The sequence below is a fragment of the Miscanthus floridulus genome, chromosome 10, assembly GCF_019320115.1.
Source record: "Miscanthus floridulus cultivar M001 chromosome 10, ASM1932011v1, whole genome shotgun sequence".
Lineage (NCBI taxonomy): Eukaryota > Viridiplantae > Streptophyta > Magnoliopsida > Poales > Poaceae > Miscanthus > Miscanthus floridulus.
Window position 1 is genome coordinate 21,192,037 of NC_089589.1, and position 71,169 is coordinate 21,263,205.

The 71,169-nt window shown below is 47.6% G+C and overlaps 2 protein-coding genes and 1 pseudogene across 7 annotated transcripts in view; 1 reads left to right on the forward strand and 2 right to left on the reverse strand.

Annotated features, from left to right (window-relative positions):
- The first annotated feature begins 6,563 nt into the window (after nucleotides 1-6,563).
- LOC136487804 (wall-associated receptor kinase 2-like) lies at nucleotides 6,564-25,098 on the forward strand. 2 transcript variants are annotated; one of them, XM_066484907.1, is made up of 3 exons: nucleotides 6,564-7,591; nucleotides 19,808-19,960; nucleotides 23,708-25,098. In XM_066484907.1, the coding sequence occupies exons 1-3, from the start codon at nucleotides 6,634-6,636 to the stop codon at nucleotides 24,832-24,834; spliced, it is 2,238 nt and encodes a 745-aa protein (XP_066341004.1). In that variant the 5' UTR covers nucleotides 6,564-6,633; the 3' UTR covers nucleotides 24,835-25,098. The 2 variants fall into 2 exon arrangements, with proteins under 2 accessions (XP_066341004.1, XP_066341005.1); XM_066484908.1 differs by lacking the exon at nucleotides 19,808-19,960.
- Nucleotides 25,099-26,115: 1,017 nt separating this feature from the next.
- On the reverse strand, nucleotides 26,116-59,745 carry LOC136488168 (citrate-binding protein-like; annotated as a pseudogene).
- A 9,558-nt stretch (nucleotides 59,746-69,303) lies between these two features.
- The window catches only part of LOC136487805 (urease-like), a 4,393-nt gene continuing 2,527 nt past the window's right edge, over nucleotides 69,304-71,169 (reverse strand). For all 5 annotated transcript variants that reach the window (XM_066484914.1, XM_066484912.1, XM_066484911.1 and 2 more), the window contains 4 exons: nucleotides 70,436-70,546; nucleotides 70,118-70,281; nucleotides 69,659-70,034; nucleotides 69,304-69,463 (listed from right to left, as the gene is read on the reverse strand). In XM_066484914.1, coding sequence (XP_066341011.1) covers nucleotides 69,401-69,463; nucleotides 69,659-70,034; nucleotides 70,118-70,281; nucleotides 70,436-70,546 — 714 coding nt within the window. In that variant the 3' untranslated portion in view covers nucleotides 69,304-69,400. The remainder of the gene's footprint in view (nucleotides 69,464-69,658; nucleotides 70,035-70,117; nucleotides 70,282-70,435; nucleotides 70,547-71,169) is intronic.

Sequence of the window (71,169 nt, forward strand, 5' to 3'; positions counted from 1 at the left end):
ACGCATGCATGAAGCATTAAATATAAATAAAAAATAAAACTAATTACACAGTTTAGACAAAATCCACGGGACGAATCTTTTAAGTTTAATTAGACTATGATTGGATACTATTTGCCAAATAACAACGAAAACGCTACAGTAGCCATTTTGCAAAAATTTTTGCATCTAAACAAGGCCTTGGTCACGTCATCGTTCAGCGGTCTTGGTCGTTGTCATGTCATCGCTGCTACTGCGTCCACGTGTATGTTGTGTATCACCATATGTTGTACACCGTCACTCATTCGGACCAGGAGTTGAGGTATCACGTGATATGCAAAAACGATTGTACGTGGAGGTTAAATGCACGAAAGAGACAGAGTGATGGTAAGTGGAGAAGCTCGTAGAGTTCGCCGGGCGCGAGCGGGAGCGGGCAAGCGGCCTTGGCCTTGCTGCTCGGGCAGGCATGACTAGCCGCAGGGCTTTTATTAGTCTCTGCCGCGCCACAGATCAGGACGCGGCACTGCCGCGCCAAAATAAGTGGCGCGGCAGGCCCTACCATGTCAGCCGCTCAGCCTCTTCGGTCGTCGCCACGTCAGTCATCCGCCGCTCCACCATGCATCACGTGGTATAGATATTTCGCCGCGCCATGTCAATAGGTGGGATCAAAAGTGTTAGTTTTGAAAAAAAAAAAACAGCAGTGCTTGATTAAAAATTAGTTTAAAAATATTAAAATTATAAAAAAATCTAGTTCGCAAACAAATGCACTGCATCCCACGGTATGCTGATGGACCGCAGCGTCAGAGGATACAATAAATAAACTCGCTCTGGAGCCAAAAGCTTTGAAACGTGTGCATCGCCAGTTGCCACGCCAGCCTCTGGGATTTCTGGCCTTCTGGGCGACAGATAAATTTTATTTTTGGGCAGAGGGTGAATCACCACTGGCTGTCCCCTGCAGGCGTCACAATCACTGGGTGCCCTGTAAAAAAGAGGCACGAACACCCAGCAAAAGGGTAAAAGATGACATGTCCAAGCCAGGAATTTCTCGTGGTTGGTTCCCACCAAATCTAAACTTTGGCACTATGCAAAAAGAAGATTTTCTTTCACATCAAACTTACGGTACATGCATAGAGTACTAAATGTTGACGAAATCAAAAACTAATTACACAGTTTGGTTGTACTTTGCGAGACGAACGTTTTGAGCCTAATTAGTCAACGATTGGACAATTATTACCAAAGACGAACAAAATGCTACAGTGTGCTACAGTAACATGAAAATTTGGCGGCGCCGTTCCCGGCGTAACTAAACATGGCCTAAGGCTGGACGACCTCGTTAGCTCGCTCGGATCGTGGCTGGCTCGACTCGGCTCGGTTTGTTATGATAACAAGCCGAGCCGAGCAAAGATTTTAGCTCGTTAGTTATAATGCGCCAACTTGAGCCAGCTCGCGAGCTAAACAAGCTAAGCTTTTAGAAAAAAAAGTATCAAAATTTATATTAGTTTTTGTATTACTTCATGTCTTGCACTTTACAATTGACTGGTAACTGGTCTAGATCCTATAAATTGACTGGTAACTGGTCTAAATGCATTTCTTTTGTATTATTATTATTCTCAAACTTTAGATAAATGCAAATATTATATTTTGTATATTTTTTATACCTGTCTCGCGAGCTTAACGAGCCTGCTCGAGCTTTTAACGAGCCGAACTGAGCTGGCTTTCTAACTCGTTAGGATAACAAGCCGAGCCGAGCTAGCTCGTTATCTTAACGAGCTATAACGAGCTGAGGCGAAACGAATCGAGTCGGCTCGTTATCCAGCCTTATTGACGACGGTGCATGATCGAGAGGGTTAACCATGGAGACGTGCAAAAGGGCAAAAGATGAGAGGCCCAAGCCAGGAATTTCTCGTGGTTGACCACGGTGCATGATCGAGCGGGTTAATTAATTAATAATTAGCGTTAACCATGGAGACGTGACCGGTGCAGCCACAGGTCACGTCCTGGCAGCGGCAAGTCCAAGTAGGGCCTTGTTTAGATCACCTCCAAATTCCAAGTTTTTTCACTCTCTCTCTATCACATCAATTTTTAGCCGCTTGCATGGAGCATTAAATATGGGTAAAAAAATAACTAATTGCACAGTTTAGTTGGAAATCACGAGATGAATCTTTTGAGCTTAGTTGGTCCACGATTGGACAATATTTACCAAATAAGACGAAAGTGCTACTATTCATCGGGTTGCAATTTTTTGCAATCTAAACATGGCCTAGGAGTAGGAGTAGACTAGCTGCTGCCGTCTACTGAGTGCAGTAGAGTACACCATATGTTGTACACCGTCACTCTTTCGGACCAGGAGTTGAGGACCACGTGATATGTAAAAACGGTTGTATATGAAGGTTAAATGCACGAAAGAGACAGAGTGATGGCAAGTGGAGGAGCTCGCAGAGTCCGTCGGGCGCGGGCGGGAGAGGGCAAGCGGCCTTGCTGCTCGGGCAGGCAGGACTGGCCACGAGACTTTTATTTGGCTCTGCCGCGCCACGGATCAGTGCGCGGCACTGCCGCGACAAGATCAGTGGCGCGGTAGGCCCTGCCATGTCAGCCTCTTCAGTCGTCGCCATGTCAGCCACCCGTCGCGCCACCATGCATGGCGCGGTACAGGTATTTCGCCCCATCATGGCAATAGACACGACAAAAAATGTTAGTTTTGAAAAAAAAACAGCAATGCTAGATTCAAAATTAGTATAAAAAATATTAAAATTTAAAAAAAAATCTAGTTCGCAAACAAATGCACTGCATCCCATCGCATGCTGATGCACCGCCGGGACCGTAGCGTCAGAGGATACAATAAATAAACTCGCTCCGGAGCCAAAAGCTTTGAAATGGGAAAAAGTCTACTCCACCCCTCAACTATGGGGGTGGTCTACATAACCACTCAACTATGAAACGGTCTGGTTTACCGCCTGAACTTTCCAAAATCGTCTATTTTACCCTCAGGCGGTTTTCCGCGGCGGTTTTGCTACAGTGGCAGGGGTTTTGTCTTTTTTTCTTATTTCCGCTGAATCTTTGAAAAATCATAGTAAATCACAGAAAAATCATAAAATAGAAAAATCTAATTTTGTTGCACTCCACATGAGTAGATCTAAACAGTGAACATATAATATAATACGCTTTAGTATAAAGTTTTTGCTGTAGCTTTAGATTAATTGGAAAATCCATTTTTGTCTATAATTAATTAGAATAATTCATAGCTGCAGCTTCTATGGTCCAATTGTGGTGAAATTTTTATGCTAGGTAATTATTATATGCTTAAACTATAGTAAAAATTTCGTACTCATTGGACCATGTATAACTTAGTTATAGATAAATTCCAATTAATTACAGACAAAATTAGATTTTCTAATTAATATAAATCTACAGTAAAAGTTTTGTGATAAAGTGTACCATATTATATGTTCACTGTGTAGATCTACTCATGTAGAGTCCAACAAAATTAGATTTTCCATTTTATGATTTTTCTGTGATTTACTATGATTTTTCAAAGATTCAGCGGAAATAAGAAAAAAAAAAGACAAAACCCCTGTCACTGTAGCAAACCCGCCGTTACTGTATCAAAACCGCCGCTGAAAACCGTATGAGGGTAAAATAGACAGTTTTGAAAAGTTTAGGGGGTAAATCAGACCGTTTCATAGTTGAGGGGGTTATGTAGACCACCCCATAGTTGGGGGTGGAGTAGACTTTTTCCGTTTGAAATGTGTACATCGCCAGTCGCCACGCCACCCTCTGGGATTTCTGGCCTTCTGGGCGACAGATAAATTTTATTTTTGGGCAGAGGGTGAGCGCGTGTTTAGTTCGTTGAAGTTTGGAATTTGGGCTACTGTAACACTTTCGTTTTTATTTGGTAATTAGTGTTCAATCATGGACTAATTAGGCTCAAAACGTTCGTCTCGTAATTTCCAACCAAACTGTGTAATTAGTTTTTTTTTCATATACATTTAATGCTCCATACACATATCGCAAGATTCGATATAATAGGTACTGTATCATTTTTTGGGATTTTGGTTGGGAACTAAACACGGGCTGAATCACCGCGCCACAATCACTCGGTGCCCTGTAAAAAAGAGGCACGAACACCCAGCAAAAGGGCAAAAGATGAGAGGCCCAAGCCAGGAATTTCTCGTGGTTGACGACGGTGCATGATCGAGAGGGTTAACCATGGAGACGTGCAAAAGGGCAAAAGATGAGAGGCCCAAGCCAGGAATTTCTCGTGGACCACGGTGCATGATCGATAGGGTTAACCATGGAGACGTGACCGGTGCTGCCACAGGTGACGTCCTGACAGTGGCAAGCCCAAGTAGGAGTAGGAGTAGACTAGCTGCTGCCGTCTACGGAGTGCAGTAGAGTACACCGTCGTCGGCTTTGCGTGCTGCACCACTCACGTCCGCAGCGCGGTGCCTAAGTAGGAGTAGGAGTAGACTAGCTGCTGCCGTCTACCGAGCCCTTATTTAGTTGGCGAAATTTTTTAAAAAATAGTACAGTAATATTTTAGTTGTTATTTGACAATTAGTGTCTAATTATAGTCTAATTAGACTTAAAAAATTCGTCTCGTGAATTTCGTCTAAACTGTGTAATTAGTTTTATTTTTTATTTATATTTAATGATTCATGCATGTGTCTAAAAATTTAATGTGACGAGGAATCTTAAAAAAAATTTATAAAATTTTAGCAAATAAACACTACCTGAGTGCAGTAGAGTACACCAACGTCAGCTTGCGTGAGCGCGGTGCCGTGTTCGGCAGGACTAGCAGTCCTGTGGCCGTCGGAGGCATTGGCGCGCCCTTCTCCACGCCGCGTCAGTGCGTCATCCAGATCTGCGGCGCGGCAGCTCTTGCTACCGCAGCATTCAGTGATTTTGGTCGCTGGCACGTCATCGTCCCTACCACACCCACGAATAGGCATGACCAAAAATATTAGTTTTAAAGAAGAAAAATAAACAATGTTATATTTAAAAATAATTTTAAAAAAATTTTAAAAAATAAAAAAAATCCAGCCGAGCAAAGGTCCCTCGGTCCATGGAGACGCCATAAGGATCTTGCTAGAGAGATCTGCAGCCTGTTTGGCTAGGGTTAAAATGATCGTATACGATCGTAGATTATTATTGCTGGTTGATTTAGTGCGAGCAAAAAATATTATACTGACTAGAAATTTTCGATCGTCTGGACCCGCCCTAAACCCCGGGGACATTTCAAATCTTTCGGCCGGAGCCTACCGTGGGGTAGTTGTCTGACACCTGAGGAGGAATTCTGCAACGTCAGCTTTAGCAAGCATTGCTCCTCCACTCTACTCTAGGGTATGTTTGGTTCGACTAGTAGCTACTAAATTTAATATTTTTAGGTATTTTAGTAACTTTTTAATCAAATGCTATGACTAAAAGCTATTAAAAATGTTCTAGTCCTCTCTAGTACTAAAAGTGACTAAACCGTTTGAGAACCAAACTTTCGCTACGAGACAACGCAATTTTCGCAATTAGTCCATATTTAATACTTCACATGTCTAAAATTCGATAGGACAGAAATTTTAGGAGCCATAACATGCCTTAGTCTGCACTAGGGTCTGTTTCAGACAATGTGAAAGATGCTGACATTGACAGGCAAACAACCGTGGGCGGCACACACAAAGTGGATCTATTAGGCATGTTTGGTTCATCTAGCAGCTATTAAATTTAGTAGCTTTTAGGTAGTGTTTAGTTAGCGAATTTTTTTGGAAAATGGTATTGTAGCAATTTCGTTGTTATTTGGTAATTAGTGTCCAATCACAGTCTAATTAGGTTTAAAAGATTCGTCTCGTGAATTTCGTCTAAACTGTGTAATTAGTTTTATTTTTTATTTATATTTAATGCTTCATGCATGCGTCCAAAGATTCGATGTGGCGGAAAATCTTAAAAAAATTTTGCAAAATTTTGGGAACTAAACACTATCTTAGTCTTTTTAGTAACTTTTTTGTCAAATATTATGACTAAATATGACTAAAAGGTCTTTAGTCCTCTTTAGTAACTCTGGAGTTACTAAAAATGATTAAACCATTTAGTAGGTACTAAAGTTTAGTAGGCCAAACGACGCTCCAGCAGCAGTTTCTCTGCAGTTGCCCTGAAGTTGAGTCACCGGCGGTAAGTGACAGGCGCCCGTTCCACTTTTAGGTGGTGTTTGAATTCAGTAACTAAAATTTAGGAAATGTGTCGGTAGGATGTTGTATGAGGTGTTTGGATACTAATAAAAAAATAAATTACATAATCCATCAGTACTCCACGAGACGAATTTTGTAAGTCTAATTAAGTCATCATTAGCATATGTTTACTGTAGCACCACATTGTCAAATCATAGACTAATTAGGCTTAAAAGATTCGTCTCGCAAATTAGTCGCAAACTATACAATTAGTTTCATAATTAATCTATATTTAATACTGTATACATGTGTCAAACATTCAATGAGACAACGACTAAATTTTAGGAGCAGGAACCAAACACCACCATATATATCGGATCATGACCTCTGGACATATTTGTTTCAAAAAAAAATGACCTCTGGACATATGCTCAGACAAGTAGCTTACGGAGAGAGCAGAGCTCCCAGTCCATCAACAGCTCAAGAAGACTAGTTAGTGTCAGTCATGACATCCCACTCATCAGCATTAGTAGCAGGACTAGTGTGTCTCAGTGCGGTGGTGGTCGTGGTGGCGATGTCGTCATGGCTCGCCGCCGCCGGAGAGGGTAGTATTGGTGGTGCGGACTGTGAAACATCATGCGGCAGTGTACACATCCCTTTCCCGTTCGGCATGGGAGATCACTGCTGGCTGCTGCCGGATTTCGAAATCATGTGTAAGGACACCGGCAACGGCGTCCTTAAGCCGTTCATGGCTACTGCTTTAGTGGAGATCCTCAACATCTCTCTGGAGCAAGGTGAAGTGAAGGTGCTCCACCCTATCTCTTCGTACTGCTACGACGCTGCATCCGGGATGATGGTGCCCAGCGAGTGGAGCTGGAGCTTGGGGGCGTACACTTTCTCCAGCACGGCCAACAAGTTCACGGTGGTTGGGTGCCGGGCGCTGGCGTACATCGGCGACACCAGAGGGAACAACGTTGCAGCTATGTACCAGACCGGGTGCGTGGCCATGTGCTTCGACGGCAAGATGTCCCTAAACCCTTGCTCCGGGATGGGCTGCTGCCAGACGGCCATCCCCAAGGGTCTCAAGTATTACCACGTGTGGTTCAACCATCGGTTGAACATGTCAGGGATCGACGACGACGGCGGCCTTGGTCGCTGCAGCTTCGCGGTGCTCATGGACTCGTCCAACTTCACGTCGTCGACCTCCAGCTCCAACAACATCTCCTCGCCGGAGTTCATCAATAATAACTCGTCGGCATTCAACAGCTCCCGTGGTGGAAAGGCGCCGGTGGTCCTTGACTGGTCCATCGGATTTGACGACTGCAAGACGGCAGTCAGAAACCCTGATTACGCGTGCCGTAGCATCAACAGCTCCTGCTCTGACGCAACCAGCGGACGAGGCTACACCTGCAAGTGCAACCAAGGTTTCCACGGCAACCCTTACCTTCCTAACGGCTGCCAAGGTGAATCCACTTTCCTAGCCTCTTTGTTGTACTATGGCTGTGTTTAGTTGGGTGAAATTTAGAAATTTGGCTACTGTAGCATTTTCGTTTTTATTTGGTAATTAGTGTTCAATCATGGACTAATTAGGCTCAAAACGTTCGTCTCGCAATTTCCAACCAAACTGTGCAATTAGTTTTTTTTCGTCTACATTTAATGTTCCATGCACGTATCGTAAGATTCGATGTGATGGCTACTGTATCATTTTTTGGGAAAAGTTTTTGGAACTAAACCTGGGCTATCTCACAATCCTTTATGCATGCCATAATATGTTGTAACTATATTTTGAAAAACTTTATCGAAACATAGCCTTCTTCAGTCTCATTTTGTTGGGCATATTTTTTCCAACAATAATAATCTTTAAACGGTTCGGACTCAAGCTTTTAAAAATTTAAACAACAAAAAAATTTCATGCATGCATATGTGTCAAGTGATTGGTAGATGTGAGATTGAATTAAGTAGTTAAATAAGTGCTGATTATAATGTATATAGACCAAGTAGTCTATATACATGGTTCCCACATAAGCGGTCTATAGTTAGTATTATTTGCTCACAATATCCAGCCAACAAGTAGTCCATAAGATGAGTTCCACCAAAGATTAAACAATTTTGTATACAACCAACTCCTCCACCTCCACCAGAGCAAGAAAGAGGGCGGAGAGAGAATAAACATTTCTTTATTTCTTATAGGTAGTCCATATGTCTATGGACCTTTATGTGAACTGCTATATAATTATCTCCACAATAGGTCAGCTAGTTGGTAGATAATATTTTTCTAATGGACTACTTTACTGTCACATTGTGGCCGCTCTTATACATGAAGTTTTAACTCAGGAAGTCGACAGAGTTGTAACTTGTCGGTGCAGAAAGTGACCAACTAGTGAATATTTGTAGTTTTGCTATACGTTGTGATCGGAGGTGGCCTAGCACTCAATGACACAGGATTTATACTAGTTCAGGCAACGTGCCCTACGTCCAGTTTGGGTCGGTCGACGACTTTATTTCTAAGCCCAGGTGCTCGAAGTCTGCAGTGGGGTCACAAACGAGAGGGAGAAAGATGGGGTGTTCGGTCGGACCGGTCGGAAGGGCCGGAAGCGACAGGAGCTATGCTAGAGGACTTGAATCAGCTTAGAAACTCTGACTCAACTCTCTATCGGATGCTTTGGAACTGGTTACGTTGGTGGGAGCGCATCCCCTTTTATAGAAGAAGGGGATGGCCTTACAAGAGGGAATATGAATGCTACTGGGTCTTTGCCGTTGATGTTGGTGGATACAGTGAAGATGGTAGGCGTCCACAACACTGTTGATGGCACTGTAGAATGTTAGAGGCACATGGAAGGTTGAGCCGCTTTCTTTAGGATTGGAGGATGTCGGTACCTGCAAAATGATGTCCTGCCGACTGGGGGTACGTCGGTACCTGTAAAATGTTGTTTCTCCGACTGAAGGCATGGCTTTACAACGTTCACCCGGTACGGTGATTTCCGACGCCCACAACACTGTTGGTGCCCAGAGGCACATGGGGGGTCTTACCGTACGGACGTTTTTAACCGGCGCCTATAATACTGTGGAGGTAAATGTCGGCGCCCACGATACTCTCTGTGGCAGGGCGGTTGTAAAACACTGTTCCGCAGGGTATGGTCCCCGGTGCCGTGGTTAGACTTGCGAGCATTGTCTTGCCTTTCTCCGCACGCCTCCCGGTTCCTTCCGAGCGGGCGTCCCCGGTCGGATGCCCCAGTCGGCTCTGGTGCGTCGGTCAGAGAATAGCGATGACAGGGTTTTCTATGAACCCCGGTCGGAGACACGGGGTCAGAGTCGGAGGTAGTCCTCGGGTCAGGCCTTCCGAGCGGAGGCCGCGTGGAGGCCTGAAGCTAGCTCTTCGATCGGAGGGGCCGTTTGGGGCGGCCCGAGCCTGAAGCCAGCGCTCTGGTTGAGGAGGTGGGCCAGAGACGCCCAGGGCCCGAGGCCAGTGCTCTGGTCTGTTGGGCCTAGACTCTTGGGTCGGTCCAGGAGAAAAAGGCCATCCTCCTGGGCCGAGCCCTGGTGTAGAAGCCAGTCCCCGAGGGACCCCGGGTTTATGAACCTGACAGGAGCCGCCGGGTGATTCGAGCAGAATCGTCTAGGGGATTTTTTGTCTTGCCGGCGGGTGCGCGCGAGCGCACCCACGGGTGTAGCCCCCGAGCCCTGTTTTTTTTTCTGAGTTGTCAGCGGGAGAGATTTACTTGTTTTTGTTGGCGATGTAGCCCCCGAGCCCCCAGGCGGTTTGGACCGAACCGGCTGGGGGTGTTTTATCGGCGGGCGAGTGTGCGTGTTTTTTTAGTTTTTGAGACGGTTTTTTATCCAAGGCGTCGTTGTGCAGCCAAGGCGCGGGAATGGGATTGAGGCAGAACTCACTGACCCTAGCGTCGATGCGCGCCGCGGGATCGGGTGAGGAAGTTAATCCGGACGCAACAGAGCTCACTGATCCTGGCGTCGATGCGTGTCGTGGGATCGGGTGAGGCGGAGTCGCAAAAATGCACCCAGGCGTCGGTGCACGCCGTGGATCAAGATGGTTTGTTAGTTCGGATGCGACAAAGCTCACTGATATTTGGCGTCGATACGCGCCGTAGGATCGGGTGAGGCGGAGTCATGAAGGGACCCAGGCATCGGTGCGCGCCGTGGATCGAGATGGTTAGCTTTGTTAGTTCAGGAATCGTGCAAGCCGGAGCTCGTGGATCCTGACGTCGCGAGTTCGGAGTCGCGGTCCCATGGTGATTTGGAGCGCAGTCGGAAGCGGAGCGTAGAGGACGCGAGTTTTGGGTCGCGGTCCCATGAGTCAGGAGCGCAGTCAGAAGCAGAGCGTAGAGGACGCGAGTTTGGGGTCGCGGTCCCATCAGTCTGGAGTGCAGTTGGAAGCGAAGCGTAGACCATAGACGCGAGTTCGGAGTCGCGGTCCCTGGTGTTGGTCTTGAGCCCCCGAGCCCTATCGAGCCTTCATAGGGGTCGGTGTGAGTTTTATGTGCGTTTACCCCATCCTCGGTTACTCACAACCTAGAGGGGCTGAGTTTCGTCGCCTGTCCCGATTGCTCGGGCTCGAAGACTAGCTTGGTGAGTTGTTAACGGGTGTGATCGAGTGAAATCCGGGTCCATCGTTCGTGACGGGGTCGGCATACCCCTCTTGTGATATTCCACTACTCCCTTACCTACAACCCAACAAATGCCTAGGTCGTTCTGAAGACCGACCCGGGTGGCCTAACGGCCTCCCCTTCGATGGAGATTCTGCGGGCCTGGCGAAAGGTTCGGGATCGAACGAGAAGGTTGAGATGACCAAGTCTGCCAGACCGGGCGAGGGCCGCACGGGGCTCATCTGTGGTTTTCTCCCCTGGCTCTGTTTCGATTGTTCATATCGAATGAGGCAACCGCCGCTCCGTGATGCAATCACGGAATGTTCTGATGCATTTTGCTGCACGTGCGATGCTCAGTTCTCGAGCCCTCGGGCGGCCTAGGGCCCTGATCGTCCGGGAGGCTCGGGCGTATGGTATGAAATGTCCGTATGGATGTATGATGTTTATAAAGAAATAGAGGGTTTTTGTAGTGTTTACCTTTGATGGTTTTGAGTGACAGGGCTCAGAGAGCTTTAGATTGAAATGTCCAGCCGGGACCCGCGCTCGTCATTTGTGACGGAGTCAGGGCATCCCCTCGCTTCCTACATGTGTCCCGGTGCTTACCCTGAGTGAATCGATCGACTCAGGAGGCCGGTTGACCTCTCGGTGGAGATCTTGCTTTAATGGTTTTGAGTGACAGGGCTCAGAGAGCTTCAGTCGGATATGTCCGACCGAGACCCGCGCTCGTCGTTCGTGACGGAGTCGGTGTGGCCTACATGAGGCGTCCCTTCGCTTCCTACCTATGTCCCAGTGCTTATTCTGAGTGAATCAATCGACTCAGGAGGCCGGTTGATCTCTCTCGGTGGAGATCTTGTTGTTTGGATCTCTTCAGATCTGTCCTATAATTTATAGAAAAATAGAGGGGGTTTTGTAGTGTTTACCTTGACGACTAGAGTGACGGGGTTCGGAGGGCTTCAGTCAGAAATGTCCGACCGGGACCTGAGCTCGTCGTTAGCGATGGAGCCGGCATGGCCAATACGGGGCGTCCCTTCGCTTCCTTACCTGTGTCTCAGGGTGTCAGAAGATCTCTCCCGGTGGAGATTTCGCTGTTGGGTCTCTCTAGGCCTGGCCTAGGGAAGTGGGAAGCCGTCCGCGTGCGGTGGCGCTTCGGTTCCTGCGCCCATCGTGTGGTAGTGGATGATCGTGCGGCGGTGGTGGGGCCATGCCCAGGCCACGTTCCTTCTGATCTGGAGTCGTTCTGTCACGCTGGGCACGTCTCATCGGCCAAGGGGCGTCCCATCTGCATTAAATGGAAGCGAGAGAGTTTCTTGCCCCGCCGTTTTGCCTTCCCGATCGGTGCGCCCCTTCCTAACTACTGCTCCCTTTCCTTTAAGTTAGAGAAGAGAGAGGGTGTTCGCCTCTTTCTTTCGCCTGTTCGTCGTCTGCCGCCGCTGTTCCTTTTCCTCCTTGCTGAGAGCGTTCCTGAGAGCCGCCTAGGAAAGGAAGAGGAGAGAGCGAGGGAGAAGAGGTGAACTCACTGATTCTTTCGCGATTCGGAGCAAGATGTCGGACTGGAGGGCGTCCAATGTGAGGAAGTCGGTGCTGGAAGCTTTCGTCGCAAAGGGGTTTCTGCCGCCGCAGGAGGTGGGCACTAGAGGGCCCCCGGGAGGGAGGAGTTCCTGCAACCTCATTCCGACGAGGTGGTTTCTTTCTTTACCTTCCACGAGCACGGATTAGGATACCCCGCGCACTAGTTCCTGTGCGGCCTCCTCAACGAGTGGGGTCTGGAACTGCAGCACCTCAATCCGACTGGGGTGCTGCATATCACCGGCTTCGTCACCGTCTGCGAGGCCTTCCTTGGGATGGAGCCGCACGCAGACCTCTTCCGTCAGTTCTTCTTCGGGAGGGCTATGTCGGACTGGAGTTCGGCCGAGACCGCACCGGTGGGAGGCTTCGCCCTACAGAGGAAGTCGAGCGCGGGAGGCTCGTATCCTGTGTACGCCCCATGTGACTCCAACCGAGGATGGCATGGGGAGTGGTTCTAAATCCGGAATCCGGCGGTGGCGCCGTTCTCGGCGTTTACCGACAGGAGGCCGGAGAAGCAAAGAAGCTGGTCCTGGGGTTGCGCCCGCACGGAGAGGCACAAGGTGGACGCCATTGAGGAGGAGCTCCAGAAGCTCATAAGGCGTGGCCTCGACGGGGTGCGGGTGTTCCACACCCTTTACCGCTGTCGGGTGATGCCGCTAGCGGAGAGGACGCACCCGATGTGGATGTATGGCGGCCGGTCGGACCTAGACCGTGCATCGCCGGAGGAGCTACCAGGCGACGAGATCTGGGGTCACATCGGCCGAGTGCTGTAGCTGAGGCCCGGAGAGACGGTCGTGGGAAAACCCATACCGTTTAACAAGTCGATCGTGTCCACACTAGTATGCTCCTTTACTCTGTTCGTGTTTTTTCTCTGCCTTTTTTCCCATTTCTTTGATTTTGGTTCATTCATTCTGTAGGGGCTTGGGAGGTACAAGTCCCGGCCACACCTTCCCAAGGGACCGGAGGGCGTGGCCTGGCAGGCCGCTCAGAAGAAGGCGACCGAGGCTCAGAAGAGGAAGAAGAACAAGGAGATTCTGCGGAAGCAGGAGAAGGAGCAGGAGGTCGTCCGACGCACAAGGGCCGGGGAGCATAGGAGCGACGTCGAGTCGAAACTCGCGTTGGACGCCCCTACGGACGTGGATGACATGGTCTTCTCCGACGAGGAGAGCGGGGAGGTCGGTGCGACCTCGGTGGAGCGTCACGATACTGCGACGTCGAGGAAGCGCGCAGCGAGCGCTGATGTCATTGGAGAGCGGGCGTCGAAGCGGACGCGGTCACCGCGCCCCTTGATAGCGTCGCTGGCCCCGACCCCACCTGTGGTGGACGTGGCAGAGCAAGGCGGGCGGTCCGTCGAGGAGCGGACCGGCGCCCGTTCGCCGTCGGCGATGGTGATGGTGCGTGACCCATAGCCAGCGGAGGCCCCGCCAGTCGTGGGTGTGATCGAGCACGGCGGGCGGTCTGAGGAGTAGACTGGTGCCCGCGTGTTGCACGAGTCGCAGTCGGAGGATGCTCTACCTGCTGCCCCGGTCGGGGAGTCTCGAGCCGAGGATCATGGCGACCCGCAGGCCGGACAGGAGTTGGTTGGGACGGCTCTACCCCCATCTGCCATAGGGGATCGTGGGCCGCAGTCTAGGAGCGGTCCCTACCATGCAGGCCCATCGACGTTAGGGTCGGGTTTTAGAGTTGTGCCGCTCGCCACTCGGTACGTCTTTCTTCGTTTCCTCTTGGTATCTTGTTGGTCATGTTTGGAGTGTGACTTAGCCATGCTTTCCGCCAGCGGCCTGGGGATGCCAGGGCTGAGCATTGCACCGACTGTCGGGCAGGAGACCAGGAGGCCCCTCCTGCTGCATGTCGTGGCGGCGAGACCTTCTGTTCCGGGGATGGTGCCCCCTGGTTCAGTTGCTGACGAGGTAGCAGCGGCGGCATAAGTGTTGGCGGCGATCCCAGTGCCGATGGCGGCGGTCGCATCGGAGGTGACCCTCGCGGCCCCTCCTCCGCCGGTTTTGATGGAAGAGGTGAGGGAGACCGAGCTCCCTACCTCGCCAGGTGGGGGGTCGCGCGACTTACCCCTGCCGTCGGAGCCGAAGGCACCGGGGAAAGATGTGGCTGGGCCGGGGTCGGGACGCCCAGCGGCGGCCTAGGTCAACGAGGTGGTGGAGATCATGTCTGATGACGATGTGGACATCATGGCGGCGCCGTCGATGCCGTCGCAGCGACCCGCCAGTGATGTCACGGCGGAGCCACCGGTGTCGCCGCGGGACGCGACGGTGCTCCAGTCGGAGGCTGGGCCCTCTAGAGGCAGGGTCCTCTGGCGAGGTGCCGGAGGGTGACCTGGAGTGGCCCTGCCCTAAGCACCCAGCGAGCGCGCGGTTCGTCCTACGGGACTCCCGGGAGCGTCAGCTCTAGGACATCTTCGGGGGGGGGCAAGGGCATGTCGCGATGTCGGAGCTCACCAAGCTAACGGTGAAGCTTGAGAGCGCCCGGAAGCAGGCTCTGTTCGCCCGGCAGTTGGTCGAGGGTGACATGCAGCTCGCGGCGCTGGTGAGTTTCTGGTACTTGTCCTCGCATTTTGAGTCTTTTGTCGGTTGGTTTTTAGCGTTCTTGCTTTTCATAGGAAATAAGGAAGGCGTCATCCCGTAAGTCCCACTTCCTCCGGTCGGAGTACACCCGGATCGCCGAGCTCGAGCGTCGGGTGGAGTCCGCTTGCCGCAAGGCCCGGGACCGGGCGGCTGAGGCGGCCGCGGTGCGGGCGGAGGGGCAGCGTGGGGAGGAGCGGGCGACTACGGCCGAGCAAGGGCTCGAGGCGGCAAGGGCCCACCAGGCGGAGACTGAGGCGGAGTTGCGGGCGTCTCTGGCGAGCACCGAGGCGGCGCTTCAAGAGGCCTTGGCGGCCTTTGATCCGGAGCGCGCTGCCCTGGAGTCGGCGCAGAAGGACCTGGAGGTGGAGCGGAGGGCCCGGTCGGAGGCGGAGGATGCGAGTGCCCGGCTGCGTGAGCAGGTGGCTCGGCAGGTGGAGGATCTCTCCACCCTTGAGTCTTCTCGCGTTGGTACGTACTTTTTTTGTTTTTTTGTTGTGTTGATTTTTCCCTCAGCCCGTTTCTGAGCTCGCCGCTCTTCTCGCAGAGCTAGGAGGAAAAGTGGAGGTGCTGGAGCGGGACCTGGAGACGACCAAGGCGACGCTGGGCCGAAATGCAGAGGAGCTGGCCAAGTCCTGTGAGGAGCGACGTGCTCTCGAGGGGGATTTTGACTAGATCCGCAACGTTGCCTAGCACGTTGTCTCGGAGATCTTCGGGTCGGTGCTGAGCACCAGCGCACCCGCTGTTCAGCTGGCAGAGGTCCCGGGGGAGGTCTGGGATGTCATCAGGACCAGGCTGTTCTACAGGGCGTCTGGAGTGCTGACCGCGGTGGGGACGCACCATCCGAACCTGGACTTCACCACCATCTGTAGCGGGTATGTTGAAGGCATGAGCATGGTGGACATCCAGACGATCGGGGAGAGCTTGCTGCCGTACGCGCGGTCGGTGGCGGACCAAGTCTCTGCCGAGTGGGTGATGGACGTCCGCCGTGAAGACCTAGCCAAAAGCGCGCGTGGAGAGGATGCTGCAGAGCTTTCAGGTGGCAAAGAGCCCGGGTCAGAGGTGAATGTCACCCCGGTCTTGAACGAGCCGGATGCTGTGGCGCCGGGGAGTGAGCAGCTTGCGCCTTTGTCGGATGCGCCATTGTCGGATGTCGCCGGGCCGGCCTATTAGCATGTAACAATAAGAGTAGTTTAGTGGAAGTAGAAAGTTTTAAGTTTTGTGGGAACCCCCGTGTGAACATTTCTGTGCGTTTAAATGACTGTAGTCGTATTTTGTTTTTCTGTGATGGAGTTACTCTGTTCATTGAAGCTTGTTCCCTTTCGTTCCTTAGGTTTTCCCTTAGCATAGTTTTGTTTAAATTTATTTCTGTCTCGTACCTGCCCTTTTGTTCTGTAGGTCACAACCTTGGGAGCCCGAGGCGTGGCCCGCGAGGCTCAGCCGCTTGTAACCGTAGGAAAGGCGGGGTGTGATTGGTCGGAAGGTTTAAAGTAAAGCTACGTAAGGCAAATTAAAGGAACGAACTACCCTTTCGTTCGGGTAGGAAGGAATTTCTTCATTCGATAGTAGACAAAACAAAACAAAGGGGTAGTAGTGCCCCCTAGTGGAGCCCCCGAGCGCCCCGAGCCGAGAAGTGTTCGGGTCGGGGTGCTCTTATAGGAGCATTTGCTAAGTAAACAATAGTAAGACTGAAACTTAGTGGTAGGAAAAATGACATAGCTATTTTAAAGTGTTTGGAGAGAACGTCATCGTTGTTGTCCTTCAGTCGGTGGGCTTCTGGTCGGATCACCTCAGCCTCCAGTCGTACGGGTCCCCGCCTGTTGCGCCCCCTCCTTCGGTCGCTGCCTCTTCACCTGCTTCATCCCTTGGCCTGCCAGCCTACCCTAGCAGGCGTTTGAGGAGCTGACAGTCCTTGTAGAGGTGTTTGACGGGGTAGCCGTGGTTGATGCACAAGCTCTCCATGAGTTCATGGAAGTGGCCCGGAGGGTCTTGCTGGGGCTGCGTGTCCGTTGATCGGCCACGACGATTGACGCGGAGTCCACCGGTCGGTGGCGAACTTTCCGTTTCTTTTTCCCCTTCCGCTTGGAGGGGCCCTCGTTTTGATCCTGGCGCTTGGCCTTTCCCTTGCCCTGGCCTCCCTCAGAGCGCGTCAGGAGCGGCTCATGATGTAAGTTTTCGACAAGGGTCCGGGATCCCGAGGCGCCGGGGCTAGGACTCCGATTGCGGTCGCGCGTGTCTTGGTTCGGTCCGAGCTGCGCGTAGATAGATGGTCGGTACAGAGTGGTCGTCGAGCCAAGGTAAGGTGTTGTCGCGGTCTCCTGTGCCACGTTTGGTGGTTGAAGCGGCGATCAGGTGGAGTGACCCATCTGCTGCGTCCCTGTTCTCCCGACGGGGAGCGAGTTCGCGAGTTGGCGTCACAATACGGAGTACTCTGCCTGTTGAACGGCGGCGGTTTCCACCAGTGCTCGGAGGTTCCGGTGGATCGCTCGTTCGGCTCGGACAGGCTGCGCAGGAGCATTGCCACGGCAGCAATGTTCTGACCGGCCCGAGCAAACTGTGGGGGATTGGTCCCTCGATCCGTGGTGTTGCGCTGGACCTGGCGGGCGCGGCCCCGGGCGCCGCTCGCCGGTCTGTGCGCACGAGGCGTCGTGCGGTGCGCATAGCACGTCGGCGCAGTCGGTGGTTGATGCGGCCACCGTTGTCGTAGTTCGTCCCCGTGCTCAGGTGTGAGCTCGGGGGTTTCCGCGTGAAGGCCCGGAGGGGCGTTAGTCCGCAGGAACTCCGTTGCCCCTGGCGGCTGTCCCGGAGCGTCCGCCATAGCGCACTCCCAGGACGGACGATGGCTGGGCGCCACATCACCGATGCTGGAGCCGTCACTCCCGACGTCATCATCCATGAAGTCGAGACAACCGAGACCGTAGTCCGCCATCCCCACGAATTCAGACGTGAGAGGGGGCGGCGCCGGCATCCTCTGGAGCCCCCGGGCGTACGCGTCCGCGGGAGACACAAGGCCGTAGGGGAACCAGCCATACGGTGGCCGTGACGGGGACAATGATATCCCTCCGGGTAGTTGGCGGAAGATAAAACGTAGTAAGTAAATGACAGCGTTCACGTTACTTACAGCGGGGTTTGAGCAGAGAGTTTGCTCGAAATGGCGCGCAGATATCGCGTCGTCAATGTTGTGCGTCCCGGAGTTGATGGAGGGTGCACCTCCGACGGGTGCCGGAACGCGTGCGTCGTCGTGGAGGTGTAGTACGCCGAGTCGGTCGGCGACGAAGTCCAGGCTTCCGAAGAGGAAGGCCTGGGATGGCTCGAAGACGGGTGGAAACCGCATCCCAGCCGGTGAGAGCGCAGGGAACTCCGTCGAGCCGAGGCGAATTGCATCGCCCGAGCCCGCCACGGTGGGGGTGGCGGAAAAATGGGCCATCCAATGACCAAAAAATGTTGAACGTACAACGTCTTCCCCACGGACAGCGCCAACTGTCGGTGCAGAAAGTGACCAACTAGTGAATATTTGTAGTTTTGTTGTACGTTGTGATCGGAGGTGGCCTAGCACTCAATGACACAGGATTTATACTGGTTCAGGCAACGTGCCCTACGTCTAGTTTGGGTCGGTCGGTAACTTTATTCCTAAGCCTAGGTGCTCGAAGTCTGCAGTGGGGTTACAAACGAGAGGGAGAAAGATGGGGTGTTCGGTCGGACCGGTCGGAAGGGCCGGAAGCGACAGGAGCTATGCTAGAGGACTTGAATTAGCTTAGAAACTCTGACTCAACTCTCTATCGGATGCTTTGGAACTGGTTACGTTGGTGGGAGCGCATCCCCTTTTATAGAAGAAGGGGATGGCCTTACAAGAGGGAATATGAATGCTACTGGGTCTTTGCCGTTGATGTCGGTGGATATAGTGAAGATGGTAGGCGCCCGCAATACTGTTGATGGTACTGTAGAATGTCAGAGGCACGTGGAAGGTTGAGCCGCTTTCTTCAGGATTGGAGGATGTCGGTACCTGCAAAATGATGTCCTGCCGACTGGGGTACGTCGGTACCTGTAAAATGATGTTTCTCCGACTGGAGGCATGGCTTTACCACGTTCACCCGGTACGGTGATTTCCGGCGCCCACAACACTGTTGGTGCCCAGAGGCACATGGAGGGTCTTACCGTACGGGCGTTTTTAACCGGCGCCTACAATACTGTGGAGGTAAATGTCGGCGCCCACGATACTGTCTGTGGCAGGGCGGTTGTAAAACACTGTTCCACAGGGTATGGTCCCCGGTGCCGTGATTTGACTTGCGAGCCTTGTCTTGCCTTTCTCCACACGCCTCCCGATTCCTTCCGAGCGGGCGTCCCCGGTCGGATGGCACCAGTCGGCTCTGGTGCGCCAGTCAGAGAATAGCGATGGCAGGGTTTTCTACGAACCCCGGTCGGAGACGCGGGGTCGGAGTCGGAGGTAGTCCTGGGGTCAGGCCTTCCGAGTGGAGGCCGCGCGGAGGCCTGAAGCTAGCTCTCCGATTGGAGGGCCCGTTCGGGGCGGACCGAGCCTGAAGCCAGCGCTCCGGTCGGGGAGGTGGGCCAGAGACGGCCAGGGCCCGAGGCGAGTGCTCTGGTCTGTTGGGCCTAGACTCTTGGGTCGGTCCAGGAGAAAAAGGCCGTCCTCCTGGGGCGAGCCCTGGTGTATAAGCCAGTCTCCGAGGAACCCGGGTTTACGAACCCGACACAACTGTTTTTGTTTTAGTTGTAAGTGCACGTGTGTTGGTTGTAGTTGCGCGTGAGAGGCAACTTCATTTAAGAAAAAACAAACAAAAGGTGCGCGGGAGAAACGGATGTGTGCACAGCACACACTGTTCGTGGATATAAACTAGATAGAAATTATATATATGATCCTTTGGCATGCTTTTGGACATATACATGTTATGTTTAATAACTGGATGTTCTATTGCAGATATTGATGAGTGCCAACAATACCCATGCCACGGAGTGTGCACGAATACAAATGGTTCATTCACTTGTGATTGTCCTACGGGCACCCGAGGAAATGCATCTATTGGAGAATGCCAAAAAGATCACTTTCCTCCACGAGCACAGGTGGCCGCTGGTACGAGCATTTTTTTTAAGCTGCAACACTTCGATTTTTATTTATGGAAAGCTTGCAGGTTCACATGTTGAGCTCAGTTTGGCTTGCTGTCGAATTAATTTGATTTTTACTACAAATAAAATAGACACATAATATCCTTAAAATCCAACGGAGATACTCTTTAGGGATCCCAAATTTGTTTCACCGGTACTTCGAAGTTGTAGAAGCACATTCATGCCTTCAGATTTAGTACGTTGCTGCTACACATAGGGAGTCTCGGACCACAATTCACTCGATGTAATAACAACTAAAGAATTCACTTGCTCAATTGCACGGCTAGACTTTGTATGTCATCATTTCTTTATACAAGTCCTACTACCTCCAATGGTATTTTAGAATTATTATATTATATATTGTTATTAAGAGCATCTCTATAATTTTTGTAAAACAACACTCTAATTTAGTTTTTTTTCTTGCAAAAAGAGGAAAAATCCTCTCTAACAGTTTTGTAAAGCAACTCCATATGGTCGGCCCTGTTTGGCCGAGCTCCATACTTTTTATTTCATTATTCCCCAATCTTTCAAATAATTTTACTTAACTTTTTTTTATTTATAAAGCTTTCACTTTGATCATTATTGCACGAAAGCTTCCACTTTGGTCATGATTGCATTAAAGCTTTCAAGGTATGCGCTACATCTTGCTTGTTTTTAATATAATATATAACCTCCTGTGCCCAATTAAATCAGTTTCTATGAAGTTTAAAACAGATTGGTGCCACAGAAAAACAAAAAACTACAGGACCCTTCATCAGTTTTTAGTTCCATCTTTTAGTTCCAAGCTAATCGGTTTTGCCTATTAAAATTTACTACTCCACTCAATTAAACCCCATTATTTGCTCCATGAGTTAATCACTACTATGAACACATTTTTCAAAGGCGGGCATAACATGTTAATATAACCTGCCTCTAGCAAGGCGCCTGTGTTAATCAAGATTTTCATTGGTAGGGAACTTGTGGGTCTCTGAAAATGAATTTGGCAAATAAAATAAGCTGTCAGCCTAGCTAGCGTGTTGTGCGAGCCCACTAAGCCCACCGTGGAGGTCCGCCATCTTCATCACTGAGTATGATGCCAAGATCTTGCAGGATTTGTCTCATCCTCGGGTATCGCAGGATCCGCCTAAACCTCCCGAATCAGTGAGCTGCCAAGCCACAACGCCACGTCGACCCACCTAGATCTAGCAAGCTACCATGCCGTGCCACCATGCGAACCTATCTTGATCCACACCAAGAAACCATGCCGTGTTGCCATGCCGATCCACCTAGATTCAAACTCGGTGAGGACAGGGAGATGTTTGGACACAAAGATGAGTCCTAGCTAGGGTGTACCACATCTATGTTGCTTCCTCACCGCCCTCATTGAGGTGCTACATATCTATGCCGCCCACCTCGAGGTAGATCTCATCCACAATACTCGAAATCTCGATTGGTGGCCACCAGGAAAGAGAGGGCCAGCAACCACATGGAGGCGAAGGGACAACCCCACGTCATCGAAATGCCTTCGGTCCACAACCCAGCTGGGCCGTCGCTGATAAGAGGGTGGTGAGAGAAAGGGCCCTCCACTAGATCTGCCCTTGGCCACCCCGCCGGATCATGGTGGCGAGAGATAGGGCTGGCCACGCTGCATGGGCCTTCTGGATCTTCCTTCACCCTTGGTTGTCTGCGCCACCGTGCCTCGCGTTTCAGCCACTCCCAGGTCACGCCTCTACGCTTGGTGACTCCCTGTCCCCCCTCCCGCCCGCCGCCGCACACCAAGGCCGTGCCTTGCTCCTCGCACACTCCGCCATGCCACACCTTGCAAGCGGAGAGAAGAGGGAGGGTGGGTGTTGTGGGGAAGAAGAAGAAGAAGAAGAAGAGGGAGGGATGTCGACTGTGGGGGAGAAGACGGAGGGCGACTATGGGGGAGATGGACTATCGAGGTAGGGTTCTCTATCCTACCTTATATATCTAAGGAGTTAAAATGGGTTGTTGGGCTGCACCTCAATTGACAAAAGCTCTCTTAAGAGTTCTGCCTTGGAAAAATGACTTCCATTCTTAGAGGCAGACCTCTCCCAACTACATTAATTGATTTACAAAGCTGGGGTGCCTCAAAAAATGGTTCGTCTCCCTCAGTAAATAAAATGGCATGTCTCCTAAAATTGGTTTTGTGCTAGTGAATGTGGGTTTGACTTCCATGAGTGCGCTCTAGTGCCTTTGAGGAAAAATAAATGTGATACAGTTAAGCTCTAGAAGTGGATTTAATCTAAGACAAGTTCTTAGCCCGAGAGTTAATTTAAGAGGAGCAGTATATATATATGTCTATTTTGTACAACTTCACTCCCTAATTTTTAGCTCTAGCTTCTAATTCTCCACTACTATAGCAGGCCGATCACAGTTGGTTCGAAAACCCCCATCACCGCCGATTTTGGACCTAGACCGCCGGTTCATAACTAGCTGTGATATGATGCTAACACCACAGCATTGGCGTATACTCCGTCAGTGTACATGTCATGATCACCGTTGCCTTGATGCATGAGTAGTCTGTGTCCTGGTTATGTTCACCATCTCTTTGGCAAACGATCCGTCTGTGTCGAGGTCATGATCATCGTCACTTTGGAGTACAATACGCCTGTGATGATCCTATAATTGGTGTCGGTTTACTAAATGGCTCGGCGGTGATGATGTTTTGATCCCCACCCCATCGTATGTTACACCTGCTGCGTTGATGATTGGTTCACCATCGTGGTACAGTCCGACGGTGACGAGAAGTTTTATGACCAACGGTGAGTGGTATGATGCGGCGGTGATGAGCAAACGATAAATGGTGGTTCTATGCATAACCGACGGTGATGGAATGGTCTATAGGTTTTCACAATATATTTGTTAATTCAGATGGACCTCAATAGCTTACTGAACACACCATACATATATAATCATTAAATCCATACATCATATCCACAAACAAGTGTACTTTTAACAATAACAATCCACGCTAACATATCAAGTGTGTAAATTGATGTACTAACACAAGCTGCCATTTGATTACATGATAAGGCATTGATATCTACAAACTTACATAACAAAAACGAGCTTGTTATGCTCTTGCTATGTGCCACTAGTGCCTGCAAAGCAAGGTAAATATAATTAGTGCATCCTTTAGATTGTGGTAGCCAATGCACCATACAACCCCTCCTCCTGATCTCTGAAATAATCCTTACTAGAGACTCGTTTTTGGGCTCCTGGCACAATATTATTGAATTCGGAGCCATAGCAGGAAATTTGTTACAGAGCAGCAGAATGAATAATATCCAACACACCATTTTTTTTGTTACTAAGCCAAAATTAGCCTATATATCGAATCAAAAGAATTGTCTACCTAGAAAAACACGTCGTAACAACAAGATACAACAATTGCAGTTTTTCTACTCTGCTAATGACTCGATTATAGACAATATAGCTAGTGACCATTGCTAGCAATTATATACTTTCTCCATTTTGAATTATGAGTCGTTTTGGTTCTATTAGATAAATGGTTTTTGCTATACATCTAAATATATACATTATTTATAGACACATATATAGTAAAGCTACGAATCTAGAGAAGACAACAGAGGGAGTAGTAATTTTGATAGATTGTTCGCCATAGTTTCTATAGTGTCTACATAATGCTTTTTCTCGGTCAACTGAGCATGGATACATTATTAATTAATTTCCGATTACCATATCTCTCCAGGAATTTTGGCCGGACTTTTGGTTGCCCTGATTGCTTTTCTTTCCACCGAAGTTTTCCGCCAGAAGGCGAGCAAGAAAAGACAAGGCTACTTTGAGCAACACGGAGGCCGGATGTTGTCGCGAATTCTCGAAACAGATGGCAACAACATCGCCTTCACCTTATACGACAGAGGAGACATAGTTAAGGCCACACGTCGCTTTCACAAGGCCAACATCGTCGGGGAAGGAGCACATGGCACCGTCTACAAGGCCACCCTCGGCACTGACACTGTCGCGGTGAAGCGATGCAAGCAGATCGACAAGAGCAGGACGGATGAGTTCGTCCAGGAGCTGGTCGTGCTCTGCCGCGTCAACCACCCAAACATCGTCAGGCTCCTCGGCTGCTGCCTCCATTTCGAGGCGCCCATGCTCGTGTACGAGTTCGTGCCCAACGGGACCCTGAGCGATCTGCTCCACAGCAGGCCTCGGCGCAGGGTGGTGACGCTGCCAACCCGGCTGAGGATCGCCGCGGAGACCGCGGAGGCCCTCAAGCACCTGCACACGGCGCGGCACCCGACGCTCCACGGCGACGTCAAGCCGCAGAACATTCTGCTCGGCGACGGATGGGTCGCTAAGGTGTCCGACTTTGGGTGCTCAACTATCAACGACAACGTGCAGGTGGTGCCCAAGGGCACGCTGGCCTACCTTGACCCTCAGTTTCTACAGGACTTCCAGATAACCGAGAAGACCGACGTCTACAGCTTCGGGGTTGTGCTGATTGAGCTCTTGACTGGTAAGAACCCACAGGCCAAAGAATGGAAGAACCTGACCACAACGTTTCAGGACAGGATGGGAAATGGCACCCTTGGTGATCTTCTAGACGCTGACATAGTCGAGGAAGGGAGCATGGGACTGCTATATGCAGCTGCCAAGCTAGTGAGCCGATGCATCGCTGCTCCGGGTAAGGAAAGGCCGGCCATGGGAGAGGTCGCTGTGGAGCTTCGGCAATTTTCGGATGAAATGCCGGAAAGCCCTGAGGCGCGAGCGGCTCTCGAGGTTGAGGATGGCAGGTATAGCTACACTGCTACTGAGGGTGAAACTACTGGATTTTCGAATCTTCCTCCACTGAGCACAGAACTCGCCCGATGATTTGGAACGGAGAGTTTATTGCTAAAGCCTACGTTAATTGTGTCATTATTTGGCACAGTCGCGTCCTGTTATATGTCTTTTCTGTGTTTGTTACAGCAGTTCATGGAATGCTTGGTGCACCGTCCTCCGTCCATCTAATGACAATGATGGAAACGGCCACTAAAAATGTAATAATCTGCATCACATTTGCCTGCAGACAGTTATGGATGACGACTTCCCGTCAATCAGAGCTTCTTTGTACAATTGATAGAATATAACCCTACACGCGCATCGTACACGGATTAGATATACAACTTGGCACATAAAAATTATATATTGTTGAGATATACTCTAGATAGTCTGATAGCTCTGGACCTGCTAGTTTCATACATCGAGTATATATAATATTGTTTGGATGATGCCTCCGCTAGCGCCATCGTTTGAGTAATAAACGCCTTGCATCCTGGGCAGCAACGTTTACCCCTCGTCGAGCTACAATCGAGATGAACGAGTGACACCAGATTACCTGTCGTCGAGTACCCAGCTCCATAGTTCCAGCTGGGAGCACGCCTTAAACGACCCATCAAATATCGACCAGCATACTTGTCCGACTCAATCGCCCACTTTTCGTGGTCTTCAGGGGCACACTCGCAAATTCGACTAGGAGCAACTCGAAGAGACTTCATATCCTTACTAATTGTTAAGAATAGAGGTTTGATGAAAGAAATACCCTCCAAAAGGTCTTTATTTGTTATCCCAATATACCTAGAGAATTTTCTATTTTGGATTTCGCGCTAGCCAAATATAGAAAACGAGAATGACTCTCTAGAGTGAACATGTGTTATAGAAAAACTGTTAGAGAGCGGAAAGATATAGAAAGCGATTATTATGCAAATGACTCTTCCAATGATGATTTAAAGAGTAAGCTTTATAAAATTTCTCAAAGCTAAGAGCTAGTTGAGTTTTCCAGATGCACGCGCATCACCCATAGTTTGTAGTTATACTTAGTTATATTTTAGTGTAGTTTATAGTTGTCAATTAACTTTCTTAAGACACAATTACATTGTCTTGAAAAAACAACTGCAACAAAATAAAAGACACAGTTACAGCACGAGTTACTACTCAATTATAACTTTGTGTAGTTTGTAGTTATAAATTTGAGACACATTTAACTTATTCACTACTCAGTTACAGCAGATACTACTCCCTTATTCACTAGCTGGAGACACATCTCAGACGTCCTCCATCATCACAGTTCACACATCGGATCCATGTTTCCATCGATATGATCGTGTCTCACCGTCACACACACACGACCATGTCAAGAACGAGACGACGACATCTAATGTGTTCACGGTTGGTGTCGATGGCGACGTTCCTCCAGTGCGACTCAATGCACTACTGGATTCAGGTTCTTTGCCGAGTGCCTGAGACACTCGGCAAAGGCCAAGTAAGCCACTCGGCAAAGAAAAGCGATCGTCATGGCTTCGGCCCCGTTGACAGTCACTTTGTCGAGTGCCAACCCTGCAGGCACTCGGCAAATTTTTTTTATTTTTTATTTTTAAAATTTCTTTGCCGAGTGCCAGCCCTGCAGGCACTCGGCAAACCTTGCAGGCACTCGGCAAAGATTTTTTATTTTTTTTTTATAAAATTTCTTTGCCGAGTGCTAGCCCTGCAGGCACTCGGCAAAGATTTTTTATTTTTTTTTAAAAAAAATTCTTTGTCGAGTGCCCCCTGTCCGGCACTCGGTAAAGTTTGATTTTTTTAAAAATTCTTTGCCGAGTGCCATGGTCACAACACTCGGCAAAGCTGGAAAAATGGGTTTCTGGGTGCCCATTTTTCCAGCTTTGCCGAGTGCTGTGACCATGGCACGCGGCAAGTGCAACACTTAGCAAAGTGACCCAAAATGACAATTTTTATTTTTTTTACATTCCATCATGACAAATAACTTTATACAAACATATATCACATATATATCTCATCCATCACATATATATCTCATTCATCACATATATATCTTGCATCCATCACATATATATCTCATCCATCCACACATCCATCCGCACGTATCACATCCATCACAATATATATCACATATATAATAATAAGTGCTCAAATCCATCCAAATAAATCCACAAGTCCATCAAAGTCTACAAGTGCATCACAAGTATATCACAAGTCCATCACCAAGTGAACAACGAATGTAAAAAATACAACGTGCACCATCTCGGCCACTGCGACTGTGGTGAAGGCCTAGATCCATCATTCGGAGGTGCATGAGGTGGATTATTCGAACCACCGCCAGATAGAGACTGCATAAAGGAGAAAAGATTGCATGTGAGACAAGATTATTTGGATAGCTAATCTAGGAAGGTAGATGTCATACAAGCAAAGCACAAACGAAAGTAAAAAACTTTCATACTCACAGGAGTAGATGCAGCTGCAGGACGCGGAGGCGGAGGTGGAACCAACAGCCCAGGTGGCAGAGACAAGTCCATACGTTGCCCAAGCCCTTGTAGGAACTCCGTAATGTCCGTCAGCCTCTGCGCCTGGGCCAGCCGCTCGGCCCGCTCGGTCTCTAGCTGGGCCGCCATCCTCTGGTGCCCGGCCTCCAGCTCCTGACGTTGCCTCATTTCTTGTTCCAGCCGGGCCTGTAATATTTCACTCCAATGTTTCAGTAATGCAAAACTAATTAAGGTGTGTAAAGATTAATGTATGACGAGTAAAACAGGAGTAACCTCGAGTGCATCGACCTGGTGCTGTGCAGCAGGCGGCCGTGTGCGAATGGCCGGGCACATGTAGATGAGATGTCCTGGTTTGTAAGCATCGTACGTTACAATGTGCACGAAATCTTCTGAAATTTTTATCATACCCTCCACATAAGATATCACGACATCTCAACAAGTTTTATGATTTTCGGACTTCGTTTGCTTTTTATAGAATTTAAAAACACTTCGCACGCAAGTTCGCGGTCTAGTTTCGTGAACAAGATGTCCGAAATTTTGGGTCCGTTCCTGGATACGGCCTGACACTACACTCAGTAACATGACTATCATTTTTTGAATCATTAAATTCCATTATTCGTACCACGTGCAGTTCAAATTTATATTTTTCGAAAAAATTCAAGTAAACGAAATAAAGTAACTAAATAGATAAAAAGCCACAAAAAATCACAAATTCTAACTAGGAGTTCCTGGTGCTTTAAAAGGGCTGCACAAAAAATTTGGAGGCAAAAAAAATACTTTGCCGAGTGTCGGGGCATGGCACTCGGCAAAGGTGGTCTTTGCCGAGTGCCAATAATAAGGCACTCGGCAAAGAGGGTTTTGATTTTTTTTTAAAAAATTCCTCTTTGCCGAGTGCCTTCACATGGGCACTCGGCAAAGATATTTCAAAAAAAAAAATCTTTGCCGAGTGCCGTGTCAGGGGCACTCGGCAAAGTATTTTCCAAAAAAAAACTTGGCCGAGTGCTAGATCTGGGACACTCGGCAAAGACATTTCAAAAAAAAATTTAAATCTTTGCCGAGTGCCGAGTTAGGGGCACTCGGCAAAGTATTTTCCAAAAAAAAACCTTTGCCGACTGCCTAACAGCAGGCACTCGGCAAAGAAGCACGTGGCCGAACACAGTTACGCGGGGCAGTCTATGCCGAGTGCCGCACTTTTGCCGAGAGCCTGGCACTCGGCAAAGAAGTCCTTTGCCGAGTGCCCTTTTTTGCCGAGTGCAATTCTTTGCCGAGTGCCCGATTTTTGACACTCGGCAAAGCATTTTGCACTTGGCAAAGGCTCTGTTTCCAGTAGTGATGCGGTGCGACGAGTCGTGCTGCTTGTACACGCCAAACTTGAAGTAGTGCTCCTTCCCGCCATGGCCGGGAGCAGCCAACCTCCTCTCGCCGTCGATGAACACGGTGACGTTCGTGGCCGCGACGTTGTGGATGACGTTGAGCCGGATCCACCGGTCGTAGATGCGGTCTGCCACCACCTTGGTCAGCTGGTGGTAGTAGGTGAGCCGGTCGTCGTAGACATGCAGCATCAGCGTGGTGGCGTGCGTTGCCGCGCCGAAGACCTGCATCACCGACGAGCCCGACGTGCCCGACGGCACGTACAAGTCGCCCTCGAACTGCCACACCCTGGTGCTGTAGATCTTCTGCAGAACTCATGCAGAGTTAGTATAGGAAGAAGACATGGAATATGGTCATGAACAAGTCATGCCGTTGTCACGTACGTCGACTTTGATCTCGGTGCGCGCGCCGCCGGGGTGGTTGGTGTGAGATGGAGAGAACGAGGTGCCCATCCCAGGGCCTCGGTTACGTGTTAAATAGGCTGGGGAAAAGCCACCCAGCGGTGGCAGATACATTGGGTGAATACAACAAGAATACATCCATAAGCTACAAACAAGGATCTAGCAAACTAACTATGGCACACATGCGGCTAAGCCCATGGCAGCGCATGACGGGGAGTAAACCCCGGAAGTCAGCTAACCAAACCATCACCCTCCCTCAATCTCAGCCACTTACAAGGTTGAGATTGGAGCAAAACCACTTAATCCGAGCAGCTGAAACTGGCTTCATGAACACATCAGCTAGCTGATCTCCTGAAGAAATAAACCTGACATCAAGTAGTTTCTTTGCTACTCGTTTACGAACGAAATGGAAGTCAATTTCGATGTGTTTGGTACGTGCATGGAAAACTAGATTTGCAGTCAAGTACTTGGCGCCTAGGTTGTCACACCACAACCGTGCCATTCTCACATGAGGAACACCAAGTTCTTGTAGAAGTTTCTGTACCCACATCATTTCGGCAGTAGCGTTTGCCAGTGCTTTGTATTCAGCTTCAGTGGACGAACGAGACACTGTAGCTTGCTTCCGAGCACTCCAAGAGATGAGATTACTACCCAAGAACACTGCAAAGCCTCCAGTAGACCTTCTGTCATCCACACAGCCTGCCCAATCGACATCAGAGAAGGCACTAATGATCATGGAATTTGACTTGCTGATTTTGATTCCAGTGTTCCAAGATCCATTTATATAACGTAGGATCCTTTTGACAGCACTCCAGTGAACCGTTGTGGGAGCATGGAGGAATTGGCACACCTTGTTAACAGCATAACAGATATCTGGCCTGGTCAGAGTAAGGTATTGCAGCGTCCCTACCATACTGCGATACTTTGTAGAGTCTTCTGTACCAAGTTTATCTCCATCAGTCAAACTGAGTTTTTCCGAAGTTGCCAACGGCGTGTCAATGGACTTGCAATTACTCATGCCTGCTCTGGATAGAATGTCGGATGCATACTTCTGTTGAGACAACACTAACCCTTCCTGATTCCGTTTAACCTCAATGCCTAGGAAGTAATGGAGATCACCAAGATCTTTAATAGCAAATTCATGTTGTAGGTCTCGAAGAAGAGCATGTGTAGCTGCAGTGGAAGAACTAGCCACAATTATGTCGTCCACGTACACCAAGACAAACAATGTGTGACCTTTCTTATGATAATAGAACAAGGACGTGTCAGCTTTTGAGGGCATGAAACCAAGCTTCACCAATTTGTTGCATAAGCGAGCGTACCAAGCTCTCGGAGCCTGCTTTAATCCATAAAGGGCTTTATCCAATTTGCATACATAAGATGGATGAGTCTTGTCAATATAACCAGGTGGCTGGTACATGTACACTTCTTCTTCTAGCACTCCATGTAAGAAGGCATTTTGGACATCAAGTTGTCGAAGAGACCAACCTTTAGACACTGCAATTGACAGAACAAGTATGATAGTCGCCGCCTTGACTACAGGACTAAATGTGTCCTCATAGTCAATCCCATACCGTTGCTTGAACCCCTTAGCAACCAAACGGGCTTTGTATCTGTCAATGGAGCCATCTGCTTTCTTCTTAATTTTGTACACCCATTTACATCCAATGATGTTTTTCCCTTTAGGTTTTGGAACTAGATGCCAAGTTCAATTCTGGAGAAGTGCTTGGTACTCACTATCCATGGCAGATACCCAGTTCTTGTCACCAAGAGCAGCTGCTACAGTAGAAGGCTCACCATCCGTAGAAGTGACAAGGTTGCACCATCTCACTGTCCCATCTGTTTATACCTTGGGTTTGCTTATCCCCTTTTGCAAACGTGTAACAGGTCGCTGCGGGGTAGAAGTAACAGCAGGATCCATGGCCACAGATGATCCAGAGGGGAGGATCTCGGGTGACAGCGACCCTCCCTGGACCGGATCTGGCTGTGGCGTGTCACCACCGCCAGTAGCAGCAAGCCCAGGCGAGGACGGCATAGAAGATCCCACAGCTCCTGTCGGCGTGCTGGAGTCGAGGAAGACAGCTCTTGGCTGTGCAGCAATAGGCGAACCAGGACGAGGCGTTGTGGAATCCAAGGTGGATCCATCCGTACAAGGAAGATCAGCCACCGCCGGATCCACCTCGCTTTCAGCGCTAGCCCTATCTTGTAGTGGCAGCACGAGATGTTGTTGTTTGAAGGCCAAAATAGCACCGTTTTCAGTCGACTTTTCTCCTGCATCTTCTGTAGTATAAACAACACTAGGGACAACATTAGTAGAAATAGGTGAAGACAAATGTTGAGCACACAACAAAGCATCCCCAAAACTAGCATTAGGATAGAGGAGAGATGGTGGCAGGAGGGCAATTTCCGACCTAAGACGTGCTCCGGCATTGGGGTGAAGAGTAGAGAATGGAAATACATGTTCATCAAACACAACATCCCGAGAGATGTAAACACGCCCTTTGGTAGGGTCCAAGCACTTAAAACCCTTATGCATATGGCTATAACCCAAGAACACACACCGTTTGGACCTATACTATAGTTTTCTGGAGTTGTAAGGCCTCAAATTGGGCCAAACTGCACACCCAAAGGTACGCAAGAAGGTATAGTCAGGTGCTTTCCCATGGAGGCGTTCAAAGCGGGATTGGTTGTCAATAACCTTTGAGGGGAGTCTGTTGATGATGAACACAGCCGTCAAGAAGGCTTCATCCCAAAACTTCAATGGGACAGAGGCATGTGAAAGGAGTGTAAGACCCATGTCCACAATGTGACGGTGTTTTCGCTCAGCCGAGCCATTTTGTTGGTGAGTGTGTGGACAAGATACTTGATGAGCTACTCCTATGCGTGTGAAGAAAGAACTCAATGATTGGTATTCTCCACCCCAGTCCGTTTGAATTGCCTGGATTTTACAGTTGAATTGCCTTTCAACAAGATTTTGAAAGTCTCAAAAACATTGAAAAACTTTGGATTTATGACGCAAAAGATAGATCCTGTCGATGTTTCACCACCGATAGCCTGCCACGGGGGTACCCGGGGCAGTATGTTCGGGCTTCGGCGTATGCCGAACTCGATGGTTAATGCAAGAGACAGCCGATTTATCCTGGTTCAGGCCCTCGATCGTAGATCGAGTAATAACCTTACGTCCAGTCGGCCTTAGCCTTTGCGTTGGATTGATTGTCAAGAGTTGTGTCGTACAATTCTCTCTCTCTGCCTCAGGAGCCCTGCCCTCCTTTATATAGTCAGGAGGCCAGAGTCCTAGTCGGTTTACAATGAGGTTTCCTGGTAGGATTACTTAATAGTTCTACCACTAAGATTACATGGAAAGAATCCTAGTTGGACTAGATCTTCTTTCTCCTTTGCGGGGTATCCTGTGGGTCCCGCATCGATAAGCCCCCGAGCACTTCATGGTTGAGCTCTGAAAGTCTCGCTTTGCTCTTTCAAGTCTTGTTGAGTAGGAACAAAATGTCATCCGAGTGCTTTCTGGAGCGAAACCTTGTAGCGCTTCTTAGGATCTTCGAGTGGTGAGTGCTTTTTTGAAAAAAGTACATCCATCTGGTTGTAGCCCCCGAGCCTCTTGCTAATTGGAACAAGGAGCTGGAGGATCTTGTCTTGAAGTTGCTCTGATTGTTCGTTGAAGTTTTATGAAAAAAGAACTTGAATATGGCTCGTTCCGGGTTTTTTTTTTGACGTAATGTCTTGAAGTGGTCTGCGTGGAGTAAGTCTTTTGGTGACGTGCGCTTTTTCGAAGAAAAAGGGCACTCACTGAGTGTAGCCCTCGAGCCTCTTGCTATTTGGAACAAAAAGTTGGAGGGTCTTGATCCTTTATGTTGCTTTAAAATTTGTGTTCTGAAGTAGTTTCCGAGACTTGGATTATTTTATCATCCGAGTAGTTACGCGGCAAGCAGCTTCCGAGCTTATGTCCGGGTTCTTTTTGGTTGGGTGCCATTTTTCATAAAAATTGCACTCACTGAGTGTAGCCCCCGAGCCTCTTGCTTTTGCTTTGCAAAAGTTGGAGGGTCCAGATTCTTGTCTTCAAAAAATTCTGTGGTTATGTATCCTGTTTTCTCCGAGTTCTTCTCTTTTAGAAAAGGGGTTGGATGAAGAGTCTTGATGTGTCTTGTATTCTTGGTCCTTTGTCTTTGGTTCCGAGCCTCCGGGAGTGGTTGAAAATGAAAGCCAAGCTCCCTAGCTTAGTGTTGATTAAGCTATGATGTTGGCCGAGCCTCCGAGCGTATATCCGTGTTGTTTTGTTCGGGAAGAACCCGGATGCGAGGTGTTGGCGTATTCTTTTGATAGTCTGCTGTTGTCAGATGTAGTTGTGTGGTGGTGGTTGAGTGTAAATGCCTTTTGTTCACGGGTTGTACTGTGCTGGTATATTCTTTCGAATATGCCCGTCTTCGAGTACTGTTTCTTCTCGCCTGAGCCATCCATTATTGAGTCCTGTCTTTTCGCTGTGTCCTTTGCTAGGCTTATTTCGTTGGTACTCCTGGTCCATGTGCGCCGATCCTTTGGCCTATAAATACTGTCTCGGGGTGCTTGTTTTCATTCATTGGACATTCTGTTGAGACCTTCGCGGTTGCGAATATGGTAGTTTGTGAAGTAGAGCAGCCCCCGGGCGTATTTTGTAGTTCCTGTGTGTCTTGTCGTAGCTGGAGGAAGTCTTGTGATAGGGATTAGAGGTAGGCTAATCCCGCGACAGCATTGTGCCAGGATGTACGTGGTGGTAGTTGGAGGAAGTCTTGTGATGTGGGCTTCGTTCCTTCATCCGGCAGTTCTGGGTTGATCCTCGTCGCCTGTCTTGAGACCATCCGGTGCAGATCAACACCATATCCAGCATCACATCGGTCTTGGGTAGACAGATGCCCGCCGGCCTTCTCTGCTCCATGTTGCCCTGCCGTGCTGCCGATTTCCGCCTTGGATGCACTGCGTTCGTCCTTTGAAGAAAACAGTGTAGCTGATGGCGATCTGTCCTTCCGAGTAGCAATTTGGGACACGTAGTCGTTCCAGAGCCTAGTCGTGCCCGTGTTCCTCTTTGCTACTTTGCTTTTCGTGGTGCCGAGTTCGTTGGGTCTTGTAGGGTTTGTAATCTTCTATTTTTGAAGTCGCTTGTAATGTAACGAATCTTGTCTTCTTAGTTGTCTTTGACTTTTCTGTTGTGATCCCTGTCGTTCATGAGACTACCGAGTTCTTTCTTACATAACCGGGTTCTTTTGTCCCTCATGAGGTAGCCCTTTCTTTCTTCTTGGTTCGACGAGTTGTTCTTGTAGTTATCTGATAACCCTGCTGTGGTGCTGTGCGGATAAGTCTAAAATCTGCCCGTTGGTTTGTACCGTTGTGTGGATTCGTGCCCTCCATCGTTTTAGCTGCGTCGGTAAATGGACCGTTGCGTTTCCACGCTGTGCTTTAACGGGCCTTATGGGCCGTTTGTATCACTGAGAAATCTATTTAAAGACCTTTTATCTTCCTTTCCCTTGTCGCCCAGCTCTTGCCTTTAAACCCTAGTTCTCAGAAACCCGCCGCCGTCATTGTCGTCATTGCCCGAGCGCCATCATTTTAGCTTCGTCCTCCTTAGCGCCTTTTTTGCTCCCGCCAGTTCATGGGAAAGAAGAAGACCGCAAGCAAGTCTCAGGCGACCTTCGTGGACGAGGAGTCATCCCTGTCTTTGATTGAAAACCTAGAGTTCGTGGCTATGAGGGCAGCTCAGAAGGTTTGGCCTGCTCCAACAACCAGCGAAGACCAGCTGCGCGAGCTCGTTAGTGATGGCTTGATCCAAAGCAAAGTCATCGCTAAATGGAGAGTTCCGGGCGAGCATCGGGTTCCGGCCCCGGGTCCTGGTGAGATTGTCCTTTTTGTTTCTTTTGTCCGCGCTGGACTTTGTCTTCCTGCTTCCGCCTTCCTTCATCAGTTTCTTGGCTATTTCGGGGTTAGTCTGAACCATCTAACCCCCAATGGTGTTCTCCATCTTTCTGTTTTTGTTCATCTTTGTGAAGCCTTCCTTGGGATCCCTCCTTCTCTCTCTCTTTTTCACTTTTTCTTTCGCCTGAAACCTCAACCCCGCCGTGAGGAAACCAGTGCCCTCGGCGGTTGCGGGATTCAGTTTCGCCAGGGTCTCAAAATCAAGTTTTTTGATTACGACCTGGTCAATTCTGTCAAAGATTGGTGTGCCGAGTGGTTTTACGCTGCCAATTTGATCCCTTCTCTTGTCGTTCACTCCGGATCCGGTCCTGTGGTGAATGACCGATGGGACAAGAAGCTTGAGTCACCTGCTGAGATTCAAGCGATCCAGCCACTCCTTGATAGGATTAGCATGCTGAAACAGCAGGGTTTGACCGGCTTTGGTATTGTTTCAAGTTTCCTTCGTCGCCGGGTTCAGCCCCTGAAAGAGCGGGAACATCTCGGCTTTGAGTATTCTGGGGCCGAGGATCCTTCGCGCATGGTCCCAGCTCTTGAGCTGACGGATGAGGAGGTACTCGAGCATCTCCAAAAAATGCTGAAAGGAGTGAGCGTCATTCCTCCTGCCGTCCCTGAGTACTCGGCCAACAACCCGCCTCCAGCTGTGAGTTGTCTATCCTCCTTTTTCTTTTTATTTGAGTTCTTTATGTACTCTTTCTGCGTCCGTTCTTGCTTAGTTTTTCCTTGTCTTGGTGTTTTGTCTTTTTTCGTAGGTGCTTGGGCGGAACTTTGTTGATCCGATCCGCCTTGATGTTCTCCCTGCTGTGGCGGAGGCTGGGGATCATCTAGCCGGTACTTCTGTAATTAGTAAGTCTCGAACTTTTACAGCCCTTCCTGGGGTTTCTTTCAGATTTGATGATGTATATGAAGAGTATGTTCCTCGTCTAGTCCCTCGCGGTCCTCGCAGCGTCCCGAAGAGGGGGCGAATGGACGGGTCTTCATCTGGCTTGCCTGTCTCCAAGAAGCCTCGCAAACCAAGTACTCCTTCAGGTACTCCAGTTGTTGCTAGCATGCTCTTAGGTGAGCACATTTAGTACTCTTTGTTCTTTTATTTTCATGTTTCTCTCTTGAACCGAGTACTTTTCATCTCTTTTTCAGCAGGTGCTCTGGTTTCGCTGGCTGAGGAAGAAGAGGATGATGAAGTTCCCCTTATCATGCGGCGGTGAGTTGCTTTTCATATTCTTGTCGCATTGAATTTTTCCTCTTTGTTTTTAATTTTAGTCTTGAACTTTTTTGAAGTAATCGGAGGTCGGGTGTGAGTTCTTCCGAGGCTCTCGCGCTGACTTCTTCCGAAGCTCCGGGGTCGAGTTCTTTGGTTTCCTCTGCCCCGAGCTGTACTGCTCCTCCGGTGCGGAGTTCTTCCGCGGCTCCAGCTCCGGCTTCTTCCGTGGCTCCGTTGTCAGCTGTCCCACTCCCATCGCTGGGTGGCGGGGACGTCTTCGCCGTCGTGGTTCCTCCTGCGAGGCCTTCTCTTGGCTTCGCGAAGAAAAAAGTAGTCGGGTGAGTAGATTCCTGCTTCATCTTTTTGGCTTTTATCTTCCTTCCTCTGGTTCTTATTGATGCTTCCTTTTGTCACTTTTTAGTGTTTCGTCTTCTCTAATTTCTCCATCGACTTCTTCTCTGCTTCCCGCCGTGCCAACGAATCCTGAGCCTCGAGACTCACAACATTCTATTGATGAAGTCGCGGCGGGGGCTTCAGAGCTTCCTGGCGGAGTTGCGGGCTTGGTCGCTCCGGAGGTGACTGTGGCCGTCGCGCCGGGTTCTTCTGGGGGTTTGGCTCCGGCTTCCCTGGAGGTTGCTCTAGTCGCTCCTGCTTTGCCCCAGCCGGCTTCTCTTTCCCCTTCTTTTACCTCCGGTGGCCCCTCCCTGTCCGATGACGTGGTGCAACAGTTCGATGCCACTCATCGGTTATCGGAGCTGACCGCAGCCTGGGGGAGCTTGTCGACCCTCGCGACTTCTTTTGGTGAAAAGCTCTAGGTAAATTTTACTGCCACTTCTCTTTTGCCTGCTTGTTTTTCTTCTATCCTTACGCCTTGTTTCTCTTTGCTTCTTTCTGCTCAGTCTTTTTCTCGTGATCATTCTGGCTTCTTTTTCTCATCTGAAAATGAGAGGAAGTTGTCTTCGGAGGTGGACGCTCTGAAAGCCGATCTTGACCTTCTCCGGGTTGAGTTGGAGACGGAGCGTCAATTGCACCAAAAGGAGGAGAAAGCCCTTCGCGCCCGGGTTGTGGAGACGGAGAAACAGAGAGATGCTGTGGTGGAGTCTGCGAAGAATGAATACAAAGGTGCCGCGGGTTCTGCCTGTTTCTTCTTGTATTTTGACTTGTTTTCCCGCTGACTTGTTCTTGGGTGTCCTGTCTAGCTCTCCGAGTTGAGAAGCAGAAGCTCTCGGAGAGTATTGATGAAATGAAGGCTCTTGTCCGTTCTAGTCACAATAAAGCTGAGGAGGTAATTACTCATGCTGAGGAAGAACTCGCCCTTGCTAGGCTGATTAGGCGCGGAGCTGACAGAGATCTTGTGCAGGCCCAAAAAACTATTGAAAACTTGTCCGGGAAGCTGGCGACGGCTACTGAGAATTGGAATGCTTTGTGGAAATCTTTTCGTTCAGTAGCCGATGTCCTTCGGACTCCGGCGGATGACGGGCAATCTTGGGCGCAGTTCATTCCCCGGATTCCGACTCGTTTCCAAGAGTTCGCGAAGAGGTGTGCCCAAGTATGTACCAAAAATGTGCTGGCCCAGGTCCGGGTTCTTGCTCCAGAGGCGCCTCTCTCCAAGATAGCGGAAGAAGCTGAAAGCCAAGAATATCTTGACGCCGTTGAAAAGATGGAGCCTGAGGTCGAAGATCTAGCCAGTAGGGTTGTAGATAGTCTAAGTATTGATATTTCTTTTTCTGATGACAATGCCTGACTCGATTGAGCATCCTCTTGTAATATTACACTCCTTTTTAAATGAAGATTCTTTATTTTTGTTGATGTATTCTTTGCCTGGGTGCGGTTGAAGTTATTTGACTTGCTGAGTACCTTGTCCTGTTCCTGTCTCTGCTCCGTAAAACAACTCTGCGCGTTATTCTGACGAGGCCCCTCGATTTGTCGAGTACTTTTCTTTTCTTTCTCCCTTGTGATCCGTCAAGTGCTTTGCGTTAACAACCTTTCGCCTGCGCTATGTGAAATGACTCGGTATAGAATGTTGCCTTGATAAACTTCGGCATCCGAGTGCTTTCTTGAGTGGCACTCGTTCTTTTCTGAAGAAAAAAGTATTCCTTTTCCTATCTGGATGTAGCCCCCGAGCCTCTTGCTTTTCGGAACGAAGTGCCTGAGGGTCTTTTGAAGTTAAATTTCGGTCGACTTGTTTCAGGTGTCAGCTTTTAGCTACCCTCATCGGCGGGCTCAAGCATCTTTTCAGCTATTTTGCATTCGGCCGGGACGCTCAAGCATGTTTTCAGCCATTTTGCTTTTTGTTTCAGGTGTTAGCTTTTAGCTACCCTCATCGGCGGGCTCAAGCGTTTTTTCAGCTATTTTGCTCTCGGCCGGGATGCTCAGGCATGTTTTCAGCCATTTTGCTTTTTGTTTCGGGTGTTAGCTTTTAGCTACCCTCATCGGCGGGCTCAAGCATCTTTTCAGCTATTTTGCTCTCGGCCGGGACGCTCAGGCATGTTTTCAGCCATTTTGCTTTTTGTTTCGGGTGTTAGCTTTTAGCTACCCTCATCGGTGGGCTCAAGCATCTTTTCAGCTATTTTGCTCTCGGCCGGGACGCTCAGACATGTTTTCAGCCATTTTGCTTTTTGTTTCGGGTGTTAGCTTTTAGCTACCCTCATCGGCGGGCTCAAGCGTTTTTTTCAGCTATTTTGCTCTCGGCCGGGATGCTCAGGCATGTTTTCAGCCATTTTGCTTTTTGTTTCGGGTGTTAGCTTTTAGCTACCCTCATCGGCGGGCTCAAGCATCTTTTCAGCTATTTTGCTCTCGGCCGGGATGCTCAGGCATGTTTTCAGCCATTTTGCTTTTTGTTTTGGGTGTTAGCTTTTAGCTACCCTCATCGGCGGGCTCAAGCGTTTTTTTCAGCTATTTTGCTCTCGGCCGGAATGCTCAGGCATGTTTTCAGCCATTTTGCTTTTTGTTTCGTGAGAACAACTCGTTGGAAGTCATGACAAGACATGCTGTGGATGAATATCATCTTTATTGATCATGAGTATAAACTAATACATATGTTTTTGAAGAGTATTGTCTTTCGTTGATTGTGAACGTAGGTCCCTTGTGGCTTGCATGTCTGTTTTTTCCTGAGTTGTTTTTACGCATGGAATCTTCTTAGCTGGCTGATGTGCCATGTATTGCTGACTTCCTTTCCATCTTCGGTCATTAACTTGTATGTGCCAGGTCCGGTGACTTTTGTGATAATGAACGGGCCTTCCCAAGGACTGAGTAGCTTATGTCGTCCATCAGTCTTTTGTATCCTTCTTAGCACTAAGTCTCCAACTTGTAGTGATCGAGATTGGGTACTCTTGTTGTAGTGCCGTCTTAAACCTTGTAGGTATCTAGCTGATTGGAGGGTAGCGTTTATTCTGACTTCTTCTGAGCTGTCGAGTTCTAATCTTCTTGTGTGTTCTGCTTCTCCTTCATCATATTGTTCTATTTTTGGGGATGTCCAGATCAAGTCGGCGGGTAGTACGGCCTCTGACCCATAAACTAGGAAGAAAGGTGAGTGGCCTGTTGCTCTGCTTATTTGAGTTCATAGCCCCCACACTACTTTCGGTAGTTCTTCAATCCATTTGGACCCATAGTCCACCAGTTCTTCATATAACCTTGGTTTTAATCCAGCTAGTATGAGTCCATTAGCCCTTTCTACTTGTCCGTTGGCTTCTGGATGTGCAACAGACACATAGTCTATACTGAAACCACAGTCTTGTGCCCAGCTCCTGAACTCTGTAGCTGTGAAGGGGGAGCCTAGATCTGTGATGATTCGATTGGGCATGCCAAAGCGGTGCATAATGTCTTGGATGAACTCGACTGCTTTGGTTGCGCTGTATTTCGCGAGTGGTTTGTACTCAATCCACTTGGTGAACTTGTCGATTGCCACAAAGATGTACTCGAAGCCGCCTTTTGCTTTTTTCAGGGGTCCTACTTGATCTAGCCCCCAGCAGGAAAAAGGCCAAGCAGGTGGGATGCAGATAAGATTGTGAGCTGGTACATGGGCTTGTCTTGCAAACATTTGGCAACCTTTGCATTTTCTGACAAGTTCTTCTGCGTCTTTCAAAGCGGTTGGCCAGTAGAATCCGGTGCGAAATGCTTTGCCAACCAGTGTCCTTGAGGCGGCATGATTTCCACAGCAACCTGAGTGTATTTCGTCTAGGATCTCTTTACCCTCTTCAAATGAGACACATTTTAGGAGTACTCCTGATGATGCTGCTCTTCTGTAAAGTTTATCTCCTACTAGAACGTAGTTTTTGCTTCTGCGAACAACTTGGGTGGCTTCTGCCTTATCTGCTGGTAGTTTGTTTTCTTTGATATAGTCAATGAAAACTTGGGTCCATGAAGTGTTGATTATCAGGATCTGAACGCCTTTAGCCTGGATTTCTTGTGTTGTTTCACCGGGTTGTTTGATAGAGGGAACTGATAGCTCTTCTATGAATACGCCAGGTGGAACCTTTGCTCTGTCTGATCCAAGCTTGGCAAGGACATCTGCTGCAATGTTAGAATCGCGTAGGACGTGTAAAATTTCTAATCCTTGGAAGTGTTTTTCAAGTTTCCGTATTTCAGCACAATAAGCACCCATGTTTTCTTTGGTGCAGTCCCAATCTTTGTTGACTTGGTTGATGACCACTGCTGAATCGCCGTATACGAGTAATCTTTTTATTCCGAGGGTAATCGCGACTCGTAGCCCGTGGATGAGGGCTTCATATTCTGCTTCGTTATTTGTAGCTTGCCATAATATCTGAAGGACGTACTTGAGTTGTTTTCCTTCTGGAGAAATGAGGAGAACACCTGCACCAGCCCCGCCTAGTTTGAGTGAACCATCAAAGTACATCTTCCAGTGGTCAAGGATTGTATCTGATAAAGGCTGTTGAATCTCTGTCCATTCGGCCACAAAATCGGCGAGGGCTTGAGATTTTATTGCTTTCCGTGGGGTGAAATTGATGTCAAGAGCTCCGATTTCGACTGCCCATTTGGATACGCGTCCCGTGGCATCTTTATTGCGTAGGATGTCTCCGAGTGGAAAGTCTGTCACCACGGTAATCTTGTGGCTTTCGAAATAGTGGCGAAGCTTCCGTGAGGTGATGAGTAGAGCGTAGAGTAGTTTTTGTACATGCGGGTACCGGATTTTGGATTCTGACAGCACTTCGCTGATGTAGTATACGGGATGTTGCACTTTATACACGCGCCCTTGTTCTTCTCTTTCTATGACTATTGCTGTGCTGATTACGGTAGGAGTTGCCGCAATATATAGCATCATATCTTCATCTTTCTTTGGAGGTGTTAGGATAGGCGACGAAGTGAGGTATTCTTTTAGTTTTTTGAAAGCTTCGTCGGCCTCTATTGTCCACTCAAACTTGTCTGTCTTCTTTAGTAGTTTGAAGAAAGGTAACCCCTTTTCACCGAGTCTTGATATGAACCGGTTAAGGGCCGCCATGCATCCTGTTAGTTTCTGCACATCTTTGACACTTCTAGGTGGGCCCATCTCTGTTATAGCTCGAATTTGCTTGGTGCTGGCTTCGATCCCGCGCTGACTGACCAAAAATCCGAGTAGTTGTCCTGAGGGAACCCCAAATACACATTTATTTGGGTTCAATTTCCATCTCCATTTCTTTAAGTTTTCGAAGGTTTGCCTTAAATCTTCAATTAGAGTGTCTGGGTTCTTTGTTTTCACCACCACATCATCCACGTATGCCTCCACATTTTCACCAATTTGATTCCCAAGGCAAGTCTGGATAGCTCTTTGGTACGTGGCGCCAGCGTTCTTTAGTCCAAACGACATGGTCTTGTAGCAGTAGGCACCGAACGGGGTGATGAAAGATGTCTTGCTCTGGTCTTCTTCTTTTAGTGCGATCTGGTGATATCCTGAATAGCAATCGAGAAAAGATAATAGCGCAGATCCTGCTGTCGAGTCAACTATCTGGTCAATGCGTGGTAGCCCGAACGGATCTTTTGGGCAATGTTTGTTGAGATCTGTGTAATCGACGCACATGCGCCACTCGTCCGTGTTTTTCTTCTGTACAAGGACTGGGTTTGCTAGCCAATCTGGGTGTAGGATTTCCCTGATGAATCCGGCTGCCATCAGTTTTGTTATTTCCTTTTTAATTGCTGCCTTCTTGTCGGGTGAGAATCGTCGTAGCCGTTGTTTTACAGGTTTGGAGCTTTTGTTAACATCAATTCTGTGCTCAGCCAACTCTCTTGGGACCCCTGGCATGTCGGCTGGCTTCCAAGCGAAGATATCTTTGTTGTCCCGAAGAAAGTTGGTGAGCGCGAGTTCCTATTTTGCCGAGAGGTGAGCGCTGATAGTCGCTGTCTTGGAGGTGTCGCCTGTGCCTAAGTCGATTTGCTTGACGTCGGCTTCTTTTGGTGGTGCGATGATACTGGGTTTTTTAGCTGGTATTTCTAATTCTTCTTGGCTTGCTTCTGCAGCGATTGCGGCTATTTCTTTTCTTCCATTGTCGGCTTGCGCTTTAGCTGCGATTTGGATCGCCTGAACGTCGCAGTCAAAAGCGCGCTTTAAATCGCTTCGAAAAGAAAGTATACCGTTGGGTCCTGGCATCTTAAGCAGTAGGTACGGATAATGTGGTATTGCCATGAATTTGGCCAGTGCTGGACGTCCGAGGATTGCATGATATGACGAATCGAAGTCGGCGACCTCAAATTTGATAAACTCTGTTCGGTAGTTTGAAGGAGTTCCAAAAGTAACAGGCAAAGTAATTTGTCCGAGTGGCATGGCTGCTTTGCCGGGTACTATTCCATAAAAAGGCATGCTTATTGGCGTAATCATCCCGGCGAGTTGTAGTCCCATTTTCCTTAGAGTTTCTGAAAAGATGATGTTGAGTCCAGCTCCTCCATCGATTAGTACTTTGGTGACGGTCATACCAGCAATAGTCGGATCTAGAACCAGTGGGTAATGGCCTGCGTTCCCCACGCTAGTCCATTGGTCTTCTCTGGTAAATTGGATAGGATACTGTGACCAATTGAGGTATCTTGGTGTAGCCGGTTCTGCCGTCATAATGGTCCGTACTGCTAGTTTTTCTTGATGTTTGCTTCTGCAATCCGAAGCCCCTGAGAAAATCACTGCTACCGTTCCCCTGGGTTTTTGGAATCCTTTGTCCTCATGGTTGTCTTCTTCTCTTTTCTGATTGTCCTCTTTGGTGTTTTCCTTACTATCTTTTCTTGTGTATCGATCGTTGAAAGTGTAGCAATTTCCGATGGTGTGCCTCCCGCCAGGGTGTAATGGGCAACGTATGCTTTCAATGTCATCATATCTTCTGGGTTTGGGAAACTTCTTAGACTTGTCGGCCATTGCCACAGTATTATCTGGTCTACGTTTTCTTTCTGGATGTCTGCTATTTTGGTGATTTCGCTTGTCTGAGTTGTCCTGGTTGCTTCTGTCCGGGAACCTTTCTCGTGTTTTTTCTTCTGCAGTAATCATCTTTTCTACTGTACGTCTGAATTCTTCATTGTTTCTCGAATTTTCTTTGCAGAAGTCTTGGAATTGCCACCTAGCCATGATTCCGTGAGAGAAAGCTTCAATTACTTCTCGTTCGGTTACGTCATGCACTTGAGCTCGTAGTTCGCCGAATCGTCGATAGTAGTTTCTGAGACTTTCGCCCCCCTTTTGCTTGAGTCCTTTTAGTTCCGCATGAGTGATTGGATGTGTGATGATTCCTGCAAAATTCTCACAAAAAGCTCTTTGCAAATCCTCCCAATTTCTGATAGATCCTGGGTTTAGTTTGTCGAACCACTGGAGAGGCATGGCTTCCAGTGCCATAGGAAAGAACAGGGTTTTGATATCGTCGTCTCCTCCGGCTAGTTCAATTGATTGTGAATATATTCTGAGCCATTGCCTTGGTTCAGTTTTGCCATCATACTTGGAGTGGTTAGACGGTTTGAATTTGTGAGGTAATCGTACCAATGCAAGCCTATTCGCGAAACAGGGGAATCTGTCGGGTGTCTTGGTTTCTTTGAATTCGGATTCGGCACCTTCTTCTGGCCAACTGTCGTTTTTATGGGAATAATCTCACGAGGTTGTCTGGGTAGGTACCCTACTCCTAGTCTTCCTTGGTTGTTCAAATCGGTGGCCTTGATTATGTTCCTTCCTACTTCCTCCGTCGTGGCTTCCACCCGGCCCAAGTCTTTCGAAAGCGGATTTTCTTTGATTTTGATCTTCTTGCCTGTGGGTTGTTGATCTGGCGGGTAGTCTTGATCGAGCTCTCTCTTCATGCGTTCTCGGGATCGTTGATCGGAGCAAGTCTTGGAGCTGTTCATACTTCTCACCGGGATGTGAAGTTGTTCCGAGTTCTTCTAATGATTCTCGAATCTTATCGTAAGGTGTATTCGCCGTGCGTCTCCCCTCGACTTCTCGTTGTGATTTTCTTTTGTCGTACTCAGCCAATTCTGACTCGTATCTGATCCAAGCTTCCCTGCGCTGCCTAGCACGGTGTTGACGCCCTTGCTTCAACTTGTTTTTTCTTTCTCTAGCTTGTCTCTGACTATCTGTTTCTCCGTCGTAGCCCTGGGCAAAAGGTGATATGTTGGATTCTGATTCATCTGATGATCTGACATCAGGTGCTTCCGGGGGATTTAATGGTGACCGCGGTCGTCGAACCATGAGCACTTCTCGCGCATGAGTCGTTCTGTTATTGGCATTAGTTTTCATGCTGTCGGAGTCACTGATAACTTTAGTAGATGCCTCGGTGTCGTAGATCGAGTCTCCTTCCTGGTAAGGTAGAATAGCTATTGTTGATGTGCCGACTAGTTGGGTTCCGCTATCCTCAGGGATGGAACCCGGCCAGTGGATGATACAGTCCTGCGATGTTATTGTTAGCACGAGACCCTCCTGAGCTCCTGTCAGTGGTATCCCGAATCTAGGATTGAAAGATCTTTCGACCTGTCCCTGATAGGATTCTGCCATGTTGTCGAGCCCAAATGGAAAAGAACTCAACTTCTTGTGAGAACTCTGGGGGTAATCCGAGTTGTTTCGGGTTGTGCTCTGGAATCTTTCCAAAAGAGAACTCGGTTTCCAGAAAGCACTCGGATAAGACTTCGCCTTGGAGCCTGAATTCGAATCGGATACGAGTGGTCGTGAAATCTGATTTGAATCGGATACTATGAGTTGCGCGAATCTTCTGGTGAGCTGATCCGTTGCAGTTGTTGAAATAGGAACTTTTTCAAGATGATCTGGATCTTTGAGGAGATGGCTTTGAAGTTTGCCGTTGTTATCTGCCTCGCAGATCCATGAGCCGAAGATGAAAGTTGATCCCGTCGGGAAGATTATGTTGTCGAGGTCCATCGAGCTCTCGGATGCAAAGTCGCCGAAAGCCCCTACCTGGCGCGCTAGCTGTCGATGTTTCACCACCGATAGCCTGCCATGGGGGTACCCGGGGCAGTATGTTCGGGCTTCGGCGTATGCCGAACTCGATGGTTAACGCAAGAGACAGCCGATTTATCCTGGTTCAGGCCCTCGATCGTAGATCGAGTAATAACCTTACGTCTAGTCGGCCTTAGCCTTTGCGTTGGATTGATTGTCAAGAGTTGTGTCGTACAATTCTCTCTCTCTGCCTCAGGAGCCCTGCCCTCCTTTATATAGTCAGGAGGCCAGAGTCCTAGTCGGTTTACAATGAGGTTTCCTGGTAGGATTACTTAATAGTTCTACCACTAAGATTACATGGAAAGAATCCTAGTTGGACTAGATCTTCTTTCTCCTTTGCGGGGTATCCTGTGGGTCCCGCATCGACAGATCCATACGAATTTACTGTAATCATCGATAAAACTAACATAATAAGCATGTTTTCCAACTGATGTTGGGGTAGGTCCCCAAACATCTGAAAAAAGAAGTTCCATAGGACTAGAAGACACACTGCTAGACCTAGGATAAGGCAACTGATGATGTTTGCCTTGCTGACACGCGTCACAGACATTATTATTGGATTCTCTGAAAACAGGAAGATTGTGGCGACTAAGTATTTGATGAACAACTTGTTGAGATGCATGACCTAGCCTATGATGCCACAAAGAGCTGGATGGCTTGATAGCAGCAAGCCCTTGCTTATTGGATGAAGGCTTGAACGGGTAGAGTCCACCTCCACATCTGCCGGTGTGAAGGATTTTCTTCGTCTGTTGTTCCTTGATAAAAAAAATGAGTTGGATGAAACTCAAGATATGCATTATTGTCGCGAGCAAGTCGGTTAACAGATATAAGACTTTTACTGGCCTTAGGAACATGTAGTATGTTGTTAAGATGAATTGATCTAGTTGGGGATTGCAATGTAGTGTGACCAGTAAAATCTATCTTCATACCTGATCCATTGGCTGCATGGACTTGATCTCCACCGGTGTACTTGTCGCGCACTGAGAGCTTCTCGAGCTCCTGAATCCACATACCAATTAGTATCGACCCCATAAGAGGTCATGGCCGAGGAGGCAGACTTCTGTGGCGCGCCTGTGAACGACGCGTCGAATCGCTTGAAACACCACACAACGGTGTGTCCCTCTTTACCACACAGCTGGCAAAAACGCCTTGCTGGAAGCCAGAGCCACGGCCGACACCGTTGCGGCCAGAGTTGCCACGGCCGCCGCGGCTGCCACCGTTGCGGCCGCCGCCGCCGCCGCCGCATCCACGGAATTGCTGGCCGCCACCACGGCCACCCCTTGCAGCAGCATTGGGGGAGGACTGCTGTCCACCACCGCGTAGATCCATCCGCTGTTCAAAACTCACGAGATGAGTAAACAGTTCGCTGTAACATCCTAAAATTTGCATTCTTTTAAAATTAGTAAATATGATTTATTTAAGCAAAGGTGTGTGCATTAAAAGATAGGGAAATAATAAATTTTGTGAAATTAAAATTTAAAAATAAGGTTAGAAAACTTTTTGATGCATACATGCTGCTGCATATCATTTTGTGAATGCTTGGAATTTGTTAAAGATTTCAAAAAGAATTGAAATTTGAATTTAAAAAAATTTGGAAAATTGTCGAAGAAATAGAAAAGAAAAGAATATTTTTCCTCTTTTCTTCCCCTTTCTTGAATTCAGCCCGCTGGCCCCTCCCCTTTTCCCGCTCGGCCCAGCACCGCGCCAACCGCCAGCCAGCCGCGCGCCCTGGCCGCTCGGCCCAGCAAGACCCGCCGGCCCATCTACGCGCCAGCAACCGCCGCGCCTCCCCCGTGCTCTGCCGCTGACACCCGGGCCCTGCTTGTCGGCGCCGCCTTCTTCCCCGCGTGGCTCGAAACCGCCGCGCCCGGCCTGGCCGCAACTGCCGCCCACGACTGGCATCGTGGGAGCGCCCCCCCCCCTTGCGTCCCGGCCGCTACAAATAGTAGCCGAGCCATCCCCCGCGCACCCTGTTGCCTCCCCGGCTCTTCTTCGCGCTCGCCAAGCACCGAGGAAGCTCCGTAACCGCCGCTCCATGGTCACCGGGATCCGCCGTCTTCTCCTTCGCACGGACCACCGCCGCCGAGTTTCCCCGTCCTCCTTCCTCCCCGCGGTGAGAACCCTCCGGCCTCCCTCTATCTCCCGGTACCTCTATTTTCTCTTTTCTTGACTTCTTGAGCTCTGGCCGCGAGCTCCGCATGCCGTGGTCGCCGGCCATGGTGGCCACCGCGCTACCCACTATTCCCGGCCGCCGTATCAGCATGGCCGAGACCCCTTTCCTTCCCCGCATCCCCCGGTGCGCTCGGATTTCCGTTTGGTGAACCCTAGCCCCTTACCGCGCGCGGCCGAGACCTCCACGCCGCCGGCAATGGCGCCTCACCGCCGGCGTCACTGTGCCCGGCCAGAATTCTTCTCTCTCCCTCCCCAGGTCTAATCCGAGCCCTCCATCCATGATCCGACGGCTGTGATCAACCGATACCCCTTCGCGTGGCTGTTTTGTAAAAGAGACCCTGGACTTTTCTAAGTCCTAACCCGTAGTCCAAGGCGTAGTTCCCCAAATGCGCAATCCCGTTTGGAAAGCGTAAACTTCACGGTTTAAGTCAAAAATACGTTTTCAGTATTTACAGAAATGCCATTTGAACTGTTTCGCTTATAAAATTATCGTTTTAGCTCCGAATTGATCCATTCAAATCGCGTTAGCTTCGTAATATCATAAGCTACATGTTGGAACTACTGTTAGTCAAGTTTGGAACTTTTTAATTTCCTGGTTAGAGTTAATTTAATATATTGCTATAGGAAATCCCGTTTAAATCATAACTTTCGCATTTTAGCTCTGTTTTTCGTGAACTTCGCGTTGACGTGATCGTAGCGAGACGTAGATTATTTTCACAAACATTTTATCTTGTTTTCTATACTGTTGGTGTATTGTTCTAATGATAGGAATGTTTGCTTTGCATGAATGCTTTTGGGATGTTGTATGTTGCCGTGTTGGTCGCGTTCAGACGGTGAGGAGAACGTCGGTGACCAAGATTACTTCGACGACCAGCAGGACCAGCAAGAGCTTGTGAACCAAGGCAAGTATAGCATGGGCCTTCCTTGATATCCTATTTCACTTTAATCAATTACTCATGTGCATATGTCTAATTTTGATACCCGTAAGGACATCCTAGTGATTGTTTATCTTGTTCCTTGTCTCCTATGGGTTAAATGCATATGGGTAGATTGCTAGTGCTCTAACTGAACTTGATATACATGATGATGAATGATACTATGGAACTAAGAGTTTGACATGATTCATAACAACTGTTCCATAGGGCGAAGGTGCAAATGACCTTTGTTCATGTTGCTCCCAGCTCTCCATAAGGACTTATCTGTCGGCAAAAGTTGGGACTGACAGTGCAACCGGGAGAGTCATATGGCTCTGACTTTAGCTCAGTAATAGGAACTTTTCTAGCTAGTTAGAGGTTACCTTTTTGGCGCAAATGGGGCTTGCCACATTGGGTATAGGGCTGCCTCTGTTCCTATGAGTATAGCCGCGATGGATATGTGCCATAGGAAAGGGGGGTTCCTACATCTGCCTGCCAAGGAAACCTAATGGCCCTAACTTGTTAGAGAAACCTATGAAATGGCTTCATAGTGTACCCTGCCCGCTCACCTTGGTAGTGACATGGGAGTAATTAACCCGGGCATATGGGGATCATGACTCGCGGTGAATGTGCACCACCTCTACAAAGGGTAACAAACTGTTATAACAGCCGTGCTCACAGTTACGAGCGGCCCGGAAAACTCACAGAATAATTGGATACTTGTTGATGATCATTTATGATGGTATAAGATGGGTATATGATATACTTGCCTCTGATAATTGTTCATATGGGTTTAAAAGGGAGCTTAAGCATAATTTAATAATACCTGAGAATAAAAGTTGACTTACTAAAAATGCTAACTGCAGTAAACCAGAGTCAACCTCTTTGAGCTTCATAACCCCGTGTTAACTTGTTGAGTACAGGATGTACTTACGCTTGTTTATTTTCTTTATTTGGATAAAATCCCGTATGGGTAACAGATGACATCGGTTATGAGGAATTCCCGAAGGATTTTTAGGCTTGTGGTCAACCAGTTGACCTTCCCTGTGATGAAGCCCACGAGAGTTTATTTATCTTTTTATTTTCCGCTGTGATGTATAAGACTAAGTTTTATTATAACTCTGATGTATGAAACACCGTGATGATACTATATGTAATTTGTCAGCTTGTGTGTGTGATTGTTTCCTAGGCACACACGAGTTTTGTGCATTCAATTTTATCCTTAAAATTGGGTGTGACAAATTGGTATCAGAGCCGTGTTGACTGTAGGACGCAAGCCTAGTTAGAAAACGGACGTTTTAGCATCTTTGCTCCTCTGGTTTCTTGCTTACTGTCTTATTCTTGTTATTTTATTAAAACATTTATGCTTTTCATACCTTAATCTATTATTTAAAATTGTTGATTCTAATTCTATCTCACTTTAAATCTATAGATGTCTCATAATCCGAAGACTGCTCGCCTCAGCACCGCCGGCTATCTTGCCATGTTCACCCCGCGTGCCCCACAGGCAGAGAGGGAGATTGTGATCATCTCCGATGACGAGGAGATGGCTACACCGACGCCTACACCTGCTCCTACACCAGTCGCCGTGCCAGTCTATCCTGTTGTAGCTTCACCTGAGGAGTCGACGGCTACTTCCCCTACACCTGCACCCTCCCCAGCTGTCCTCGTGGGGGAAGAGGAGATAGGCTGGAAGTGCAAGTACCTCTTCAAGCCAGCTCCGGAGACTGCCTACTACCACACTCTCCTCACGCACGTGCTGGACGACTACTACCCCGACCTGCACGCCTCCATCAGCTACCATTGTGCGGAGTACCAGCATCCATTGGAGGCCACCTTCTGGAAGATAGAGCTGGTGGTCACTGCTTGGAACGACATCAAGCATGGACATGAGGTGGAGACGGTCCACCGTGCCCCTGCTAGGAGGGCCCATGCCTTGGATGGCATGGAAGATGCAGCACAGGAAGCCTACAACCACTACCATGGTCGCCGTTTTGAGGCCATGAGGGAGGATCGCTTCAGGTACCTTCCTCGCAATGACCATGAGGGCAACTGGCAGGTCCTAGCACCCCCAGAGACTGACCCAACCCTGGAGGTGATAGTGTAGCATGTCCATGCTATGTAGGGTGTGGATGAGGAGGTCAAGGAAGAACTGCGTGCTTCACAGAGGGCTCAGAGACGCCTCCAGAAATAGGTGGATGAACTTCGAGCTCAACTTGGACAGCCATCCATCTACAAGAAGAAGCGCCGGTCCTTCACCATGATTGACACCGCTCCATAGGTGTTAGGTGCCTTAATTTAGATTACCACGTCGTTAGTTCGTGTTTCATATTTAGTCTTGTTTGGTCTTGTGAACTTGGATGATTAGATGTTTTAATTTGTGAACTTGGTTGAGTTGGAGTTTGGTTGTGTGCTGGAAGTTTGTGGGCATGTCCACAACTTCCTTAGTTTGGAACCTTAAGATTAGATGGAATCTTAATGCAATTGGTTTGCTTTATCTTATTTCTGCTGTGCTGTTTTCTGGAGCAGCCTGTGTTCTTTATCTGGTATCTCGAAATCTAGGTTGTCAAAAATTCTGAAATTTTTGTGGAGATAACTAGACTTCTGTACCTTTCCAATGCCTCTGGAATCACGTTAATATCTGTTCAGGTTAGAGATAAGCATGGAGAGTTTATGAAAGGTCGTCCACCAGTGTTCACCCATGCCTCAGACCCTATGGAGGCAGATGATTGGTTGCGTGCTGTGGAGAAACAACTGAACATAGCACAATGCAACGACCTTGAGAAGGTGTTGTACGCTTCCGGGCAACTCCAAGGAGCTGCTCAGGATTGGTGGGAATCATTCCAGTTTGGACGTCCCAACAATGCTCCTGCTATCACCTGGCAGGAATTCAAGGATAGTTTCCGTTCATATCATATCCCTGATGGACTAGTGGAACTGAAGCAAGAGGAGTTCAGATCACTCAAGCAAGGATCCATGACTGTGGCGGAGTATCGTGACGAGTTCGCACAACTATCACGCTATGCTCCAAATGATGTAGCTGAGGACAAGGATAAGCAACGCCGTTTCCTCAAGGGACTCTATGATGGACTGCAGCTTCAACTGATGTCCAACACCTACCCTAATTTCCAGTCTTTAGTGAATCGCGCTATTGTGATCGACGACAAGCGCAAGGAGATGGAAGCTAAGAAGAGGAGGCTACAAGGGCAAGCTTCTGGAAGCAACACTCGCCCACATGCTTATCCCCAGCAAGGTTTTCCATAGAGGAATCAAGGACCAACTAATCAGGGAAACCGTGGTCAGTATCCTCAGCGGAACCAGTTCCAGCAACGCCCCCACTACCAACAACAGTTTGGAAATCAGCGTCCCCCGCAACAGACCAGCAATCCTGCAACACACCAAGGAGTGCCCAACAATGCTCCTGTGAAGAGTGGTGCACCCAACAATCCCAATGCCTGCTACCGATGCGGAGAAGTAGGTCACTATGCTCATCAGTGCCCTAAGAAGCAGAACCAACAAGCACCTCAGAACCAGATCGGCAATCAGAAGTTCAACGCCCGACCACCTCACACTGCGAAGGTGAACTATGTGTCATCTGATGCAGCTCAGGAGACGCCAGAGGTCATGTTGGGTACGTTCAGCGTCAACTCTATCTCTGCTACCATACTTTTTGATTCTGGTGCTTCGCATTCTTTTATCTCCCAAGCTTTTATTAGAATGCATAGCATACCTTTGTGTGCCATGAAAAACCCCATACTAGTAAATTCTCCGGGAGGTAGTATGCCCGCTTCTTATTGGAGCCCCTCAACTAGCATTTCCTTAAGGGGGGTAGACTTCAAAGTGAAGCCTATTGTGTTGAGAACAGCGGGAATTGATCTTATTCTGGGAATGGATTGGATGAAACAACACCGGGCAGTGATTCAGTGTCAGGAGAAATCTGTGGTTGTGACATCACTCAATGGGGATAGAATCTGTGTAGAAGTGGTAGTGCAAGCTCAGCCTACAACCACAGTGAACCAGCTAGATGGTGAAGTCAATGAACAAGATCGTGTCATGGAGGAGTTCCCGGATGTCTTCCCCGATGACTTGCCAGGTATGCCACCTGACCGAGATATTGAATTCATTATTGAATTATTACCTAGAACTGCACCAATAGCTAAACGTCCATATAGAATGGGAGTTAATGAATTAGAAGAGCTTAAGAAACAATTAAAAGAGTTGCAAGAAAAAGGTTTCATACGCCCTAGTTCTTCCCCGTGGGGGGCACCTGTGATCTTTGTGGATAAGAAGGATGGTAGTCAACGGATGTGTGTGGATTACCGTTCACTTAATGAGGTAACAATCAAGAATAAATACCCTTTGCCTAGGATTGACGACCTGTTTGATCAGTTGAGAGGAGCCCATGTGTTCTCCAAGATTGATCTCTGCTCAGGGTATTATCAACTTAAGATTCGAAACTCAGACATACCCAAGACAGCATTCACTACACGGTATGGATTATATGAGTACACCGTTATGTCTTTTGGATTGACCAATGCACCCGCATACTTCATGTATCTGATGAATAAGGTGTTCATGGAGTTTCTGGATAAATTTGTGGTAGTATTCATAGATGACATACTAATATTCTCCAAGACTGAAGAAGAACATGCTGAACACATAAGGTTGGTCTTGCAAAAGCTTAGAGAACATAAGTTGTATGCTAAGCGGAGCAAGTGTGAGTTTTGGTTGAAGGAAGTCTCTTTTCTGGGTCATGTTGTCTCCAATGGTGGAATAGCAGTGGATCCCGACAAAGTGCAGGATGTATTGAATTGGAAACCACCAACCAATGTAAGTGAAATTCGAAGCTTTTTGGGATTGGCTGGATACTACAGAAGGTTCATTGAAGGTTTTTCCAAGCTAGCCAAGCCTATGACAGCTCTGTTGGAAAAGAATGCTAAGTATGTATGGTCGGATAAATGCCAGGCAAACTTTGATGAGCTAAAGAAGAGATTGACTACAGCTCCAGTATTAATTCTGCCCGATTTAAGCAAGAACTTCTCTATATATTGTGATGCATCCCGTTTGGGCCTTGGATGTGTGCTTATGCAAGAAGGAAGAGTAGTTGCATATGCATCTAGACAACTAAGGAAGCATGAGTTGAATTATCCTACTCATGACTTGGAATTGGCAGCTGTGGTTCATGCTTTAAAGATCTGGAGACATTATCTGATTGGACATAAGAGTGATATCTATACTGATCATAAGAGTTTAAAGTATATCTTTACCCAATTAGATCTGAATCTGAGACAACGTTGTTGGTTGGAATTGATCAAAGACTATGATTTGGAAGTGCATTATCACCCGGGAAAGGCAAACGTCGTAGCTGATGCACTTAGCAGAAAGAGCTACGCCAATGGACTTCAGATAACATCTAAGTCAGCAGAGTTATGTGCTGAAATGGAGTATCTCAACTTGAGCCTGGTCACTAATGCAATGGAATTGGTGATAGAGCCTACTTTGGAAAAAGAGATATGCAAAGGTCAATTGGAGGATGAAAAACTTAAAGAGATAGCAGAGAATGTAGTGCTTGGAAAGGCACCCGGATTCAGAATGGATGAGAATGGGACTCTTTGGTTCGGGAAAAAGATATGTGTACCTGAAGTGAAAGCTATACGAGATGCAATTCCGCAAGAGGCCCATGAGTCTGCTTATTCTATACATCCCGGAAGTACCAAGATGTACTTGGATCTCAAGGAGAAGTATTGGTGGTATGGTTTGAAGAGAGATGTGGCAGAATATGTGGCTTTGTGTGACACTTGTCAAAGAGTGAAAGCTGAGCATCAAAGACCTGCAGGGTTATTACAACCAATGAAGATTCCTGAATGGAAATGGGAAGAAGTTGGTATGGATTTTATTGTAGGATTACCCCGCACTCAAAGAGGTTATGATTCAATATGGATAATAGTGGATCGACTCACCAAGGTTGCTCACTTTTTACCAGTCAAGACTACCTATAATGGTGCAAGATTAGCAGAGTTGTACATGGAAAGAATAGTGTGCTTACATGGTGTTCCCAAGAAAATTGTGTCAGATAGAGGCACCCAGTTTACATCGCAATTCTGGCATAAAGTACATAGATCTTTGGGGACAAAGTTGAATTTCAGTTCTGCTTACCACCCACAAACTGATGGGTAGACTGAAAGAATCAACCAGATTTTGGAAGATATGTTGAGAGCTTGTGCACTTCAGTATGGTGATAGTTGGGATAAGAGTCTACCTTACGCAGAGTTCTCGTACAACAACAGTTATCAGAAGAGTCTCAAGATGGCACCTTTCGATGCGTTGTATGGACGTAAGTGTAGAACACCTTTGTTCTGGAATCAGACTGGAGAAACTCAAGTGTTTGGTCCCGATGTACTTAAAGACGCGGAAGAACAAGTGAGAATGATTAGAGACAATTTGAGAGTAGCTCAGTCCCGACAGAAGAGTTACGCGGATACCCGCAGAAGAGAGCTGACTTTCGATATTGGTGATTATGTGTTCTTGAAAGTGTCACCAATGAGAAGTGTGAGAAGATTCAATATGAAGGGAAAGTTAGCACCAAGGTATATAGGACCTTTTAAGATCCTAGAGAGACGTGGAGAGGTAGCTTATCAGTTGGAACTGCCTGAGAGTTTGTCCGGTGTGCACGACGTGTTCCATGTTTCCCAATTGAAAAAGTGTTTGAGGGTACCAGAAGAACAAATTCCTTTGGAAGAACTTGCTGTCAAGGAAGATCTTACTTATGAAGAGTATCCGATAAAGATCTTGGAAACTGCCGAAAGAGTTACGAGAAGCCGAACAGTAAAGATGTGCAAGGTGCAGTGGAATCGTTATACAGAGGATGGGGCTACTTGGGAAAGAGAAGAGGATCTGAGAAAGACTTATCCCCAACTGTTTGAGTAAGCAATCACCCGAATCTCGAGGACGAGATTCATCTTAAGGGGGGTAGAATTGTAACATCCTAAAATTTGCATTCTTTTAAAATTAGTAAATATGATTTATTTAAGCAAAGGTGTGTGCATTAAAAGATAGGGAAATAATAAATTTTGTGGAATTAAAATTTAAAAATAAGGTTAGAAAACTTTTTGATGCATACATGCTGTTGCATATCATTTTGTGAATGCTTGGAATTTGTTAAAGATTTCAAAAAGAATTGAAATTTGAATTTAAAAAAAAATTGGAAAATTGTAGAAGAAATAGAAAAGAAAAGAATCTTTTTCCTCTTTTCTTCCCCTTTCTTGAATTCGGCCCGCTGGCCCCTCCCCTTTTCCCGCTCGGCCCAGCACCGCGCCAACCGCCAGCCAGCCGCGCGCCCTGGCCGCTCGACCCAGCAAGACCCGCCGGCCCATCTACAAGCCAGCAACCGCCGCGCCTCCCCCGTGCTCTGCCGCTGACGCCCGGGCCCCGCTTGTCGGCGTCGCCTTCTTCCCCGCGCGGCTCGGAACCGCCGCGCCCGGCCTGGCCACAACTGCCGCCCACGACTGGCATCGTGGGAGCGCCCCCCCTCGCGTCCCGGCCGCTACAAATAGCAGCCGAGCCATCCCCCGCGCACCCTGTTGCCTCCCCGGCTCTTCTTTGCGCTCGCCAAGCACCGAGGAAGCTCCGTAACCGCTGCTCCGTGGTCGCCGGGATCCGCCGTCTTCTCCTTCGCACGGACCACCGCCGCCGAGTTTCCCCGTCCTCCTTCCTCCCCGCGGTGAGAACCCCCCGGCCTCCCTCTATCTCCCGGTACCTCTATTTTCTCTTTTCTTGGCTTCTTGAGCTCTGGCCGCGAGCTCCGCATGCCGTGGTCGCCGGCCATGGCGGCCACCGCGCTACCCGCTATTCCCGGCCGCCGTATCGGCATGGCCGAGACCCCTTTCCTTCCCCGCATCCCCCGGTGCGCTCGGATTTCCGTTTGGTGAACCCTAGCCCCTTACCGCGCGCGGCCGAGACCTCCACGCCGCCGACAATGGCGCCTCACCGCCAGCGTCACTGTGGCCGGCCGGAATTCTTCTCTCTCCCTCCCCAGGTCTAATCCGAGCCCTCCATCCATGATCCGACGGCCGTGATCAGCCGATACCCCTTCGCGTGGCTGTTTTGTAAAAGAGACCCTGGACTTTTCTAAGTCCTAACCCGCAGTCCAAGGCATAGTTCCCCGAATGCGCAATCCCGTTTGGAAAGCGTAAACTTCACGGTTTAAGTCAAAAATACGTTTTCAGTATTTACAGAAATGCCATTTGAACTGTTTCGCTTATAAAATTGTCGTTTTAGCTCCGAATTGATCCATTCAAATCGCGTTAGCTTCGTAATATCATAAGCTACATGTTGGAACTACTGTTAGTCAAGTTTGGAACTTTTTAATTTCCTGGTTAGAGTTAATTTAATATATTGCTATAGGAAATCCCGTTTAAATCATAACTTCGCATTTTAGCTCCGTTTTTCGTGAACTTCGCGTTGACGTGATCGTAGCGAGACGTAGATTATTTTCACAAACATTTTATCTTGTTTTCTATACTGTTGGTGTACTATTCTAATGATAGGAATGTTTGCTTTGCATGAATGCTTTTGGGATGTTGTATGTTGCCGTGTTGGTCGCGTTCAGACGGTGAGGAGAACGTCGGTGACCAAGATTACTTCGACGACCAGCAGGACCAGCAAGAGCTTGTGAACCAAGGCAAGTATAGCATGGGCCTTCCTTGATATCCTATTTTACTTTAATCAATTACTCATGTGCATGTGTCTAATTTTGATACCCGTAAGGACATCCTAGTGATTGTTTATCTTGTTCCTTGTCTTCTATGGGTTAAATGCATATGGGTAGATTGCTAGTGCTCTAACTGAACTTGATATACATGATGATGAATGATACTATGGAACTAAGAGTTTGACATGATTCATAACAACTGTTCCATAGGGCAAAGGTGCAAATGACCTTTGTTCATGTTGCTCCTAGCTCTCCATACGGACTTATCTGTCGGCAAAAGCTGGGACTGACAGTGCAACCGGGAGAGTCATATGGCTCTGACTTTAGCTCAGTAATAGGAACTTTTCTAGCTAGTTAGAGGTTACCTTTTTGGCGCAAATGGGGCTTGCCACGTTGGGTATAGGGCTGCCTCTGTTCCTATGAGTATAGCCGCGATGGATATGTGCCATAGGAAAGGGGGGTTCCTACATCTGCCTGCCAAGGAAACCTAGTGGCCCTAACTTGTTAGAGAAACCTATGAAATGGCTTCATAGTATACCCTGCCCGCTCACCTTGGTAGTGACATGGGAGTAATTCACCCGGGCATATGGGGATCACGACTCGCGGTGAATGTGCACCACCTCTACAGAGGGTAACAAACTGTTATAACAACCGTGCTCACGGTTACGAGCGGCTCGGAAAACTCACAGAATAATTGGATACTTGTTGATGATCATTTATGATGGTATAAGATGGGTATATGATATACTTGCCTCTGATAATTGTTCATATGGGTTTAAAAGGGAGCTTAAGCATAATTTAATAATACCTGAGAATAAAAGTTGACTTACTAAAAATGCTAACTGCAGTAAACCAGAGTCAACCTCTTTGAGCTTCATAACCCCATGTTAACTTGTTGAGTACGGGATGTACTTACGCTTGTTTATTTTCTTTATTTGGATAAAAATCCCGGATGGGTAACAGATGACATCGGGTATGAGGAATTCCCGGAGGATTTTTAGGCTTGTGGTCAACCAGTTGACTTTCCCTGTGATGAAGCCCACGAGAGTTTATTTATCTTTTTATTTTCCGCTGTGATGTATAAGACTAAGTTTTATTATAACTCTGATGTATGAAACATCGTGATGATACTATATGTAATTTGTCAGCTTGTGTGTGTGATTGTTTCCTGGACACACACGAGTTTTGTGCATTCAATTTTATCCTTAAAATTGGGTGTGACATTCACTCACCGTGATTGGCTCCACGCGCGCGGTCACCGCGGACACCACTGGGTCGAATGGCTCGTCTAACCCGGTCAAGATGTATGACACGAGTTCTTCATCTTCGATCTTCTTGCCCGCTGACGCTATCTCGTCAGCGAGGCCCTTCATCTTGCCGAAGTATTCGGCAATTGTGGCGTTGCCCTTCGTCGCGGTCGCCAGGGCCATGCGGGTGGCGATGACCCGCGCTCTGGACTGCGCCACGAACAGTTTCTTGATAGCGGCCCACGCCGCCGCCGCCGTTACCTCGGTATTAACATGGCCGAGGATCTCTTTGGAAAAAGATGTCAACAGGTAGCTCAAAACCTGTTGGTCTTTGGCCACCCAGATGTCGTACTCCGGATTGGCCACTGGAGGTTCCTTATCATCGCCGCTCTTGGCGGCAAGGAATTCTACTGGTGGTTTGGCCGTCGGCTTGATGAAGCTCGCGGCCTGGGCGCCTCTAATCGCCGAGAGGACTTGGGCCTGCCATGACTAAAAATTGCTCCTCGTAAGCTTTTCAGTCACAGGAATGAAGGCAAGGCCGAGGGAAGTGGCAGGAAATGATGAGGAAGAAGAAGACATCTTCAATTCTCCGTGAGGAGTTTTAGGCTCTTTGATACCATGTGAGATGGAGAGAACGAGGTGCCCATCCCAGGACGTCGGTTACGTGTTAAATAGGCTGGGAACAGCCCTCCGGCGGTGGTAGATACATCGGGTGAATACAACAAGAATACATGCATAAGCTACAAACAAGGATCTAGCAAACTAACTATGGCACACATGCGGCTAAGCCCATGGCAGCGCATGACGGGGAGTAAACCCCGGAAGTCAGCTAACCAAACCATCTAACAGTTGGCGCTGCCGGGCTTGTCGGTAGCGAAGACCCACATGCGGCGGACGCCGCCGGACTGCTCGTACCGCTCGTGGAGCGGCACGTCGTAGGGCTTCTGCACCACGAACTGCGACTCGCTCAGCTTGACACGGCTGAAGCCTGCGGTCAGGTGATGAGATAGCCGGCGTTGGCGGGGTAGGCCAACGACAGCGCCGCCGCCACTACCACCAGCAGCAACAGCAGAGAGCACGAGCTAGAAGAAGAACCTGCCATGTCTCTGACTGACTGACTCTGAGTACTAGGCACCAGTGAGGAGGGCGTACCTCGTCTGTCTATTTAACCGCTCGGCAGCCTGGTCGATCAGTTACACTGGCGATGATTACCACGAGGAGCAGCGCGTGTCGTGTGCACAACGACGGAGACGGTGGCCGGCGGGCGGGCGGGCGGGCGGCGGCGCCATGCGCGCCAAGACGGCTATCGATAATTCGATATCAAGCGCTTCGAACTCCAAGTTGGAGGAAGGAGATCTCAAGAACACGTCCGGAGTCTTCGATTCGTCCAACACAATGCACTCATATTCACTGGTTGGCACCGCACTGAATCTGTGACGATCGTGCCGTCATCAGTTCGAGTTCGTAGCCTTCCAGATGACGGCGACTGGTTGATAGCCGTGACTCGTGACGTCGATCCGTATCCTTGGTGGACTTGGCGGACTGGGGGAGTGGGCCGTGGGCGAGATGCCACGTGATCTGCGTCACCGTCTGATTCACCGCGAATCTCAGTAAGCTGCTGACCTGCTCCCTTTCAATCAATTAGGTGGGCTTTTCTTTACTGGGCTTTCTTTATTCTTTCAGTTAGCAAACTGTTTTTTAAGCTGCTGTTGGACATGAGAAAGCTACTACTAGAAAACAAGTGTGCAGACCCTCCGGCCATCGTGCCTAGGGTGCATCTGTGTCCAAGAATGTTTTTTTATTTGGGTTTTTATTTATTTCTTTTTCTTTTTTTGTAGATTTTTTGTTTTCGTTTCTTTTTTCTTTCTTTTTATATTTTACTCTATTAACCTTTTTCTTCATTTCCTATGTTATATGAATTATTTTTCCTTTCTTGTTTTGTTTCATTTCTTCTATGTTTGCTTTTATTTAGTGTTTTTGCAATATTTAGTAGACTTTTTTCATGTGCGCATGATCCTATGATATTGTGGTGCTAATTGATTGAAACTTTTTGGTTTATTTATTGCTCAATAGCATTCCATGCTATATTTTTGTTCATTATAGGTTACATATTGTATTTATTAGATAATAGATGATTCATTGTATTTATTTGATAATAGATGATATTCGTTATCTTGTTCTCTTAGTGTGTTTGAGATGTTCCATGTTGTTTTCTATTTTTATGTTCCATAAATGTTATATTTTGCAATGTTTGTATATAGTACCCATGAAATGTTCCATAGTACATATATTGGGTTGTTTATGTAGTACGCATATGACGTTTTATGATGTATTTTAGGATGTTCGGTAGTGTAAATAGAATATTCTATAATTATCTTTGAATTCACATAGTACACGTGAGATGTTCTGTAGTATAATTTAGATTTGTTTAAATAGTACCCATATGATGTTCTTTTTAATTTCCTATGTTTATTATTATTATTTTCCTTGCTCAACCATAGCAATAATTTATGTATTTGTGATGTGTCTTCTACGTTTGCGTGAATTACATCACATACCAAAATGTTTTGCTTTGCTTAACTATCGAAATGATTTGTGCATTTGTAACGTGTGTTCTGCATTCGTCTAGGTTACATCATATACCAAAATATTTGTCTTGGTACATGTGATGTTCACATAATATACGTATGATGTTCTACGATGTATTTTAGGATGTTCAAGTAGTATAAATAGGATGTTCTGCAATTTTGAGTATTCACATAGTACCTGGAGTATGTTTTATGGTATATTTTAGGTTGTTCAAATAGTATCCATATGATGTTATTTTTTCTTTTTCTCTAGTTTTTTATTTTTTCTTCATCGTCATTTTATTCTAGTTAAGTAGTTTATTTTATTTTTTATTTTTAAATTTTTTAAGTTCTATGAGATACATATGGTGTACACGTATTATACATGTGATGTTTAATGAAATATTTTGATATGTTTGTGTAATAAATGGGATGTTTCATGATTATGTTTGAGTATTTACATAGTGCACGTGAGATGTTGTATGTATATGTTAGGTTGTTTAAATAGTATTCATGTGATGCACTTTTTAATTTTTCTCTATTAATTGACTTTTTTTACTTGGTTTGTTTCCCCTTATGCAGTGTTGTATCTTTTATTAATGTTTTCTATTTATGTTATTTATGCATATTCGATTATTTACATAGTATCGTGAGATGCTCTATAGTACCTTTTTATTCTCATTGATTACATGCCTTTATTTCTTTGTATTATTTATGTTTTCCTTTTGTTCTACCTTTTATTAATTTTGTCATTATATTTAAGTTTTTATTATTTTCTTTTTTTCTATATATTTCATAGAAAATATCATTAATTTCCCTATTTCCACCGATATTATAATATCATTCACACGAATATATTATTTTATTTTTCTAAATCTTGAATATTATTCTTGTGAACCTAGAACATTTCTAATGTGAAGACGGAACATTGTTCTCACAACATAGAACATCGACTCTACTCCATAAAAGAGAAAGTTCTATCCTCATTATATAAATGTTTATTAATAAAATTTTATCTAAATATACTTAAGTGAGATCTTGTTTTGAAGGATTTATCGTTAAAATACAATAGTAAAATTAGAGTAAAATTTTGATATCTAGTTTGTAAAGTACGCCTTTTTATAGTTTTTAAAACGCATTGACATCATTAAACTAGCCACTGCTGCCCGCGCTTCGCTACGGGTGATGTGCTTGGTATAGAAAAAATCTTGGGAAATATGGCTCATATGTCTAATATGTTTTCTCATCGTGTTGCTACGAAAGGTTGGTCTATTTGTTACATTAAATGGAAAAATATGGGAAGGAAAGGTAACATGGCTTTTTTCATTATAATATTGTAAACGAACATAGAGGTTGGTTATCATTACATGTTGCCTATTCTAGGCCAACAAATCAATGACATGTTAGTGGAAAGAAGTATTTGGTGGAGTTGGGCTCAAGCAACTAACACACTTAGATTCAAAGCACAGCATTGGCTAGGATTCTATTATAGGTGGAAAGAACAAAAACTACAACACAAGTACGTCTCCTAACGCGAGGGTTTACAAAAGAGTGAATTAAGATCCACTCCCCTTAAGCGAAACTACAACACATTTCGTAAATCTGGAATTACACGAAAGATTATACGATGTCGAACAGTAAATTACATCGGGATTTAAAGTTACATGGTTAAGAGCAACATAGTACAACCAAGGCTTACTCCAGAAGTCGGGATAGACGAGGGCAATAGAGAAACAACAAGATAATTATTATCCAAAACATGGCGTATGACCAACAGATCCAGAAACAGGAGACTGAGAAGTCAAACATCGTGAACCCTAAGACCAAACTAACCAACGGTAGACTTGAACTTCTTCGAAAACTAGATCCCTTCTTCTCAGATTACACCATCGCCTCTATCAGACGAACCTAGTTCCACAATGACGACCGGATCTCGTAGCTCTGCTTTGGATTCGAGAGGGATGGGTATGAAGAAGAAGAGCAAGGACCAAGGGCATCTTATAGTGGTGAACGGAGATGGGGCGTAGCGCACTGGAAGTGGTGACGACATGGATGGGATACACTGCCGGTTCACGCTATGGGGATAAAGTCGGCCATGGCGCGCTCCCTGCGCAAGCGAGCGGAGGGGGGAATAAAGGAGAGGAGAGAGGGTTCGCTCGACGAGGGAGGCGTGTGGGCGGCCGTGTCCCCAAAAGAAGAAAGAATGGAGGGGGTCTGGTACGGGGACGAGGGCGAGGATCAAGAGCGGACCGGAGGCCGGGAAAAGGAGCAGTGCACAGTGCACGAGGACGACGAGTGCGGCACGATGTCATGGACATGCGAGGACAGGGTGCTAATGGGCCCGACACCAACGGCATCCGTGGGGCACGTGGGGATAGTGACCCGGCGTGTGTAGCGTGGTCGAGCTGGGCACAGTGCTTGGGACTTGACATCCACTCAGGCTTTTCTAAGCACTCCCTACTACCCAAGGCTAACTTTCCTAGGTGTTCTTCTTTCCTTCCCTTCCTTGTCCACAATATGCGCCAACCTTTATATGAAGTGAGATCGCAACATACATGCTTCCTCCGAAACCACCTCCTCTTGTTTACTTTGAGAGAACACTATTTCATCAACCCGTTATGGATTTCTCGTTCAAACACCTGAATATTTGTATCAAAAGTGGTATGGCGGTGTAACTTGGTAAAGGTACTTGGTCAACAACCTCGATACTAGCGCGTGCCGAGCAACGTCACCATGTGGCAACTGTTCCACAGTGGCCCTCGGTTTCATCGCGGCACCATAAGCTATTAACCAGTCAACTACTACCAACTTACACGCAATGAAGACGGTGGGGTCATAGACCACAGAATCAGAGGACAAATGCAAGGGAAGATTCAAACAACAAGGGTTCCTTTCGCAACAAGGGACAAGGACTTCAAATCCAACAATAGATTTGATTTAAAGAGATTCAAGTGTTCTGCTGGGACATACACAATTAGTCGATACAGTGTCCTATGTTATCCAATCACGGCTGGCCTGCTCGCATCCGAATGGTAATTTCTCTTGTAACCCACTTAACATCGCCCTCAAAAACTCTAAGCACGTCTAACGAGACTTAAGGTAGATGGATGCAATAACACATCGAAATAAATAAAATGCATATTCCGACCGTCGTTATGCTGGTACAACATACATGCACTTACTATCCCATCGTTCACCTTTCCTACAATCGGACTACCTCAACAACTACGGACAAAATACAACGGAAAGATTACAATACCGGTGGACAACGAGGAAAGACACTACTAACTATGGGTACATCATCCTAAGGCAACTAGTCTACTTTGGACCACGCATCTTCATTCCCGGGCTTGGCGGATTCTTCTACCGCCCTGGCTATGGATCTGCCTCCTCTCTTGGTAATGGCTGAGTGAGAGGAATCAAGGGTTTTACTTTTGACGCTTCCGAGAGTGGAGGCGCTGGCGGTACTGCAACACTGGTTCTCCTTCTTTCTGGCGGGTGAACAGGGTCCCCTCCACGATCAAGGGATCCTGTCGTTCAGCAGCCAACGTCCTTCGCTTGGCCCTGGTGACAAGGTAGGCCTCTCCCAACTGATGGGCATGTCGATCTTCAGCCTCCTTTAGAGCTTCCAACATGGCAGTCTCCCGACTCTCAGCGGCTGCCGCACTGGCATGTGCTTCGGCAAGCTGCATCTAGAGCATCTTAGAGAAGATCTCGGCTTCCTCGGCTCGCCGAAGGCACTTCCTCAGCTCCGATGCTTGTCAGTCATACTGCTCATCTAGAGCAAGCAGGTACGTGGTCAAGTGCACCGTGGTAGGACTATCTTCTTGCGCATCCCGCCCTTGCAAAGCCTCCATGCGAGCCCTCCATGCCCGTCGATTCTTTTCCAAAGGTGGAAAGAACCTCATGGGGGTACAGTCAATGGGCACTTCATAGATCTGGCAAAGGTACCGCAAGGCTTTGCGGGCCACAACCTAGTAGGTGTCGACGAAGTAAAACCCAGTTGTGGTCACATTCTAGGCTTCAGTGATGTTGGGAAACTCTTCACTCTTCCCAATGTAGACGGTAACTTCACACCGCTCAGTGCCATGCTTTTCATACTCACGGCCCTCATACTCGGGACGATCTTTGACTCTGAGCTTTTGTAGGGTGGCATACAGGATCTTGGGAAAACCCTCAGTGTTCAGGCAGTAACTACTAACCCAGGCTTCTGCCATCGTTGGCGGTGGTTGCAAGGAAGGACTAAGCGAAAAGCTAGGTCAAAAGGAAAAGCTAGGCGAGCTAAAGTGCACCGGGTGGTGGTACCAACAGCTAAGCCAGACCCTGCTTATAAAGGTAGAGTGGTCAATGGTCCTGGCGCGGTCCACAAAGGTTCCAGCACGAGATCACTATAAATGAATCGACCGAATTTTTCGCGCGTTCGAGGCGAGCGATGGTCGAGGCCATTAATGACCAATACGGCTGCAAGACAAGGTTCCGACAAGAGCCCAAAAAAGAGTACGGGGAGACGTAGGTCACGGCAGGTGTGAACCACAGGCGACGCGAAGCACAACGCCACAGCTTAGCATTAAATCCAGAACACGAACGAGTCAGTCGTGCACCATACGACACGCGTGACACCTATGGATGACGCATATGCAAGCAATACGAGCACTACAATGCACAAACAGGATATGCATGAATGCATGGCCTATACGTCCTTCTACTGTTGCCAATATATAGGGCAACCGTTCGTAGATTTTTGGCACAACGATCTCTCCCTGTAGCTAGTCGATACTATCGGACTATGCTCGGGGTCAGTGTACCTGCAGAGAACTTGATTAAGCCTACCTAAGTCAGCAGAGTGTCATCTATCCTGTATACATAATCATAGTAATAGGGCTCCTTATATAACTTCGCATGCAATGTCCTAACTTTTTTAAAAGAATTTGTTGTCAAGTTTTAGTTTAGAAATAGGTTCCGAAGCTTTATTTCCTCATTTATGCCGATGGTGCTGCTGGTAGTGTAGGGCACACGAGAGGTGCAAGGAAGGCAGCAGATCTTCGGCCGTAGTCCGCAGCGATCGCCCTGATGTTTGCCATGGTGAGGTGGACACGGAGGTGCTAAGGGATGATGGGACGCTGCACGGCTGGAAAGTTAAACCTACACTAGCAAGGGAGCCGACCAACCCCAACCACCGACCACCTCGGGAGCAACGTGCACGCAACCCAAGCCGTCTCTTAGATGCATGGATGCATGTGTAAGTACAAATGTTCCTACATGGTCGGTGAATTGTTTTTATCTGATGGTAAGGAGGAGAGGCATTAAATATGTCCACCTGCCCGACTTGTTTTTTATGTGATGGTAGCATGGAGGGGAGACATTAAATGTGTCCACCTACTTTCGACCCACCCTACGTAGGTGAAGATGTACACTGCTTTCAAATTTACTGAGTGAATTTCTGGATAGCTTAGGGAGGCACTCGCCATCTTGTTTTATATACTTTGCACGTTCAGTCTATTGCACTCCTCGTATAAATTCTCCGATGACCACCATTTATTGCTTCATCTTTACTGTTTTTTTGCGGGTCTTTACCGTGCTTTTAGTGGGCTATAAAACTTTATTCGTGGACAATCTTGAGTGTTAACACTTAAGTACTCTCGCCATCCTAAAATGAATATAATTCTCACTTTTCAAGATGTCGGACAATTTTAAATTTAATCAATGAGATAGAGGGTGTGGTTTTAAAGACGCGGCCAGAGATAGCGTGATGTGAACCTCAAGAATTGCCTTCTACTTTGTCAGGACTATACAAAATCTTACAGACACGGTTTACGCTTTCAAGGCGTTGAAAAAGTTAGTTCAAATTTGGTCACCTCCATTCTTTTTAGGTTCATACTTCGCTACTTGCGGCCGGGGAGGAGCTGTGCCACAGGTGCTCAGCTTCTCGCCATTAATGGTGTCGCTGTGGCGCCATGGCTGCACAGGACGATGGGATGACGCTGCAGGTGGGCGGTGTAGCATGTAGCGGGGGGGGGGGGGGGTGGATGCTCGGCATGCATGGCCGGTAGCTCGTAGCGTGATGGTCGGCACACATGCAAGTACGAACCGTGTGCATGCTGCTGAGGCCTTTACTTATGCCTGCGTGCTAACTTTGCATGGTGCATGCAAATGGACGACGGCTAGTTAGCGTGGTTAAAGGTAACAAGATGCTGCTGGTGCGTGCGTGGTAAATGTGGTGGTTGTCTGCGTGCGTGCTTGCCTTGCTCTATTTGCTGTGCATATACGGTTGTGCTGCTCATGCTGCTGCCATGCATGGAGAAGGGAGAGGGAGGGAAGGTGGGAAGCATTTCTGTGATTAGCATATGGCACACAAACAATGGTACAATGTTGTGCTTGAGCAATGTCCCAGCAACCCTGTATCTGCTTTAAAAATAATTACATCCATTTCAGTTTAAAGAAGATAGTACATGCATATTGGGAAGATTGAAATTGTTTCCACCCCCGACAGTTTCCACAGGCATTTCTAAGGTAAACAAACCATCTAGCCATTTTTCTTCCCCTCTCATTCTTTACATCATATCACTTTAATGGAATAAATGTACCATCTCAACATTTCTGCCAGAAAAAGAAAACAATTTATGATCTTGACAAGGTCCCATAGGGAAACAATAGATGCTATGCAGATACAAGAAAGGGAAGAAAAGATAGCTCACCAAATGGTCAAATTCCAAGATAAGACATGCTTCACATCTTCTTTAGTTGGCTTGTAGCCACACCTATCCCTCCCTGAGGTTAGGTCTGAGAATTATGTGTAGGTATAATGCAGAATAGTAGCCTCCTCCAATTTGATTTCACTACATAAAAAAAGAAATATATGACAAAACCATCAAGCAGAAACAGACTATAGATTGTTAATTGATCACTTGTTTTAACAAATAACTCCGTATTTTCAGATCTCTTATTTTGGGGATTTGATGTGATTATGCCATCTATGAGCATCGTTCGGATGCAAATGCTCTCTGGTATGTGTCTTGAAATTCTACGAATTTTCCATAAACTTCTACATCATTTACTACTTATCCTAAAAGTTGAGGACGTTACCCCGGTTCCCACTGATAGCACTCACAGAAAGGGTGGTAGGTGGGGAAGAAGGTTGTAGGCTATTTGCGATCTCTTGGTGGTGGCCATCAGGAAGCTACTCCTCTTTCGGGTAGTGTTGGTGCTTCTAGAGGAGCTTTAATTTTGCTATGTGTAATTGCACTATTGTTGACTGTTGGTAGAAAAGAAAACCAAAAGCCTAGATCAGATTACTCTTGAAGAAAATCTACGCCCGGCAACACGAAGGCAGCACTGACGCCGTTGCCGTCCAAATGTCGGAGACAAACTTGCCGGCCCTGAAGAGCTGAGCGTACAAGCATGGTCACGGATCCTGAAGACGTGCGTGCAGATCGAACCACCACTGTCCGGAAGACGTGCGCACAGATCGAAGCTACCCCCAACAGGGGTAGCTGCTAGCAACAGGCACGGCCGCCGCGAGCGGCTGCGTGGGAGTCGTGAGCCCCACCAGGAACGCGGATGCATAGCCACCCCTGACCGCCGTGGGCGCGGACGAGCAGGCCCGACGGGTCGCCGCCGCAGGCACGAACGAGCAAGCCTAACAGGCCACCGCCGCAGCCACCCCAGCCATCAACGGGCGCGCGAGCGCGAGGTGAGCTGGCCCTGCAGGCCGACCGTCGCCGTAGTCGTCTAGCTACCACCGCCGCAGGCGAGAACGTCTGGTCGCTGCTGCTGGCCGTGACCATCCGACCGTCCGCCAGAAGCGTGAGTGCGCGGGCGCTGGCTCTAAGCCGGCCAACCACCAGCAGGCTAGCCCAGATCTAGCCGCTCGGCAGCCGCTGCAGGTGTTGGGAAGGTGTGCGCGAACTGGCCCTGTAGGCCACCACCCAACCGGCCGCTAGCCTCAGCCTCTGGGCACGCGCAAGGCGCGGCCTACGCCAACAGCCTAGCCCCACTGGAATGCGAGCGCGCATACGTCTGACCTTCCCAGCTCACCACCGCGGGCTCGTTGAAAAACTACCAACATAGATGGATGAAGCTACAATTTATTGGTATTCAAAATTAGCGCCCTAAGCTTGAAAATATTGGCAACCTATAATAGGAGACTAATCGCCATATTGGTCTCTATGAATCCAATATGGAATACATTAATCATCTCCATGTGGCATAGCGAGCATCCAACAGGTGGCGATGATCAGTAGGAAGTCTGGGGAGCTGCATATATACAGGGATTTGAGTCATAAATAGAGAAAATAGGAAGGCTGTAGGATAGGAATGGGATAACTTGATGTAAAATGCGTGTCCAACAATTGTGCTGGCTTCGTAAAAATAGTAACGCTACGGTATTTTGATAGGGTTAATTTAGAAGCGTACAAATTAATACGGAACATTCAGGAAATAGTTAGTTACCCCAACAATCATGTTGCTATGGACACCATCCATGACATCAGGGTTTCCAGCCTTTCCAATAGCAACAATAAGTCCACCTTTTATACCAATATCAGCCTTGTATATTCCGGTATAATCAATGATGACAGCATTGGTTATAACTGTATCTAGGCAGGAAGATTCTGGGTACCCTGTAGCTTGTCCCATGCCATCACGCAGAACTTTTCCACCGCCAAATATGCACTCATCACCATAAAAGGCAAAGTCCTTTTCAATCTCAGCATAAAGATTGGTATCACCAAGCCCAATCTTATCACCAGTGGTAGGTCCATAAATGCTCGCATACTTCTCACGATCAACAGTACAGTCAAATGGACCATCACCAATAAGACCTTCCCTGCATACAAACTTAAAAGATAAATTTAGGGAAAAAAATGAAATAATTTTGTCACTGCCATCAATAAAATAGGAAGGATCAACCTTGCATCTGGATAATCTCCATGTCCAAAACAATTTGCATTAACCTTCTGCGTCACCTCATTAAGCCGTGAACTGTCAATAGGACCATCAGCAATGCCATTTCCACCTCTGATTACCTTATGACCTCCGATGCTTACAAGTGTAACACTTTTTGCATCCCCTGGCTGAGGAAAAAAAAATATAGATATCAGGTTCTGGAAGGTTTTAAAGTGGTATGTGCAGTACATTTATTAAAACAAGTAGGAGGGCAAATACAAGAATATAGTCTTAGCATCTTTAAAATGAAAATTGCTATAAGCATGGATGGAATGAAAGCACCTCAAACCGAACAGCTGTTCCAGCAAGTATGTTCAACCTCATGCCGTAGGCCCTTTTCCTATAAAAAACCAGGTAAGGATTGGTCTCTATAAAATGGTGATGGCTTCCAATCTGCAAGGTCAAACAATATTTGAAATTTTTCATGAGGGTTACAAGATGATTGTAATTAAAAAAAACTCTTAAACCTTCAATAAATAGTAAATGAGGGAGTAATGCCATGTAAATCGAACTTATTAAACATTGTATTTAAATTCATCCAAAATGCTAGTTTGATCAAAGTAACATCACAAGAAACAAAGTTTAGTAATAAGAGGATTTTAACTTGAACAAGGCCAAGATAATACATTTATTGACTCAACGAAAGAAGGAAAGAGGGTCGTTTCCTTGAAAAAAAAGGTAAGGGGAGGGGGACGTCAAATTCTTCAAATTTATTTTTAAAATGGACATAGATGCTAAGATCATAATGTCACATTCAGTAAATACCATCACCTGCATGTAGTTCGAAACACCCATACAAGTTCAACCTAACATGGTGGAACAGGGCAAATGTTCTCTGAATTTAGTAGTAATATAACAACATTATTACATGTCTGCCAGTTCAAAAACATGTCTCGACACAAGTGGTATTGGGTGTTAAAACATTAGCCAGAAGGGATGCCAACATGGCATTGAATGAGTAAGACCGAATTTAACCATTAGGAATGCAATTTCAATTTTCAAGAATGAGTTTAAGA

Bases quoted from the DNA above. Each gene is read 5' to 3' on its own strand.
- LOC136487804 (XM_066484907.1), top strand. From the start codon at position 6,634: ATGACATCCCACTCATCAGCATTAGTAGCAGGACTAGTGTGTCTCAGT. The intron at 7,592-19,807 runs GTGAATCCACTT...GTTCTATTGCAG, and splicing joins CCTTCCTAACGGCTGCCAAG to ATATTGATGAGTGCCAACAA. The intron at 19,961-23,707 runs GTACGAGCATTT...ATATCTCTCCAG, and splicing joins ACGAGCACAGGTGGCCGCTG to GAATTTTGGCCGGACTTTTG.